At 37.3% G+C, this 72,089-nt stretch overlaps 4 protein-coding genes and 1 pseudogene across 4 annotated transcripts; 1 reads left to right on the forward strand and 4 right to left on the reverse strand.

Moving 5' to 3' along the window:
- Positions 1 to 411: 411 nt before the first annotated feature.
- Positions 412 to 1,353, reverse strand: LOC101641807 (olfactory receptor 52E5-like). The gene has a single exon (XM_004717111.1). The coding sequence runs from the start codon at positions 1,351 to 1,353 to the stop codon at positions 412 to 414; it is 942 nt and encodes a 313-aa protein (XP_004717168.1).
- A 24,838-nt stretch (positions 1,354 to 26,191) lies between these two features.
- Positions 26,192 to 27,133, reverse strand: LOC101641494 (olfactory receptor 52E5). Its single transcript, XM_004717110.3, has one exon. The coding sequence runs from the start codon at positions 27,131 to 27,133 to the stop codon at positions 26,192 to 26,194; it is 942 nt and encodes a 313-aa protein (XP_004717167.1).
- A 12,104-nt stretch (positions 27,134 to 39,237) lies between these two features.
- On the reverse strand, positions 39,238 to 40,188 carry LOC101646764 (olfactory receptor 52E4). Its single transcript, XM_004717048.2, has one exon. The coding sequence runs from the start codon at positions 40,174 to 40,176 to the stop codon at positions 39,238 to 39,240; it is 939 nt and encodes a 312-aa protein (XP_004717105.1). The 5' UTR covers positions 40,177 to 40,188.
- A 14,189-nt stretch (positions 40,189 to 54,377) lies between these two features.
- On the reverse strand, positions 54,378 to 55,330 carry LOC101641180 (annotated as a pseudogene).
- Positions 55,331 to 67,610: 12,280 nt separating this feature from the next.
- On the forward strand, positions 67,611 to 68,567 carry LOC101640873 (olfactory receptor 52E8). Its single transcript, XM_004717109.3, has one exon. It carries the CDS (start codon positions 67,626 to 67,628, stop codon positions 68,565 to 68,567), a length of 942 nt encoding a protein of 313 aa, XP_004717166.1. The 5' UTR covers positions 67,611 to 67,625.
- Positions 68,568 to 72,089: the final 3,522 nt, after the last annotated feature.

The raw sequence follows: 72,089 nt of genomic DNA on the forward strand, positions 1-72,089 counted from the left end.
TCATTGTTGGTCAGACTTGGCTTGATGACAGTGCTTTTTGGTTTTGTTTTCTTTCTTTTCTGTTTTCTTTTTAAATGATGACAAACTTTGGTGATTTTATTCAACTGTGAAAATGAGATTGAGTCACAAACCACACAACAGAGAAGCAAAGAGGAACAATGACAATGGTTTGAGAAGAACAGCATGGAAGTATGATGAGGGCAGGAAGACAATTCGATTTCCAAGCTTTTAAAGGTAGTTCAGAAAGTCATTAGAGTTAAGGCACAAGGATAGTGCAATGAGGTTCTTGCAAGCTTTATACCACTAGGTCACTGATTTCTCCTTTGTTGCAAGCTCAAATGCATGTGTTTATTTTGCATGTTTCATCATATAATTTATATCAACATGACTGGAGTGATTGGGGTTTGAGGATCAAACATCTTTAGGGTTCAGGATTCTTAGGACCTGCTCCCGGATCTGCTTTGTTCTGACTCCATAGATAACAGGGTTAAGTGCAGGTGGGACAACCATATAAAGGTTGGCAAGAAATATATGAATATACCCAGGGATGTTATGACCAAAGCGATGTGTCAGAAAGGAGAAAAATGCAGGAATATAAAAGATGAGCATGACACATACATGAGAGCCACAGGTATTGAGAGCCTTGAATTGGGCATTCCATGATGGTAAATGGAATACTGTGCAGAGTATCCTTATATAGGAAAAACCAATTACAATAAGATCAATGAATCCCATAGACAAGGCAACCATACCAAACAAATTATTGGCTCTGGTGCTGGTACAGGAAAGTCGAGCAATGCCCATGTGCTCACAGTAGGTATGAGGAATAATATGAGCACCACAGAATGACAGCAGTAAGATGAGAAACACAAAAGGAATGACAAAAATTAAAGATCTCACCATCATGATTATACCTAATATGCTCACCACTTTGTTGGTGAGAATCATGGTATATCTCAGGGGATTGCAAATGGCAACATAGCGGTCTATGGCCATGATTGTCAGTACCCCAGACTCCAGACCAGTGCACAGATGTATCATGAACATCTGTGTGAGGCAAGCACCAAAAACTATTTCTCTAAAATTGAACCAAAAGATGCCCAGCATCTTGGGGATAGTAGCAGTGGACAGGCTTAGATCAGTGGAGGCCAACATTGCTAAGAAGTAAAACATGGGCTGATGGAGACTAGGCTCAGTCTGAATTAGAAAGAGAATTACGATGTTCCCCAGAAGGGCAATCAGATATACTGCACAGAAGGGGAAACCTATCCATATATGAAAAGTTTCCAGGCCTGGGATCCCCAAAAGGACAAAGGAATAAGGATGGAATTGGGTGGTGTTGTGAAAAGTCATCTTCATGGTTGATGACCAATTTTATCACAGTTGCCCATTCACATCATTCGTCCAGGTCATGCATATACATGGAGTTCATTTTCTGCTTCAATATTTGAAAGAAGACCCTAGAGTAGAGAGTGACAAGAGATTAAAGAGGTTTCTCAAATCAGAACTCACCAAATTATTTTTTTATTCCAAGGTGCACCCCAAATTTGATGCTTTGCTGAAATCCTAGTATTAATACACTTCTACTAACATTTTAGTTAAACATCTTCAATGACACAATGAGCAGTAGGTTGAAGTGGTAAGGTTGTAGTTTGAAAAAAATCTTGATGATAGGTGTGGACCTAAATAAATGATCATTGAGCTAGAGAATGACATATAACATAAATTGGAAGGGTACAGTGTTGAATTCCAGGCTTCTGTCTTGGACAAATGTATGGATATTGGAAATGCTCACTGAAATATGAATGAAAAAATATATTTGATTTGTGTAATGTTAACCTCATTCTGAAAGACATTGATCTGAAAATCATATAGACTAAAGTAGGGATGCTCAGTATGAGTGATCTTAGTTATGAGACCATTGTTGGTACAGACAGTTTATGAGCATCAAAAATCACTACCATTCGAGAGGAGACTTTCTTTGTCCTAAAGATGTACTCCATTTAACGTATATGTGCTTATGTGGTTTCCACTTGTCCTGCTATGATTTCAGAACCTACACCCTATCCACAATGCTTAGTGGTCACTGAAATTGCTGCTGCTGAAAATATTCAACTAGAAAAAATAAAATAAAAGTGACTATGTGTAAAGGACCAGCTTTCATTAACCCCATAATTTTTATATAGTCTCCAAGCTGAATTTTTTCAGGCTATTCTGAAACATGTTGCAATTCTAAAGTTTCACTCACATAGATCTCAATTGCATGACCCAAGTCCAGTGCTTAACTCAACATCTGGCACAAAGCAGCAGAACTATTCTGGATGAGTCTTGAGTGTCAGTTGCTTGTTATTTTTACTTCTTGGGAAGCTTTCCAGCATACGTTCAGATTCTGAGCAAGCCCTACATGATGCAGCCCTGAAACCACAATTGGTGATGAGTTTTTCTAATCAATTTTCTCCAGTACTTAGATATTACATTTCTACTGACATAATTATCTCATTTTCACTTGGTTTATTTGCTTTCCAGACTAAATGACATTTAATAAAAGCTCACAAATTAAAAATTAATTTTAATGTTCTCAAATAGTATAAGCTTTTAATAAGTAATATAGAAATGTAAATTCTGGAGGTTAAACATATTTCCAGAAGTAGAAAGTTGAAAATACTTTGGATCAGTTATAAATCTCTATAAACATAGAAATATGAATATTCAGATTCTAATAAATAATATTTTATAATTAAAATGATTAAATATTAAAATAAGTTTAAAACATACACTAAATTACATTAGCAAGAAACTTATTTATTTAAGTAGTTGTAATTTAGTGTTTATCAGAACAGAGTGTCATTCTTTGGAAATATTTTGAGTCTTGAATTCTCTAAGACCTTCTGAGTCAAAAATGATTCTAACATATATTTAATAGATGTTTATTATTAGAGTTGAAATAGTGTCATTGTAGGTGGGGACAGAATGTGGTGATGCAAAAGATAATCCCTTTTTATAACTTTTCCATCCTAAATAGTAAGACGTGCATGCAAAGAAAGGTTTACAGTATTATTGATAAGGGAAACTATTATGGAAATAAAATTAAATGGCAACATTAAAAAGAAAGAAACCCCAGTTATTACAGACACAACACCAAACAGAACTTTCAAATAGAAGATATGCAAATAGTCAATGTGCAAATGAAAAGTGGCTCACAACATTAGCCATCAGGTAATAGAATTCTCATTTCTAAAGTTCCTATTCACACTTTAAGAGAGCTAAAATAAAAGTGAATGTCATTTCTATATTTTGATGTGCATGTAGAATAGCTAACCTTTAATATATTGCCATAAAGTATGTGGAATATGTAGGACTATTAAGAAAGCCCGTTGTCACATTTCTTTAAAAAATTTAAAATATCTTTGCTACTTTTTAGCCACACTACTCCTGGTCACTTGCCAAAGAATAGTAATATTTAGTAGATGTGCTAAATAAGCAATTAGATATATGTATGTGTGAAACTCAAGGAGAAAACTTGGCTGATTATATATAATTTGGCATCCTTTGGTGGATGATATATTTGGCAACTTATATATATATTAATATATAATTATATATATCTTAATATATAATTGTATATAAATTATATATTAATATATATATAAAGAATGAAAAGGGGGAAATGGACAATAACAAGAAACAGGAAGAAATATTTTAGCATAGTTATTCTAGGGCAGCTAATCAATATATCATTTTTAAACATATAGGGTTAGGGTTGGTAATCAATAGTTTGTATTGATGTATGTTGTCGTGTGTTGTATGTATGATCCAAGTGTATTTATGAGAGAAAGACAAACAAACACAGAGAAGGGACAGAAGAGGAAGGAGAAGAGAAAGCAATGCCTTGGAAAAATAAGCATTGGATTGCCATAGGTAAATGGGTATACTATAAGCCCGGGTGGATGCAACCTTGGTCTTCATGAGATTTAGAGATGCTCTATGCCACTCTTTCCTGCTATATTTTCATCAACTAAAGATTGTTTCCCTTAACATATTGTCTTCTTTCATGAGGTTTATAATTAGTCCTTGAAGTCATTTTAATCTTTTTATCTCTCTATATTGAACCTGCTTTTACTGTCTTTAGTCTTTAGTTTTTATTGGGATTCAATGCTCTACCTATAGCCAACTTACCAGCTGTTTAGCAGCTCTTTGGTCTTGCAGAAGGGCCACTTGTTGGACTGTTACAATCTGTGAGCTTTGTGAAATGTATTTATAGAGAGGAGTCAGAATTTTTCATGAATCTTCATCCTCTCAGGTGAATTCCCCCTTCTCCTCCCAACACCAGACTCCCCAGGGTCTGGTATTGGGAAATAAGAGTTTCTGGGTTGCAACACTCAAGGCTCATTGCTTTCCTTAAGTTAATTGAGGTCAGTAATCTATTTATGGCTCTGCATAATATGAGGGCTTTACGGTACCCTGGGATTCACTGGAAGTGATCACTTTATGGGATCACTAGCAACAGAGTTCAGAATAAAATAAGGTGAGATAAGTTATAACTTTTATAATTTTTCATTTTTACAAGTCCCCGAAAATTCCTTTATGGGACCAAGAATGAAAACTAGGTGCTGGAAAAAAAAAAAGAACTAGGTGCTGTTTACTTCATTGGAAATGAAGTTCAGCAGATTCAAGGCAGATAATTAGGTCCTAGTCAATGCAACAATGGGTTCAAACATAAGAATAATTGCGAGGACAATACAGGATTGGGCAGTGTTTTTTTCTGTTGTACTTAGATTGCTATGAGTCTGAACAGACTTGACAGTACCTGCGTTATTCTGGGTAGACTAGAGAAACAAATTCATAAACATGTATTTGTATATAAGGGAGAGGAACTGAACTTTGGGAAAACATCCCAACCCAGTCCAGTCCAAGGTCATAAGTCCAATATTAGCCCATATGTCCGACAGCAATCTGTAAAGTCCTCTTCAGACTCATGAAACACATGTAATGATGCTGAATGTAGAAGATCACAGGCCAGTGGGTCGGAAGTCTTTGGTGGTAGAAGCATCTCAGCGCTGGCAGTGGTCTCCACGTGGCCATTCCAGTTCTCAGGGCTACATCAGGGTTCGTCCATGTGGTTCTCCTCAGGAATGCCTCAGTGGAAGTCAGTCTTGTCTGAAGAGAGTCTCCAAGGGAATGAGCTGAGAGAGATAGTGTCTCCTGCCTCCAAGAAGGAATGACCAGATTTCCCAGAATTCTCAGGAGAAGGCCACGCCCACACAGAAGTCTCATTGGCTATCTCCAGATTGAGATCCTAGACTCCATTCCTACACTTTTAATCCTTAAATTGACACCAGATTAGGTAACTACCACAGTACCTAACGACAACTGTCAATGCCAGAGAAGCATAAGCCCAAATTTATCAAACTCCTTACCTAATACCTTTTGAAGAATATGTCTAAGTATTCACTTCCTTTGTGGGTTATTTATACAGATTTGACCTCAATATTTATGCTAGAAATTAGCGTAATAATAATGAAAAAAGAGGTTTTATTTTTAGTGAAACAGTTACTTACATAATCATGGATTAAACAGCATTGCATAGTTTAATGGTAATAATAATGTTGTTTGGATATAAAATAATCATTTCTCACAGTGTTATCATAATCATAAATGACACCACAGTGTAACTTTATGTATTTTTCTTGTGCTCGTAATTCTAATGAGTTGATCTATTTGCCAGTGTCATATTATCTTAATTATGTACTACCTAATTAAGCTGGGTTTTTTTTCTGCCATTATAACAATTCTTGAAGTGCATGGTAGTGTATGTCTTGTTTTAGACTCTTTGTCTTACCTTACCATATGTATATTAAAACCAGCTTGTCAATGTTCAGAAAATATCTCTTGAGATTTTAATCGTAATTATGCTGAATCAATAAAATGTTGAGAGGAGAACTGATACTTCTACATTACTGAATCTGTTGGTCCTCTTCAGTTGCAGTTAATCTTTGATTTCTCTCATTATTTTCATGTTTTCAATATAGGTAATTTAGAAATATTTCATTGAAGTTATTTTTGGCCACTTGATGTTTTCAATGTGTGTGTTTCATTCATTTGGAAAGTATATACAACCAAACATACACCAAATCAACCAATTTTACATGTACAATTCAATACATTGATTACATTCTTCAAGTTGTACATCCAGCGTTGCCCTCCATTTTGAAGGCTTTTTTCTTCGCTTTCATGAACTCACTTGCCCTATCTGACCTTTGGAATTGCTGTTGTCAATGTGATCCCTGGAGGATAGTTCTTAAAAGGGTAGGATGATCAAGACAAACATTTTTAAAATGTGATTATTTTCTATATCATACATGAAATGGTATAGATATTACCATTTTATTAAACTATAATATAGAAATATAGTTGATTTGGGGGTATTGACTTTCTATTCAATAATTTTACTAAATATACTTATAAGTTAAAAAAGTATGCATTTATGCTATTGGATTGTATAGTGTTTACTTTTGTTGGTCCAACTCTGATACTTGCTCTGTATTAGTCTGGACTGACTAGAGAAATAAATCATAGACACATATGTGTATAAGAAAGAGTTTTATATAAAGAGTAATTGTATATTAAGAAAACATCTCAGCCCAGTTCAGATCAAGTCTGTAAGTCCGATATTACCCCATATGTATGACACTAATCCATAAATTCCTCTTGAGACACACGAAACACATGCAATGACGCTGAATGCAGGATGATCACAGGGCAGTGAGTGGAAAGTCTTGTGGATTCAGTAGCAGTATAAACATCGCAGTGCTGGCATGGGCCTCTACTTGGCTCCTCCAGCTTTGGGGCTCTGGCTTCATCAGTGTAGCTCTATCAGACATATTGTCAGTAATTTTTTGCAGGGATTGAGTGAGTGTTCCACCTCCAGCAAGCTATTTATCTCTTAGAAGCTCCAATGAGGTCAAGCTGCAACCTGATTGACAGGCTAAACTCCACTCTTTCACTCTTAAGACTCAAATTGACAACAAATCATGTAACTATCACATGCTTTTACAGAGTAGTTAAGGAAAATGAAATAAATGAAGAAGTGTTAAACATAAAATTTCAAAGGGCAGCTCAAGAAGACAAAAATATATTCAATAAAATATGCAAAGACGTAGAGCTAAGAAACAAATAGAAAAATTCTCAGCATTTCTTTAAACTGAAAAAAGTAGAAATAAGTAAAAGTACAAGCCTTGAGTTTCAATATTAAAATACTCCATGAGCATAATGTTGAACTAGGTAGGAAGCATCAAAAGAAGGTGGAAAGGCTTCCAGGAAGATGATGATGATGTAGAATCGCCCGTATGAGGTGCTCCTTGTGTGATCATCAGGTTTACTGGTACGGAGGCCAAACTGGGAGACTGGGACATGAAATTGGATTTGTTTTGCAGCACCCCAAAGTTGTTTTGTCAGATTTCCCATGGATAAGTTGTGTTTATCACATAGATATTTACTTCTCACAGCACCTACCCATGACTTTCGTCTTTGTTGGTGGGGCAGCAACACATGGCTTCTTCCCCATGTCCCACCCCCCATCACCTGTTTGGTGGCTTGCCAGCATGGGGAGATGGCCCAGGACAGTTTATCCCTTGGATCAACCCTTGGATGCCTGTGGGGACTCCTGAAGGTCCTGGGGTTTGGAACTCAATGAAGACCATGAAGTAGAGTTCCCATTAGGGAAAATCCCTAGCCAAGGCCCAGCTCTCTCACCCTGGTGGAAGGGCTATGGCTGGGATCTGCACATAGAGAACCCCAGCTAGTTTCAGAGGAATTGGCACCAGGGAGAAAGAGGTGAGGTTGGAACCCACAGTGCAGCCGGCTTCAGGAAGTTGTTAGGCTTGTTCCTATATTCTTTTGAGAAAGGAAACACAAAACTCCCAATCCTATCAGAGGGAACAGAACCTGCCATTCCCAGGTTTCTCAGTGGCTAAGTAGACTGCAAAATTGGGGATTAACTAGATCACCCTCTGACCTGAAGCCTCCTCTTACCTGGGGCATCCACTTCAATGGCCCATTTTTACCCTATGACGACACTAAAAAATAGATAGTTCTGAGTTGTGCAAGAATCCACTGTTGTAAGCACAAGAATGAAGAACTTCACATTCCCTACTGTGGTAGTTACATAATCTGGTGTCAATTTGAGAGGATTAATAGTGAAGGGGTGGAGTCTGCCCTGTCAATCAAGATATAACCAACAAGGACTCTCTGTGGGCATGGCCTTCACCTGAGAATTCTGGGAACTCCTGTTTTTCCTCTTTGGAGGCAGGAAACACTTCTCTCTCTCTGATCACTCCCTTGGAGACCCTCTCTGCTCACTCCCTGTCAGACATCCCTGAGGAGAAGCCATATGAACCTACCCTGATGCAGTCCAGGTACCCCAGATCTGGATAAGTCCCATGGAGACCTGTGCCAGCACTGAGATGCTTACAATGCACTGGATCTACAAGACTTCCCACCCACTGGTCAGTGATCTTCCTGAATTTGGCATCATTGGATGTGTTTCATGGGTCTGAAGAGGACTTTATAGATTGGTATCAGACATAAGGGTTAATATCAGAATTATGAACTTTATCTGGTCTGGACTGAGATGTTTTCTCAATATCCAATTGCTCTTGTATATAAAACTCTCTCTTACACACATATGCATTTTTATGAATTTGCTTCTCTTGTCTACCCAGACAAACACACCTACATAATATAAAGGGTGAACAAGGGGCTCTGGTAGATTGAATATACACCTCACTTACCCCAACCACCATAACCTCTGGAACCTGCTTCCTCCACCTCAGTAACACACACTCTCCTTTAACTTGCCAAGTAAAATGACATCTCCCATCACCCTCTTTTCCAACTCAATAAAAATGGCTGTACTTAACAGGAAGCCTTCCTAGGAGTCATGCCATCACTTAAACCCTACTCTCAAACACATATACCTTAAACTGCCTACTCATCCAACTAACACTCCCTCCTCATCCAAACACAATACATTTTCCAGCACCTATTTGATCCTCTCCTAACATAAACAGCCAGTCTCCCACACCTGCACATCTCAGAAGACTACGCACCACTTTCAACTCAACCAAGATGTGAAAAAAATAACAGCCTACACCATCAACTACCGTAAAAAATTTAGAGAAACAAAAGTCAATTACTGAAGATTACCCAAACCCAGTGGTTTACATAGGAGACACAGTCCTTGATCTTCCAGAGAAAGAATGCATAATAATGCTATTTAGTGAGGTACAAGAAATTAGGGAATTAATCCAGAAAACCGATGATTAAATAGAGATACCAGAATTCTCATGCCAAAGGGAAATCCAGAAATTAAGTAATGATGTAGCAGTAATAAAGAGAAAGTTGAATGATCACACCAATAGAATAAGAGAAGTGGAAAACCGAATCAGTGATTTTAAAGATAAGCAGAGTTTGGCAATTGAGAGAAACAATCAAACAAAAAAGGAAAAGAATCTGAATAAAGACTGAGGATGATGTTGGATTCCATGATGTGAAACAATCTTCAAATTGTGTGGTCCTTGAACAGGAGGAAATAAATAAGCCTACAGTTAAAATAGTAAGGGAACTCTTGGAAGAAAAATTCCCCAGTATCACAAAAGAGGAGACAATAACCATTCAGGAAGCAGAGAGAACACCTATTAGATAAATGCCCCCCAAAGCACATCACAACATATGTTAGTCAAATTATCCAATTTCAAGGAAAAGGAAAGAATCAGCTAAAGAGGAAAAAGCAGTTACAAAAAAAGTAACTAGATAAGAATAAGCTCAGACCTCTCTGCAGAAACCTTGCAGGAAAGCAGGAATTGCAGCAATATATTCTGAAAGCTGAAAGACAATAACTGCAATCCAAGAGTCCTTTATTCAACAAAGATTCCCATCAAATTTTAGGAAGAAATAAAAATTTTCTCAAATAATGAAACAGAATTCATAAAAACAAAACCAGCACTACAAAAATACTTTCCTGTTCTTTTATGGGCAGAAGAACAACAACCACGGCACACAAACATAAGACAACCACAGGGTCTAATACCATCCAGAAATCAACACACTGAAAACAGTAACCAAACATTACAGATCCAACAGAGAAACAGACAAGAATAAGACCCTCACACACACATTCATCATCCAATAAAAGGGGAAGAAAGGAAAACAGCAAACACAAATAGTATGAAATTACAGCAACTAATCTACATTTAGATTTAATTATATTAAACGTTAATGGTTTAAATGTACCTATTAAAAGACAAATAGCAGATGGATTAGACAATAAAATCCATCAATCTGTTCCCTTCAAGACACATGTCAAATTCACAGACAAAAATAGACTGAGAGTCAAAGGATGATGAAAAATTTACCAAGGTAACAACAATTTAAAAAAAATCAGGAGTGGCAATACTAGTCTCTGACACTGTAGAATTCAAAGTATGTGACATAACAAGATAAGAATGGGCATTACAAAACGCTCAAAGGATCAATAGACTAAGAACTTATAAAGATAATAAACATATGTGCCCAATGAAAGACCCTCAAAATTCTTCAACCAAATTCTCAGAGATGAAAAGAGATATCACCGGATTAACAATTATAGTAGGTGATTTCAATACACCACTTTCAAAGAGAGATAGATCAACAGGTAAGAAATTCAATAAAGAAACTGAAGAGCTGAACAAAACTATAGACAAACACAACCTAATAGACATTTTTAGAGCTCTCCAAACTAGAAGAAAAAAATACACATTCTTCTCCAAAGCACACAGCTCATATTAAAAAAGGACACCATGATGGGTCACAAGGCAAGCTTGAGAAAATTCGCACACATTGAGATCATTCAAACCACCTTCTTGGACTAAAGCTCCATGAAGATGGAAATCAACAATAGAAAGAACAACAACAACAAACAATGACAAACACTTGGAGACTCAGTAATGCACTACTCAAAAAAGAAGAGGTATTAGCTCAAATTAGAGAGGAAATTAGGAAATTCCTAGAAACCAATGAGAATGCCAATACAACACCCCAAAACTTATGGAACACACAAAGGCAGTTATCAGAGGTCATTTTATTGCAATAAATGCACACATGAAAAAAGAGAAGAGTACCTTAACACAGCATCTCCAGCAGTTAGAACAGAGTCTACAGCATAATCCTTTGTCAGCAAGAGAATAGAAATCATAAAAATTAAAGCAGAGATAAGTGAACTGTGAAACAGAAGAATAATGGGAAAAAAATCAACAGAGTAAAAACTTGGTTCTTTGAAAGGATCACCAAGATCAACAAACTGCTAGCAAATTTAACAAAAGAAAAGAAGTTTTAGTGTTTTAGTTTAAGTGATGAAACACGGAAAGTCACAAAAGACTTAGTAAAAGTCTTGTGATCCAGTGGTATTATAAGCATCTCAGTGCTGGCAGGGGTCTCCACGTGGCTTCTTCAGCTCGGAGGATCTGGCTGCCACCAGTCTGTATCCATTTGTCTTGTCAATGAGAATGTCTTGCAGGGACTGAACGTGTCCTGCCTCCAATGAGCTACTTAACTCCTTAGTGCCTCTAAATGAGGTCATCAAGCTGCGACCTGATCGACAAGCTAAATTCCATTCCCTTCAATCTTAATCCTCTCAAATTGACAACAGATTATATAACTACCACACTTGGCCAGAGGGCATTCACGACAACTGTGATCAAATGGATGAGAGACTGGTGTGTGTGTGTGTGTGTGTGTGTGTGTGTGTGTGTGTGTGTGCTTTCTGCTGAGTGGTAGCCATGTGGATCTGTGGTGAAGTCCCTCGGAGAGGGAGGCGGCCCTTTCAGAGTTATAAGGCTAATGGATTGCAGGAGAGGGGAGAGGGAATTGTCACATTTGGGGGAACATAGGTGCATGTCTGTTGAGGGGAAAGGAAGAAGGGCTAACCTCTAGATTGGGGGAAGAAAGACTGAGGATGCTCTTGGAACATTAGGCATGGAGGGTCTTCAGTGGTGTGCAATGAGTAGGCAGAATTACAGGGTGTTTGGGGTATCCTGGAAGCTAGGCTGGGTGATGAGCAATCCTGGGACACTGAATCCCAGATTTTGGGGGCACACAGCATGCTCCAGAGGCTACATCAGTAAGACCTCACACAGGAACTCCAGTGGGTGAACTGGACTCTACTCCAGACACTCCTATCACCTGAAGACTTAAGCCGGAAAATACATGGTGACCGAGGAAACAGTAGAAAGCTGTCTAGTAGGCGAGTATTGTTGGTTGGTGGACAAAACGTCTTACTAAATACTCTTTATGCTGTATTAAGGTGCATATTATTCTGGAAATCCCGTGAAGGCCATTCTGTTATATTTTGCTTATGCTTGTTAATATTAGGGTGTATCTTAGAGGTGTGGCACCATTGGGGCCAACCTCTGGAAACTGTCTTATTTGTTTCTGTTTATCGGTAAATGAAAACTCAGGGACATTGAGCATGTAGGGAAAGCAAATTAACAAGGGTTTTTCGGGGAGAGGGATATAGAGGGCTAGGGGAGACAAGAGGGACACAATGTCAAGAAGTCCTAGAAAGAAAAGTATGTTTGGAGACTGATTCTGAAACCAATTTTCCAAGGCTATTTGACAATATTGAACTTTGGAATGATGTGACATATGTTTTATCTCTCAAGTGACCTCAAATTAGAAAAACAAAACATAGATCCAGGAATGGGCTTTAGGCTCAGGCTAAATTCTAGCTCCAGCTTAAGAACAAATATTTCTTACACCATGGCCCTGCTCGATACTCAGCAAAGGAACACAGAGATATGGGTGCTATAGCAAAATGTGACCAAGAATTTAGAGGGTGCCCAGCTATCAGATAAAATAGTGTCTGGGGTTTTGAAGACTTGTCTCCAAACAAGCAGCCATCTAAGTGAGATGTCAACTAAGTCCACATGAAAGAAGAACACCATCTTCAGTCACTGAAGTACTGGAGTCCATATAATTTGAAGTCAAAGGATGGATCAGTATCAGAACCTAAATTGTGAGAATCCAGTGATGGATGAAAGCGGGAGCCCAAGATATATTTGTGGAGCTACCTAGGAAATAAGCCTCTGGAGAACACCCCCTATCTAAAATTGAGGGATGGGCTGAAAGTGGTCACTAAAAAGAGTGCTTGGGAGAGATGAGTATAGAAGATCAAAGCCATAAATCTGACTGGGACAATTAAAACTTTATCGTAGATTCCCCCTATGATGATGGCTAATCTAACCAAAGTTTTCTGTATTCTTGGTTTGAATTGTGTTCCTTGGTTTTTGTTTGTTCATATTAGAGTATATCTCAGAGGTATTATGTCAATGGAGGTCAACCTCTTGAAGCTGTTACAGTGAACCCTCGTTTATCGCGGTTAATCGGTTCTAGACCCTACCGTGATAAATGAAATTCCGCGAAGTAGGATTCCTTATTTGTAAATCAAATATTTTCGTAGTTAGAGCATAGAGGACATGAAAAAACACCCTTTAGTCACCATTACACTCCTATTACCCAATTTATTAAACGAAAAAGGGAAAATACTGTAAAACATTTTGGACGTTACAACTATCATTTATTATTTATTATATTATCTATGGCATCAAGCGTGTACAGTATGAGCCAATCAGTGGCAGTAATGACAGAGCATGCGCTGTTACACAAAAACCGCGATAGAGTGAAGCCGCGGAAGTCGAAGCGCGAAGTGGCGAGGGTTCACTGTATATGCTTTTTTGATATAAGAAACCCAGAATTGATGAACCCATAGAAGCAGCAAGTAGAATTGGGAGAGGGAGGTACTGTGGTGGAGGTGGGGTAAAAGGGAGATGATGTAAAGGAGTCCATGTAGAAAAAGAATGGTTGGAAACTGATTGTGGTAATAATTGTACATTATACTTGACGAGATTGAAATATGGACTGATGTATGTATTAAATCCAGACTAATAAAAATAAGATGGGAAGAATGCACAGAGTCACTGTACCAAAAAGAACTAGTTGATATTCTATCATTTCAAGAGGCAGAAAATGATCAAGAATCAATTGTGTGAAGGAAGAGATTCAAGCTGCCCTGAAAGCATTGGCCAAGCACAAGTTTCCAGAAATTGATGGAATATCATCCAAAATGTTTCACCAAGGTCATGAAGCCCTGGAAGCACTCACTCATGTATATCAAGACATTTGGAAGACAGCTACTTGGTCAACTGAGCAGATGAGAGCCGTATTTGTACACATTCTAAAGAAAGTCGATACAGAAGAATGCCCAACTTGTTGAACAATATAATCAATGTCACATACAAATTATGTTTTGCTGAATATCCTACAACAATGCTTTTTGCAATATTATGACAGGGAAATCCCAGAGATTCAGGCTGGATATAGAGGAGGACATGAAACAAGGATGTCATTGCTGATGTCAAATGGATCTTGGATGAAAGCAGAGACTATCAGAAGATAGAAGTCTATCAGAAGATAGAAGATAGTTCAATTGTGTTTTACTAACTATACAAAGACATTAGACTATGTGGTTCATCTTGAAATAATATCATTTCCAGAACACTTCATTGTGTTCATGCAGAACTTGTATGTGTACCAAGAGGCAATTGCACAACGAGAACAAGAAAATGTTACCTGGTTTAAAAATCAGGGAAAAGTATACATCAGGGTTGCATTCTGTCACTATACTTCTTTAATCTCTATACTGCAAATAATGAGATGCTGGCTTATAGGAAAATAAACATGGCATCAAGATTAGAGGAAGGCTTATGAACAGCCTTTGATATGCAGATGGCACGACCTTGTTTGCTGAAAGTTAAGAGGACTTAGTGCTTGCCAATGAAGATCAAGGATTGCAGCCTTCAATATGGATTACAATTCAATGTAAAGGCAACCATAAGTCTCCCAACTGGACCAATACCTAATATAATGATAAATTGAGGAAAGATTAAATTTGTTAAGAATTTCATCTTGCTTGGATCCACAACCGATGTTTATGGAAGCAGCAGTTAAGAGAATAAATTAATTTCGCTGGTTAAATCTACTATAGAAGAGCTCTTTAAAGTGTTGAAAAGCAAGAATGCTACATTGAGGACTGAAGTGAACCTGACTGAAACCATCATATTTTCAGTCACCTCAAATGCATGTGAAAATTGGACATTAAAAACTGAAGAAGAATTGGTGCATTTTATTTATGTTGCTGGTAATTAATATCAAAAATATTGGACTGGCAGAAGAATAAACAATTCTGTCTTGGTGGAAGTACAGCCAGAGGTTCCTTAGAAGCAAGAACTTTGTTTCATGTACTTTAGATGGTGTCATAAGAGACATTGTCTCATTTATTGTGGACATATTGTCAGAAGAAACAGGCCCCGGAGGACACCATTCTGTGTAAAGAAGAGGGACAGTGACAAAGAGGAAGACTGAGGGGGCAACATTGTTTGCCACCTTCCACAGTTCAAGGCCCCAGAGGAAACACTGACAGCTTAACCAAGGGAGCTGATGATGCAATGTCTGGTCTGACTCTTCACCTGAGATAAGATGTACATTGTCCATCCTGTTCCCGGCAAAGTAGCTGAAGCACAGCAGTCTACAAAATATCAGTTACTCCCTGTTCCCAATTTTATTTTCCTTTTCTATCTGTGAACAGCATAGTTGATGTATTAATGGTTCTTTGTGGACCCTCAAATAATTGTCAACTATCTCTTTGTCTAAGAACCTGTCACAAGATGCAGGCTACATGACAGGGAATGTATATAAACTAGCCTTGAATAAAGTTCTGGACCTGGAGTGTCTATGCAGTAGTGCCCTCCATGTGCTCTAAATGTATTTATCATTTTTCTTTCTTTTTTTTTTTTTACATTTTATTAGGGGCTCATACAACTGTTATCGCAATCCATACACACATCGATTGTGTAAAGCGCATTTGTACATCATTCTCAAAACATTTTCTCTCCACTTAAACCCCCAACATTAGGTCCTCATTTTTCCCCTCCCTCCCCGCTCCCACCTCCCTCATGAGCCCTTGATAGTTTATAAATGGGTATTTTGTCATATCTTGCCCTGTCCGACGTCTCCCTTCACCCACTTTTCAGTTGTCCTTCCCCCGGGGAGGAGGTCACATACAGTTCCTTGTAATCGGTTCCCTCTTTCCTACCCATTCTCCCTCTACCCTCCCTGTTTCGCCACTCACACCACTGGTCCTGTAGGGCTCATCCGCCCTGGATTCCCTGGATTTTCAGTTCCCATTTTTCTCTTATCTGTAAGTTTTCTCATTGCATACAGTGCCCCTCTTGAGCCTATTCACATTTTAAGTTAGAAGCTGGACTCACTGAACTTACAGAAGAGCCTTGACAAGATGGACTGGCCCAGTGGCTGCAAGGAGGAGTTCTAACCTAAGAACAATTGTGAGGACAGTGCAGGACCAGTGGTATTTCATTCTGTTGTAGGTAGAGTGATCATGAGTTTGAACTGATTCAACAGAGCCTACAACAACACTCTTCTCCCCACAATGCTTGAATTCTTCACAGGAGATCTCATCATGGAGTTGACTACACTATTAGATCATATCATGGGAGATTCGCACTGTCAGCCATTAGATAATATCTATACACCTGTAAGGAAGACCAGTTAATAAGACTATTGTTCCAATGTATGCACTAACCACTAATACAAAAGATGAAACTGAAGTTTTTACCAGCTTCTAAAGTCTGAAACTGATCAAACATGCAATCAAAATGTACTAATAATTCACAGAATAAACCTCACAGATCGACATATTTTCAAAAAAGATTAGAGAAGTAAGTGTAAAAATAATCATGAATAAGCAAGGTTTATTCTATGAATAAAACCAGTTAAGATGATTCAACAAGCTGATAAGGCAATGGTAAGCACATGCTAGAGATTTGGAAGGCCACTAGCTGTCTGGCCAACCAACTAGAAAAGGTCCATATTTGCACTTATTCCAAAGAAAATTAGTTGAGTAGTATGGGAATTATAATAAAATGACATTAATAACAAGAAAGGAAAATGTTGTGGAAGATAATTGAATAATTGCTGCAGCAATACATCAAATTGGAGCTGCCAGACAGTCAAATTGGACTCAGAAGAAGTGGCGCAAAGGAAAACATTGCTGATATCAGATGGACATTAGCAGAGGATTCCAGATAGATATTTACTTGTGTTTTATTGACTATGCAAAGGCATTAGATTGTATGAATCATAACTATGTATAACATTCAGAAGTATGGGAATTTCAGGACACTGCATTGTGCTCATGGAATTGCACATTGAACAAAAGTAGGCATTCCAACAGAACAAGGGACTGCTGAGTGGTTTAAAACCAGTAAAGGAGTGTTTCCTGTTTGTATTCTTTAACCGTACTTATTGAATCTGTATAGTGCACAAGAAATCTGAGAAGCTGAAGAACATGGCATTAGTATGGGGGAAGATTTATTAACAACCTGTGATATGCAGATGACACAATCTTGTTTGGTGAAAGTGAGGGGCACTTGCAGCACTTACAGATGAAGTTCCAAATGATTTCAAAAAGAACTTGCTGATGAAAATCAAAGACCAGTATGGATAACAATTCAATGTAAAGAAAACAAAAATACTCTTAACTCTACCAATAGACAACATCAAAATAAATGAAGATAAATTTGAAGTTGTCAAGGATTTCATCTTGCTTGGATCCACAGTTATTGCTAATGGAAGCTGCAGTTAAAAAAATCAAGTGACAAAGTGCACTGGGAAAAACTGCTGCCCAAGACCTCTTTAAAGTGTTGAGGAGCAGGGATGCTATTTTGGGAACTAAGGTGCATGTGGCCCAAGCAAGGGTATTTGAAATGGACTCATATGAGTCAATATAAGGCAAAACTACAGGACTATGTCTATAGGGCTAAGACATGTCACAAAATTCAAATAAAGCATGAAATTAGCAAGAATACTTATGATCATCTTAAATTGCCTATTATGGGGTAATCTCGAAAGCAAGAGATTTGAACCAAGTCCACTAAATTCCAAATCCATGACCTTGGGCTAGCAGTCCTTTACTTCTTGTCACATAGATGTGTTTCAACTCTAAGTCCAAAGGAGTCTGAAACAGGTGCCCAGGTCCCTTAGTGGGGTTTCCAAATTATGTAATTCTGATATGGTCTATGAAGAATGCTATACACCTCAAGAAAAACCCAAAATTTAAAATACAGGTAGTATAGAGCATATGCCGGGTGCTTAAAAGTAACTTGGTAAAAAAAAAAAAATCATGCTTTAAGCAAATGTGGTGAAGAAAGCTGATGGTACCCGGCTATCAAAAGATATAGAATCTGGGGTCTTAAAGACTTGAAGGTAAATAAGCAGCCATCTAGCTCAGAAGCAACAAAGCTCACATGGAAGAAGCACACCAGCCTGTGCGATCATGAGGTGTCAAAGGGATGAGATTTCAGGCATCAAAGAACAAAAAAACCATATCATTGGGAAGAGGGAGAGTGCGGAGTGGGGACCTAAAGCCCATCTGTAGGCAACTGGACATCCTTACAGAAGGGTTGTGTGGAGGAGACGAGCCAGTCAGGGTGCAGTGTAGCAATGATGAAACATACAACTTTCCTCTAGTTCTTAAATGCTTCCTCCCCACCACTATCATGATCCCAATTCGACCTTACAAATTCAGCTAGACCAGAGGATGTACACTGGTACAGAAAGCAACTGGAAGCACAGGGAATCTAGGACAGATGATCCCTTCAGGACCAGTGGTGAGAGTGGCAATACCAGAGGGTGGAGGCAGGTGGGGTAGAACAGGGGAACTGATTATAAGGATCTACATATAACCTCCTCCCTGGGGGACGGACAACAGAAAAGTGGATGAAGGGAGGTGTCGGACAATGCAAGACATGACAAAATAATAATAATTTATAAATTATCAAGGGTTCATGAGGGAGGAGGTGGCAAGGAGGGAGGGCAAAAAGGAGGAGCTGATGCAAGGGATTCAAGTAGAAAGCAAATGTTTTGAGAATGATGATGGCAACGGATGTACAAATGTGCTTGACACAATTGATGTATGTATGGATAGTGATAAGAGTTGTATGAGCCCCCAGTAAAATGATTTTAAAAAATTCTTGCTTAAGGAGATAATACTGGATGGATTCTCCCATTAGGAATCTATATAAGTAATCTTAAGCATTTTGCCCAAAGGCAGGATCCCCCTCCTTCATTTACTCATCAATAGAAGTGAAATCCACATCTCAGAGACATATCACTTTCCTGATCTAGTTATGAATTCCCATCGAAATCCACTGATTGACATTATAGGAATGTCTATTAATTCAGAGTGACTGTTGGACAATGAAGAGCCCTGGTGGTATAGTGGGTTATGTGTTGGACTGTTTCTCACAAGGTCAGAAATTTGAAACCACTAGCTGCTCCTCGGGAGAAAGATGAGACACAGTCTTGCAAACTCACAAGAACAGTACTACTCTGTCCTATAGGGTCGCTTTAAGTTGAAAGGGGCTCAATGGTGGTGAGTTTGGTTTGGAGAGTTTGATGGGACAATGCTATATGACATTACCTATTGCGTCCTATCCCTCTCGCCACTAAGTAGAAAATTGACTCCTGCTGAGGTGAATTCAACTCTGAATAAGTCATTTTAAAACTAACAAATAAGAGCGCGAAAAGCAGATCTTAAGCTTTAGACAGACACACCACCACATTGTTTGAGAGACTGGATTAAATGATTACATGACCTGAAAACATGCCTGTCTTTCTCTTGGTGCTTTCCTTCATAGTCATGGTCCCATACAATATTTGTCCTTTTGTGTTCGACTATCTTCGCTCAAATACTGTTCCCCAAGTCCATCTATTTCATGAGGTGCTTCATAGATTTTTACATGATGTATAGTATGAATTATATGTATGTTCCAAAATGTATTCAGCCATTCTTCTTTCTACTCATGGACGTTGGGGCTGCTTCCATGTTCTTGTTCTTTTAAGCAGCGTGTCCATGAATACAGGAAAGCACATACCTGTTCATGTTACTTACTTGGGGTATATACCAAGCAGAGGTATTGCTGGTTGCTGCGGGAATTTAATTTCTACTTGTTTAAGTTAGGTAGCACTTTCCACAATGATAATATATGTTTACAGGTCCACAAATGGTGTATGAACGTTCTAATTGCTCTGCATACTCCCCGGCATTTTTTCTGTTCTATTTGTTTCAATGATGCAGTCATTCTCAATGCAAGCTAGTAATTCATTGTTGTTTTGATTTGCATCTGTTGGATGACTAGTGATTGTTCATGTTTTTTGCCAATTTTTTATTTACTATTCATATTGAAATCTTGCAATATTCTATAGATTTTAGAGATTAGTTCCTCGTCTCTTTGCTAAGAATATTTTCCCATTCAATGGGCTCTCTTTTTACTCTTTTGATGAAGCCATTTGATGCATTTAGTGTCTTAGATTTAGTAGCTCCAAGTCATCTAATTTGTCTTCTATGTTTGTTTTGTTTTATTTTGTAGTATGTTTATGCCATGCCCTAGGGCCCTTAAGTTTGTCCCAATTTTTCTCATTGATAATTTTTATAGCTCTGGTTTGATTCATTTTGAATTTGTTTTTGAGCATGAAGCAAGGTATGAGTCCTATTTTATTCTTCTGCAGATGGAAATCCAATTTTTCTAGCACTATGTATTCAAGAAACTGACTTTTCCCCCTTAAAATCTTTTCGCATTTTGTCGAAGATCAGTTGCCTGTAGGTGAATGTATTTATTTATGGATCTTCTATTGTGTTCTATTGGTCTATGTATCTATCATTGTACCAGTACTAGACTATTATGGCTACTGTGGTTGTGTAATAGATTTTGAGGGCAGGTAGTGTGAGGCCACCTACTCTAGTCTTCTTTTTAAGGAATTCTCTGCTTACGCTGTCTCTCTTCGCTCTCCATATAAGGTTAATTTTTTTATTTTTAAAAAATAACGAATTAGCATTTGGGTAGGAATTGTATTGCATTTATAGGCTTCTTTGAGTAGTAGTGACATTTTCACAATATTCTCTTCCTGTTCATGATCATGCGCTATTCTAATTATATAGGTGTATTTTGATTTCTTGTAATAGTGTTCTGTAGTTTTCTTTATACAGGCCATTTGTTTCTCTGGTTAGGTTTGTTCTTAAGTATTTAATATTTTTTTATAGCGATTATATATAATTTATTTTAAAACATCTTTTTCTGAGTTCTCTTCCTTAGCATACAGAAATCAGATTTATTTTTGTATGTTAATCTTGCATCTTGCCACATTGCCAAATATTTCTATTGTGTTAAACAATCTTATTGACAAGTCGTTGGGATTTTCTACATATAAAATCATGTCCTGTGCAAATAATGAGAGTTTCACTTCTTCTTTGCCCATTTGAATTCTTCTGATTTTTGTTGTTGTTGTTGTCTAATGGTTTAGGATAAGACTTCCAGCACAATTTTGATAATGAAGGTGATAGGAGGCATTTAATCTGGTTCCTGTTCTAAGGGGAAAATCCTCTCAGTTTTTTTTCCATTGAGCAAGGTGTTAGACATTTCTTTTAATGTATGGCCTTTATTATGCTAAGAAAAGTCCTTTGTATGCGTTTTTTGTTGAATATTTTTTTCAGGAATGGGTGTTGGATATTGTGAAATGTCTTCTCTGCATTTATTGATATGATTGTGTCATTATTATTTTTTGTTTGTTTATGTAGTGGATTATATTGCTTCTTTTCTAATATTGAACCATCCTTGTGTACCTGATATGAATCCTACTTGATCAGAGTGTATTATTATTTTTATACTGTTGTATTTTATATTGTAGTATTATATATATTGTTGGGTTTTATTGGCCAGGATTTAGATGCGAATTTTAGCATTTATGTTCATACAAGATACTGGTATGAAGTTTTCTAGCTTTATGGTGCTTTGGCCTGGCTTTGGCATCAGGGTTATGCTCACTTTATAAAATGAGTTTGTTGTCCTCTATATTCTGAAATAGTCTACGTGGAATTAGTGACAATTTTTCTCTTAGTACTTGGCAGAATTCCCTTATGAAGCCACATGTTCCTGACTTTTTCTTGGTTGGAAGTTTTATAATGGCCTGCACCCTTTTTTCTGCTTCTTTTTAAAAATAATAGATCTGTTGAAATTTACTACATCAGTCTGAGTTAATTTTGGTAGTTGGTGTATTTCTAGAAATTTGTTCAGTTCATCTATGTTTTCAAGCTTGTTGGAGCAGTCTCATAGCAGTGTGTTATTTTTTATTGCATATGGTTCTCTTGTGATGTTCAACTTTAATTCTAGTTATTCACAACTTCTCTTTCTTTTCTTTTGTTACGCTTGCTAGTAGTTTGTCAATTTTTTAAATCCTCTTAAACAACCACTTCTTGCCTTTTAAACTTTTTCTCATCTTTCCAATTTATTTATTTTTGCTTTAATCCTGTGTTGTTGGTTGGAGGTTTATTCTTTTGCTCATGTTCTAGTTATTGGAGATGTTATGTTAAGACATTGATTTTGGTGTTCTTATTTTTCACACGGGCATTGACTGATACAAATTGCCCTCTGATAACTGCTTTTGTTATGTCTTAAAGGTTTTAGTATGTTGTGTTCTTGTATCATTTATTTCAAGGAATTTTAAAATTTCATCTTTCAGTTGATTTATTAAATAGTCATTTTTAAGTAGTATGTTGTTTAATTTCCGTGCAATTCATTTTTTGGCACTTAGTCTTTCTGTTATTGAATTCTAGTTTTATAGAGTTGTAGTCTGAGAAAATAGGATGTAAGATTGCAATGTTAAAATTTATTAAGGTTTGCTTTGTGGCTTAACATATGGTCTGTGCTGAAGAATCTATCTTGTGTGCTGAAGAAATGTATAGTCTGTTGTTGGGTGAAATCCTCGATTTGGTTCACTGTGCTATTTAATTCTGTGGCTACTGAGTTATTTTCTTGACATTAGTGTATGAAGTTTTCTATAATTATAGCCAAGTAGTCTATTTATGTCTTTACCTCTGTGAAAGTTTGATGATTTGCTTAATGCATTTTGAGGTTCTTTCACTGGAGGCATATATGTTTAATATGGTTATGTCTTCTTGTTCTATTATTCCTTTAATCATTATGTAGTGTCCTTTTTTGTATGGCATAATTTTTTTTGGCCTGAAGTCTATTTAATAAGATTAATATTGCTACTCCTGCTTTTTGTTACTGAATTACCTTGGTAAATGTTTCTCCTTCCATGTATTTTCAGTCAATTTTTATCTTTGTGTTAAAGATGTTTCTCTTGTAGGCATCGTATTGATAGTTCCAGCTTTGTAGTTCAGTTTGCTACTCTCTTTCTCTTGACTGGTTCATTTACTGACATTCAATGTCATTGACAGGTGTGAGTTTGTTGTGTGAATTTGTTGCTGTCATTTTTGCTGTGTTTTTGTTTTTGTGGTTTAATTTGTTTAATTATTCTTCCTCTATTTCTGTGTTGTTCTGAGTACTGTCTTCATTAGTTTCTGGGTGTTGTTGATTTCTATGTTGCTCTCGTGTTTGTTGATACTGTTGTTGATTTCCTGTCCAATGTGTTCCTGTAAGTATTTTTTGTAATGTTGATCCTGTTTTTACAAATCTCTCTTGTATTAGAGAGTTTTGTAGGATATAGGATTCTTGGTGAGCATTACTTTTTGTTCAGAATTTGGTATATGTCACTCCACTGTCTTCTTGCTTGCAGTTTCTCCTGAAATGTTCAAAATTATTCTTATTTGTTTACCTTTGTAGGTGACTGTTCTTTTATTCTTAGTTATTCTTCTTTTCTTTAGTATTGGGGAATATGACTACTATATGTCATGATATCTTTATATTTGGGTCTACCTGTTTGGGGTTCTCTCAGCTTATTTTACAATTATTTTCTCCTCTTGAGAAGTTTTCTTTCGTGATTTCCTATACTACTTCTCTATCTATCTATATCTATCTATCTATCTATCTATCTATCTATCTATCTATCTATCTATATATGTATATATATCTGGTTTGTTTCTTGCTCCAATATCTCAGTGAGATTTAGGTTGCTCCTCTTGATAGTTCCTCACTTTATTTTTAGACTTCAGATTTCTTGGTATTTTTAAATGTTGATTATATCTCTCTTTGGTTGTAAGCAGAATAATTTTCTTCAAGTTCACTAAATCACTTTTCTTTTCTTTGATTCTATTAGTCACTTCTTTTACCATGTTGTCTAATAATGTTATTTTATTGCTTATTTTCTGGAATATACTTGGTGTAGGATTATTGTTTTTAAGTTCTATCCTTTATCTGTTAAGTTATCTAAACATAATTCTCTTGAATTAGATCTGGATTTTACAGGACCTCTCCTCAGAGGACTCCTTGGGTCAGTTTTTTTTTTTTAGATGTTTGTGGCTTTTAAAATTTATTTATTTATATTGAAATTGTCCACTGTTTCCATGGCATAGTGGGGCAGCTATTTGTTTTGGGTGGGTTGCTGGGGTATGGATTGGCAGCTGACTATTGCCAGGTTGCTAGTATGAACTGAGCTTTCCTTGACTGGGTGCATGTGTGACTGAGGCTTTCTTGCTGGGTGACTGGGACATCTAGAGCCTTCCTTGCTGGGCACTGAGGACAGCTCGGACCTTCCTTGTCTTGGGACGGTGGGGATCTCCTTACTGGGTTATGGGTACACTTGGGGCCTTCCCTACTGGGGAGCAGGAATGAAAAGAGCCTAATATATAAAGGTGAAAGTATACCCAGGACTTTTTTGCCAGATTGTTGCAATGACTGGGGCCTTCCTTGCTGGGGATTCAGAGACAACTGAGACTTTCTTTGCTCAGGGTGGGGAGAGCAGAGGCCTTCCTTATAGGGCTACAGGGGTGGCCAGGGCCTACCTCATCAGGGACAGCTGGGGTTTTCCTTCATGGAATATAGCTAGAGCTTTCCTTCCTGAGACATAGGCTTGCCTGGTGCCTTCCTTGCCAGGAGTGGCTATTGCCTATCTTGGAATAGGGAAGGTGTGCCTAGGACCTTCCTTGCCTGGTTACTTGGACAGCTTGGGTAATCCTTGACATGAGGAGGGAGTGGCGGGGGCCTTCTTTGCCAGGTCTCAAGGATAGCCTGGGGTACTCTTTTCTAGGATGAGGTGGCGCCTGGGATCTTCCTTCTTTTCCACGGGGTGAAAACACCTGGGCCTTCCTCGCTGGGATGCAGGGGTGCCTGGGATCTTCCTTCAGATTTATTTTTATTCTTCTCCTTTTTGGATTAATGTAAACTTTTTGTTATTCCATTTTCTCCCTCTGATAGAGTGGCTAGGTCTCTTAATGTATTGTATTTCCTTTCCCTTAGAAATTCTTATTTAGGAGGACATGTCTTTCATTTTTGTGATTTACTTCTATTTAAACTTTTAACAATTTAATAAATCTCCATACTCTTTTCTCAACCTATTTTATTGCTTGATAGTCTACAATTATACCCTTTAATACTTACAAATGCTTTAATTTTGTCATATGCTGATATAATTTTTTCTCTTTCTACCTCTTTATTTCTAGTTGCATAATTTCTACTTTGTCATTATATAGCATTTACATAATATTCTTTTACTCATGATATTCCCCTTGTTTCTGTCTTAGACTATAATTAAACATATTTAATTTTTTATCAGTTCTTTTAAATAAATGAAATTTATTTTCTAGGAGCTCCAACAAGAAGTCATATGTAATATTCTTTTGATTTATGAATGTTTAAAATTGATTTTCTCTAATTTTTAGTTTTGATAAAGAACAGTCAAATACAAAATCCTTGGTCCATACATATTGTTCGTTTTCTGAAACTGCTACTCCATGGTTACCTTGCTTTGGTGAATATTTTAACACCAATTTAACTTTTAAAAATATATGTACCCAAATACCTACCTTCTTATTTTCCTATTGAGACAATGATAATTCCTTTTTTTTAATTTTTAAAAGTCTAGTATATTTACTAGCATATTTCAGAGCAGATTGCTCTGGGTCACTTTTTCTAGGTACACAATGGTTTCTGCCAATGAGGGAAATATGATGTAATTAGCTTATGAAGACATGACAAAGATGTCTAGTTTAAACATTTTTAGTGTTTACTTCTGTTTTGACATCATTATCATTCTATTGAACAAAAATGGGAGAACTCTTGGATAAATGTCAACGGCTTTTAGGATGAAGTATTCTTAGTACACGCTCTCTTATCTGTTTTGTTCTGACCCCATAGATAACAGGGTTAAGGGCAGGGGGAACAACTACATACAAATTAGCCAGAAGGATATGAATATAACGAGGGATGCTGTGTCCAAAGCGATGTGTCATGAATGAGAAGAGAGCTGGCAGGTAGAAGGCCAACATGACACAGACGTGGGAGCCACAGGTACTGAGTGCCTTAAACCGAGCATCCCAGGATGGGAGATGGAAGACTGCCTGCAGGATTTGGACGTAGGAAAATCCAATCACAGAAAGGTCAATGTATCCCACTGAAAAAGCTATCAAACCATAGATAATATTGATCCTAATACTGGCACAAGCTAACTTTGCCAAGCCCATGTGTTCACAATAGGTATGGGGAATAATACGGACACCACAAAAAGGCAACCTCAGGATAAGGAATATGAATGGGGTTACAAATAACAAAGTTCTGAGGATGATAACTATGCCCAAGATGGCTATAACCTTGTTGGTCAGGATCATGCTATATCTTAGGGGATTGCAGATTGCAACATAGCGGTCAATGGCCATGACTGTCAACACCACAGACTCCAGACCAGTGCATATATGAATGATGTACATCTGTGTGATGCAGGCACCAAACACAATCTCCCTGAGATTGAACCAGAAAATGCCTAGCATCTTTGGGATAGTAGCTGTGGACAGGCCCAGATCAGTGCCAGCCAACATGGCCAGGAAGTAAAACATGGGCTGATGGAGACTGTGCTCAGTCTGGATTACAAACAGTACAGTGATGTTCCCCAGGAGAGCTACCATATACACTGCAAAGAAAGGGAAGCCAATCCAGATATGTGCATCTTCCAGCCCTGGAATTCCCATCAGAAGGAAGGAGGCAGGGTGGAACTCTGTTTTGTTGTAATGAAACATATTGGAAGAAAATTATTATAGCCACATTGTTTGCAGGATTTTTCTTGCTTCCAGTGAAGAAACCACGCCTTTTTTATAAAACATTGCCTATTTCTTGGAAAAACAGAAAATCCATTCTTTAATTCCATAGCACAGGAGAGGCGACCTACAGAAGGAATATGAGTTCCAGTCAAAGTGACACTCAAACTTGGAAGTGTTTGCCTCACCTACATAGAAATTGTGCAAAACATTTACCAACAATCCTGGTTCCCTATGTTTCTCTTCCCTTCAATCCTGAAGAACAAATTGCATATAACACTTAATTAATAAAATTTGTAGAATTAGTTTTAGCTAGAACAAAGTTCCAACTCTTGGATAGACAGCTGAAAATGCTTTTCCCACAGATATTTCCTTCCCTAGCCTTCTCTTTGAACTCCTTTCCTTTACTCACCTCAGGCATCATTCTTATAAAATACTGCTACAGATGTTTGGGTTGTAGGAAGCTCCTGTTTTACAAGTACATTGGCGATATGTCTTAGGATGTTTATTTCTTGTTATTTCAATAAGAAACAAGATACTGTGCGGTGGTGGTGGTGGTGGTGGTGGTGTGTGTGTGTGTGTGTGTGTGTGTCTAAAATATCACTATGCTACAGCATTAAGATTGAGGGGGAGAGGATACAACCAGTCTGATGGGGGAGGAACTTGGTGAATATTTGAAAAATATACCAGGGGGATTAGAAAGGTGATACATGGGAGGGAATTCAATGGAAGTTGGGGACAGCTGATGTTTAGGTCTGAGTCAAGAAATGGAGTTAATAAACTTATGCCGATAAGGAAATTTTTATATCATTCCAACAATCCAGTGTGCCATCCTAGAGCTATCAAACACCATGACTCATTGTGTTAAGTTTCCTTTCCTAAACAAATAAACATTCTACACTCCCAAATAGTTTACAGAATCATTTCAAACCATAGTGCTTTATATTTTATTAACTTATTTTCCGTTTTTCCTCAAGTATTTGGACAAACCCATAAATACGGATTATCCCATTATGTTATCTTGACCGTGGCAGTGCTTATAGTTCTAGCTTTTTCAAAATAAGAACAATGCAAGGTCAAACTTTTCTAAATAAGGGAAGGTCTATAGTTTGTATTTATTGATGGTGTCATTAGAGTTAGAGTTAATAGTGATGGGTGAGAATATATCTAAATTGGCAGCAGACTTGTTAAATTACAACAGTTGAATCTGTCAGTTGTGCCCTGGGGTTGAGTCAGAATGAACTTCATGGTAATTTATCTTGTTAGACCCCATTTACAAAGAAGTCAAACACAGATCAGGTCAGTTAAGTAACTTTCCCAAAATACTCAAAATATCTCTCTGAATCAATAACTGATCATTTTTACGAGTCATTTAAAAATATGTAACCCCCCTCCAATCAAAACCAAACCAAGCAAAATCAAATCCACTGCTGTTGATTCCACTTCATAGCAAATCATGTGGCAGAATTGTTTTGTAGAGTTTTCTTTAGGGGAGTAGACTCCCAACTCCCTCTTCTGGGGCTACTGGGTGGGTTTGAACCACCAATTTTTGATTAGCAGTTTAATGTTAAACTTCTGTGCTACCAGGGCTCCTTTCTCTCTTGCTACTTACCTTGAAAACGGTCCTATCTAACAAGGACTTTGACTGAGTCAGTGGAACTCCTAAGTTTAAAGGATCTCTTTAGTTATGTGCAGCATAGCCAGGAGATGATTCACCTACCTCTGCCCAGCATAGAGAAAAAAAATTGTCTAGAGCTGGATACCACAGACGGAAACCTGCATGTAAATTCTTAATAGTCATGGCCAAAGATTTATATCAGAGCTGTAAACTCCTGGGAGGGCACCTCTAGCCGCACAGTGTGCTCTGTTTCTTAACTTGGGGACTTTGATACTCCAGAGGCTAGAGCTCTATACTTTCTGGTCAAAGATACTCTCTGGTTTCAAATGACCTTTGTGCATCCTCTCAGGGAGTTTTCTCTTCGAGCAAGTTCTATGAGTCTAGTCCTTTAGAGCCATCCTGAGCTCTCCCACTAGCACTTTAAATCTCAATATAATACCACATGAATGGTTATTTTGGGCAGCAAGGCAGTGATGACAGGGAAAGATCACTATAGGAAACACACCAGAGTTCCCTCAAAGTCAGTTTAGAACATCTAGTATATTCAGCCAGAATTCTCATTTAAATCTTCAGACCCTGAGCTATTAACTATTGTTAAGAATAACAAGATGATTTTGTGGAATGTATAGTACCTCTTACACTATATATTTCTATATTATATATAATTATACAAACATAAAAATAATTGTTTATGTAAATATACTTATATGAACATAATTAAATTGCATATGTAAAGGATATGTATATTCATAGGAACATATTAATTAAAAATATGGATTTTTATCCACTTGCCTCTTCTGTGATTTTGGTCTATTTAATTTGCTGTGCAAGCCCTGGTTTGCATTTGGCAAAATGAGAACAATTATCTCTACTTGTAGTGTGGTTGTAATGAAATGACAAGATAATGCCTAGACAATGCATTTGTTTACCAGAGGTTATTTGGTAAATAAATGCTGGATGTTACTATTTGCTGCCATTCTGTCCTGTGATTCAATATCTCTAATACACACATTGAAAATACTCTTACCTCTGTGAACCTCATATTACTCCTTTTTCCCCCATAAAAGTGATGAAAGTAGCAATTAACCTTTCATGTGGTTTTCCTCAAGATTAAATATAAGACATTTGAATAGAATAATAGTATTTGACAATTTATTAAAATTGACATTAATTTTTTATGAATAGACTGTGTTTTTTGGTGTTGTGTCTGAGTTGAAAAGTGCAAGTACTTTTTAGTTCACTAGATTGCTCACATGAATTTCTTGGTTAGATGGCAGTGGTTTATTTGTAAAAGAAATGTATTTGACTTGAACACTAGATGTCAGTAATGCTAAAAAAAAATCAAAATTCACTGCCATTGAGTCAATTTGTACTCCTCTAGGACAGAGTAGAAATGCCTTGTGTGTTACACTGAGACTGAAGGAACAAGTGTCATCTTTCTCCCGTCTAGCAGCGGGTGATTTTGAACTCCTGACCTTGGGATTAGCAGTCCAGCGCAAAACTACTGCACAACCAGATCTCATTAGTAATGTTTCAATGACAAGCAAAGGTTGTTTTTCCCAATTTTTAATGAACACTTACTATGAGCTAGACAACATATTAATTGGTGACTCAATAAATATAAGTGAAATATGGAAAGTTTGATTACTATTTGGGAATTATAGATAGTTTGTTATATCAAGGTTATATCAGATGTTTCTTGAACAAATAAGAAAGGTCTAGTACGCACTCAGGTGGTGCAGTGTTTTACATGTTGGGCTCCTAACTACAAAATCAGCAGTTCAAATCATCAAGAACATCATTTGTTCTTCAGTGGAACGATGACATTTCTGTTCCAGTAAAGATGTACAGCCTCAGAAATCTATAGGGATAGTTCTACTCTGTCCTGTAGGGTTGTTATGAGGTGGAATTAACTTGATGGCAGTGGGTTTGGGTAAGTGCTGTAGTAAACCCAACAAACAACTAATTTTCAAGATGTGTCAAGTATATTTTTATTTGCATAGCCCCAAGATTAATCACCAGCTCCTCTTCAGAGATCCTTGATTTCTTTTATTATGAAAAATGTGATGGATAAAAAGTGACTCTTCTTGATCATTTGAAACATCTACAAAATTTGATGTCATACTATATGTTGTCATGTCTGTTTTGGAATTGCAATGTTAATTTTAGAAAGTTAAATGTTTTCAATAGAAATGAATGTTATAAAACATCAAATAATATCTCTTGTGTATTGTTCATATCTTCATTTTATGTTGGGCCTCAGGAAGAGTTTCCCTTAAAATTATGAGATTTTTATGTTGGATTATCTAAGAATGCACCCATAGAACATCCAGGGTGCTTAAGAGATTGCTTTTTTTAAAAAAAATTTTTGTCCTTGATACAAACTCACTAGATCTCATATTGTATTACTTCAGTGATTTTTTTGACTAACTCTTGGGATGCCTAGAAAGAGTAAAAAGAAATTCTAATCTATTAAAAAAGGATTCTGGAAACTAAAGAAAGGGAAAATATCTGATATCACTGATTTGATTCCAAAATAATTCTATAGAATACCAATTGAGAATATGTAAAAATATTGGCCTTCAAATTTTAATTTATGTATAATTGTCCATAATTACCAGTCCTATTTCCTTTATGGTTTCTCTACACCTTGCCTACATGTCTACAGTGGTTTAGGACCCTGGCATGAGTTTGTTAATACATCTTCCGGCACCTTGGCTTTTATAACCAATAAGAGTCCTACTTTACTTTCTATAATAATATATGATACATTATGTATGAAATAATTTATACAAGTCCACATGAAAGGACTTCAAAAAGTTTTTGAAAAATTGAATTAAAGATAATGGTGCTTTCCCCAGACACTTGTTGACACCCCCTCCCCTCCGCTCCCCACTTTGTGTCTGTGTACGTGTATGAGACTTGGCTTAAAATCAGAAAAGGATTGTACCAGTTTTCATAATTTCACCATACTTATTCAATTTGTTGCTGAGCTTATAATCAGAGACACTGACTATGAAGATGATGGCAACAATACAAGAAGGCTCATTGCAATCAGCAATATGCAGATGGCATAATTTTTCATTCTGAGAGCCAAGAGGACTTGATGCACTTACTAATGAGCATTAAATAATCAAGGACTGTGGTCATCAGGGTGGAATGTACTTTACCCTAAAGACAACAAATATCTTCACAACTGGACCAATAAGCAACATCATGATAAACAGAGAAACTATCAAACTTGTCAAGGATCTCATTTTACTTGCATCAATAATCAGCACCTACTGAGAAGCAGCAGTTAACAAATCAAATGCTGTATTGCACTATACCAATGTGCAATGAAAGACCTCCTTAAAGTGTTACGTAAACAAAGATATCACCTTGAGGATTAAAGTTCACTTGACTCAAGTCATGATATTTCCAGTCACCATGTATGTATGTGAAAGCTGAACAATAAAAGTGGAAGATTGAAGAATTTTCTTGCTTGAATTATGGTTTTGGTGAATATTCTCAAATATATTATGAACCACCAGGGAATTAGCAAGATATCCAGTAAGAAGTATAGCCAGAATGCTTCTGAGAACTGAGGATTGGTAGACTGCCTCAGCTGACTTTAGGCAGGTTATCAGAAGGGACCAATCCCTGGAAAAAGGACATCATTCTTGGTGGGGCGTCGACAACAACAACACCAACAGAAAAGAAGACCCCGCAATGGAATGACTTGACACGGTGATTGCAATAATGCACTCGAAGACAGCGACGATCATGAAGATGGTGTAGGTCCAGGCAACATTTTGTTCTACTATACATAACGCCATGATGAGTTGGAACCGGTGTGTCAGCACCTGAAAACCACTTATGTATTATTTTGCAGATTTTTCAATCATCTCATATGCACGGGAAGGCTGGACAATGATTAAGGAAGACAGAAGAAGAATCGATGGCACTGAATTATGGTGCTAGTGAAGAGTAAGAGAAGTACCCTGGACTGTCAGAAGAAAAAACAAATAGGTCTCAGAAGAAGCACAACAAAAACGGCCCTTAGAAGCAAGGATGGCAAAACTTCGTTGTATATACTTTGGGCATGTTATCAAGAAAGACTAGTACCTGGAAAAGGAAATCATGCTTAATAAAGTAGAGACTCCAATAAAAAGAGGGACAATTCACCATGAACGTTTGACACAGTGCTTCCAACAATGTGCTCAAATATAACATCAATTGCATGCTGTGGCACAGGGTTAGGCAAGGGTAACTACCAGTTGGAACTGGCATGACAACCCCTAACAGCAAGAGTTTGTCTCTGAATACTAATTTCTCTCAGACTTTGGATCATATGGAAATAGATGTCAAAGCAGTAGTAGTTTGAAACTGTTGGAAAAACATTTTTTATACAAAAAAGCTTAATATTATTAGTCAGCAGGGAAGCAAAAAATTAAAACTACAATCAGATACAAGTTTTCCCTCAAGAGTCTCACCTGAAATGCAGGTATTTTACTCGAGAGTAGAGCAGCCAATCTACTCACCCCAAGTTAGAGAAATAAATAGAGCTTTTTATTCAAAGGCATACATCAATCAGTGAGGAGATGGACAGTAAAACAGGCTATCTTTGTGGTGTAGTTAGAACACAGAGAATGTGTACTTTTTACTCTGAAACTTACACTTTGGGGAGTCACGTATAGAGGCTTCACATTAACTCAGGTTTCAGGGTAACTGTGAGAAACAACTGCTGATTATGAGCAGCAAGCAGCAATCTCACTGCCACTGGGTGAAGGCTGACTCATAGCAACCCTATAGGTAGGGTAGTACTGCCCTGTGAGTTTCTGAGACTCTAACTCTTTATGAGAGTATAAAGCTCCGCCTTGCTCTCAAAGGGCAGCTGGTGGTTTCAAAAGTCAGAACTTGTAGACTGCAGTCCAGTGGATAACCACAACGCCAACCAGAGCAGGAAAGTTCTTTAAGTCTTAGGGAATTGTGTGAACGGAACAAGGGAATACTGCAGGTTTTCATATCAGGAAAGGTGTGCATGAGGTTTGTCACCTCTGACCACACTTATTCTATCTGTATGCTGAGAAAATAATAAGAGAAGCTGGATTATTTAAAGAAGAATGTAGTATTAGGATTGGAGGAAGACTTATTAACAATCTTTGATATGCATATGCAGATGACACACCCTTGCTTTCTGACAGTGAAGACTTGGAGCACTTGCTGGTGAAGATCGGGATTGCAACCTTCAGTATGGATTTTGACTCATTGTAAAGAAGAGCAAAATCCTCACAACTGGACCAATAGGTAACATCATGATAAATGGAGAAAAGGTTGAAACTGGCAAGGATTTTGCCTGGATTTAACTGTCAAGGATTTTGCCTGGATTTGATCCACAAATAGTGCTCATGGAAGCGACAATCAAGAGATCAAAAGATGAGACTTTGTTTTAAGTACATTAGGCTCATTATAAGAAGAAATCACTCCCTGAAAAAGGACAACATGCTTGATGTGTTAGTCTGGGGGGACTAGAGAAACAAATTCCCAGACACTTATATGTGTGTAAGAGAGAGTTTTATATCAAAGAGTAATTGTATATTAAGAAAACAGCCCAGCCCAGTCCAGATCAAGTCCATAAGTCTGATATTATCCTATATGTCTAATACCAGTCTATAAATTCCTCTTCAGACTCATGAAACACAAGCAACGACGCTGAGTGCAGGAAGATCACAGGGCAGTGGGTGAAAAGTCTTGTGGATCCAGTATTGGTGGAAGCATCTCAGTGCCAGTGTGGGCTTCAATGTGGCTCTTCCAGCTTCAGGGCTCTGGCTCCAGCAGTGTAGCTCTATGTGGCTTGTCAACAGGAATGTCTCACAGTGAGAGAGTGTATGTTCTGCCTCCAGGGAGGATGACAGGAGTTCCAGAAATTCTCAGGAGAAGGCCATGCCCACCTAGAGGCCTCATTGGCTGTGACCTGATTGACAGGCTAGAATCTACCCCTTCACAAGTTGACAGATTATGTAACTGCCACACTTGGTAAAGCAGAAAGGCAACCAAAAGAAGATCCCTGAGGAGATGAACTGATAAAATAGCTGCAAAAATAAGCTCAAAGATAACAATGTGATGGATGGTACCAACTGGGATTTCATTTTATTGTACATATATTAGGTCACCATGAGTAGGAAATGATGGTACCTTACAACACCACCAATAGCAGCAACAACACTTCTATAAATTCTGAAGCCTGTGTTTCCACCATGTTGGTCCACGAAAGAGGAAGCATCTCCAGGATATGATGGATTGACACGGTGACGACAGCAATGGGCTCAAACCTAGCAACAATTGGGCTTTCCTATTGTTAGGACCATTGAGTTGGTTCTGACATATAGAGACCTGTGCAGAACAGAACGAAACACTGCCTGGCCCTGCATCGTCTTCACAATTGTTCCTATGCTTGAGCCCATTGGTGCAGCCACTGTGTCAATCTACTCCTTGTCTGTCAGTTTTTCGTACTGTGGTGACTTATGTGTTGCTGTGATACTGAAAGTTAAGTCATTGATATAAATAAAGTTCAAATGCCAGCAGGGTCACCCCAAGTGAGCAGATTTCAGCAAAGCTCACAAACAAGTGGTGGATTTACACAGTGTCTGTAACAATGGGCTCAAGCGTAGGAACAACTGGGAGGATGGTGCAGGACAAGCAGTGTTTCATTTTTTATTGCATACGGTTGCTATGTCATAATCAACTCACTGGCACCTACCAACACAATCCTTTCCCCAATATTCTGCATGCTTCCCTTTATATGATGTCAGATGGCAGTCTGGGCAAGCTTGAGGGACCCAAATGATCTCCTTTTCTTTGGGCTTCAGCTTTGGGGAGCAAAAGTTCCTCTAGAGGAGAGGAGAAATATCAGGGCACTAAAGTGGTGGGGATAAAGTTTCCAAATGAAATCTGTAGGATAGCCCTCGAAAAGTGAGGAGATACGTTGGCGTGATGGCAAATTTTCTTGGTGCAATGCTAATTACATTTTTCTCTCCAATGTAGTTTTAAATTGTCTTAAAATTTATTCATAATATATCTCTATCATTTTCTTGGTTTACTTGAGGAACTATATCAAATTTCCTTCTTTGGAATATCAAGAAACCATCACAGTAACCTTCTGAACTGACCTTCTCTGCTTTGGATTTAACTATACTAGCAGATCCCCTCAAAAACCCCTCTTTTGACAGGACTTCTTTGGAAGCACATGCATGAGACTAAGGCCTGTGTATTACTAGGAGAGCTTTACTAGAAAAGCTTATCTCTAGCTGGCTTCTGATCACAGAAACACCTTTAAATATGTTTTGTTTAGAATAACCCCTTGCACGCATGAATCTAGACACTGGTAGTAATGGTTGTTGTTTTTTACTTACTTTCGTACACATAAAATATTTTCTGCCTCAATCACTTAAAAGAGTTTATGGTCAAAAGAACGTATCTGCATGATTATCTGCCTTCATATTTACATGAAGCTATGCTGAAGATGGGTGTAATTTATACATTTTATGAACATGAGTTCTTACCTGTAAGTGGGAGTCAGTTTTGTTTGTAAAATAAAGGGATAGATAAAACACTTCTCATCATTTTTACATTTACAAAATTCTCTATTCCCATAAGATTCTAGGGGCATGAATCAAAAATAGAACTAAATCAAATTTTATAACCCAGCCTCACGGACACGAGGCCATCCCATAAAATGCTATAGGATGCAGGAACTGTGCTTGAGTGCAACTTTCATTTAAAATGTCATATATAAGCTGACTGGATTCACATAAACTACGCTGGTGATGTTGCTTTCCTTCTCTGCTTGGCTGAACATGTTCCTATTGCTCAGTGCGCACTCCTGTGTGCTGCTAATTGCTTATCCTCACCATGCAGACCTAGAGAGAGCAGAGCGAGTCATAGGTCAAGAGTGCTATGGTCAGTCACAAGTAGAAGTTGAGTATGTCTTTCAATTGATTTAAAAAGTAAACACATTCTTGTTGTTGAACTTTGGTTTGGATCTCTTGCTTTGAGGGTGTTCAATGAATGGTGTCCTGGGACTACCATATATTTATATTTTAAGGCTCGCCTTGATTTCTTATGACATATAGTAGACTGCCAGGCATTTTGCCTTTGTGAATGAGTTTTATTGAACGTTTTTTCTCTATCACTAATCCCCTTGCTCATGTAAATAATGTTTAGTCACTTAAAAGTTTAATCTCTATAAGTCAATGATTTATATATTGCAGTCTGAGAGCTGGTCTATATTTGTATGGTTTCCTTTTCTCAACAGTGTCTTAAGATCAATACCATTGGCTAAATTAATGATACCATCAATAGAATTACCTTATGTCCCAGAGAGATTATTTATAAAGTTCTCTATTGTAAAATGATAATGTCTCTAAAGTGAACCAGAGACATACATTAACCATAGATACATGAATGGATTTCTGGCTCACATTTAATTTTAGACTCAATCTAAGAACATTAGTTTCTATGACAGCGATCTACTCGAAGTTCACCCTCATGAAGAGAGTGCTGGAGGTATGGGTGTTATAGCAAAGTATTGTGAGGAAATCAAGTGGTGCCGGGCTATCAGAAAAAATAGCATTTGGGGTCATCAAACAAGCAATCAGCTAAGTTTACCTGGAAGAAGTACAGCAGATTGTGTGATTCAAGTAAAATACAAGCCCAAAGGAGGGAACAGTATCAGAGCTTAAATTCCGAACACCCAGTTTGTAGAAGGCTATGAATGGCAATGGAAGTTCAAAATCCATTTGCAGGGTCTACACATGGATCAAACCTCTGATGAATCACAGTCCAGGGATGTGAACAGCCTTGCTTTGAGACAGAGGGGATTGTAAAGTGGATTATGGCAGACATAGTTAGGTTAAAATGTCACACCTTATCATTTGATCTCCCTTCTAACCCATTTGAAAGTTATTTCAATTTTTAATATCTTTTACTTTCCAAATGAACTTTTTCTCTGTTTTGTTTTATCAATTTGTGTATGTTTTACTGTGTATGAAATATGGGCTGGGTGGATCTATGCGGACAGTAACTGGATTAATGGTTACCTGGGGACATAGCAGGAGAGATTGGGGGGAAATGGTGAACTAACCATAAAGAATATGAGAAGAACATTTCTGAAAGTGATTGTGATGTGATTGAACAACTCAATAGGACTGAATGATTAAATGGTATGATACATAAATTATATGCAAATAAAATTATTTTAAGAGTATACAATTATATAGTGAAAATGTAGCTCTAGTAAACATTGGCAAATGACATGAAGTTAATTCATTAAAAAGTACAACATGCTATTAAGCATGAAAATTATACAATCAGATGAATAATAAAAGAAAATAAAGGGAATAACAAATGAAAAAGAAAACCACATTCCCTACTCATACCTGGAGTTTAGAAATGGAACTAAATATTAAGTATCTACAGGATTGATAAATTATACTCAGATTTTTCTGAGTTTTATGTCAGTCCCCAAGTTGTGCTTAAACAGTACATGACCATGATTTGATTTTATGATTATTTAAAGTCCTGTATAAATGGTGTGGAAGATAAAGAAAGTAGTAAAATATAAGTCAATTAGATTTAAGCCTACACATGCATGTTATTATTTACACCTAAAATGACTTTGCTTTAATTGAAAAAATAATACCATATGCTTTAATATTCATATTGTAGTCTCTCACATTCTTAATTTCATAAGGGCATTTGTTTATTGGATAAAGAGTGAATATAGGAAAGGGACAGAGAAGAAAGAAGAGGAAGGAAAAAGAGGAAAAATACAAGTATGGCAGTGTGAAGAAGTCTAGAGATCATAAAAATATATATGAACAATTATTCCAAAGGAAGAGGAAGAAATTTGAGAATTGCTATAACAATGCAAATTTATGGATCAGTAGATGTTCTAATTCAAACATTGTAACAAGCCAATGCATAATCCTATTTCCATAATCTATAAAAATGAAATTATTTACTTAAGTGATACCTTAAGTTTTAATCTTACCAATAAAGGAAGATAGATAAAGAAATTGGGATAGTTAAGACTCTTCTCCGTTTGCCGTTGAATTCCAAAGCCACAGCTCTCAGGACATATGCATTCTTCATTTCTCTCTACACTTTTCCTACTTAAACATAGAAAAAGGGGGCAGGCCATATAGCTTTCATAGAGAAAGATGAGACTTTCTGATCTCGTTAGCATTTATAGTCTCAGAGAGCCACAGGCAGAGCCCTATTCTGTCCTGTCCAATCACTATGACTCAGAATTGACTCAATGGTAGTAATTGAATGAGGATATCTTTGTTTTACCTGTGAATCCTAACTGCTGCTAATCAAAATGAAAAACTGGGCTTCCAAGATCCTTTATTATGGAAAATGTGAGGGAACAGGTTACTACATATTGGGAATATATGGCTACATATATATTTTAATCTTTACAAAATTATTCTTTCTGTACAAATATCTTCAAAACTTGCTCCCGGATTTGCTTGGTCCTGACTCCATAGATGACTGGGTTCAGGGCCGGTGGGACAACGACATATAGATTAGCCAAAAGAATGTGGATGTATGGGGGAATGTTGTGGCCAAAGCGGTGAGTCATAAATGAAAAAAATGCTGGTGTGTAGAAGCATAGCATGACACAAACGTGGGAGCCACAGGTATTAAGAGCCTTTAGTCGGGCATCTTGAGTGGGAAGACGAAAAACTGCTCGAAGAATGAGCACGTAGGAAGAGGCAATCAGGATTACATCCACAATAATATTAGAAATCACCATAAGCCCATAGATGATATTGATTTTGATGGGAGCACAGGCCAATCTGGCCAGGCCCATGTGCTCACAGTATGTGTGAGGGATGACATGATGCCCACAGAAGGGCAGCCGCAAAATGAGAAACACGAATGGGGTCACAAGAACTAAATTCCTTCCAACAACAACAGAAATCAGAATAGTGATGGTTTTATTGGTGAGGATCATTGTGTATTGGAGAGGGTTGCAGATGGCAACAAAGCGGTCATAGGCCATAACCACCAGGAGAACAGTCTCCATGCCTGTGAACATATGTATAAAGAACATCTGAGTAAGACATCCTCCAAAGCTAATTCCAGGGAGATGGAACCAGAAGATCCCCAGCATTTTGGGGATAGTGCACGTTGACAAACCAAGGTCAATCATAGACAACATGGCCAGAAAATAGAACATAGGTTGGTGAAGACTGTGCTCAGTCTTGATCACAAAAAGGATGGTGATGTTCCCCACCAGGGCAATCAGGTACACGATACAGAATGGGAAAGCAATCCAGATATGTATAGTTTCCAGACCTGGAATGCCCATAAGAATAAAGAAGGGCGGATGGAATTGGGTGTCATTGATAGAAGGCATTTTCCTAGCCAGTGTCACTGAAATCCTGTTACGAAGGAGGAGTTTCACTTTCTTTAATATCTTCTATCCTGGAGAGATGGAAAGACCACTAATCAGTTTTCTCTTGCTAATCATAGGAGCAGTTTTATTTAAAACCAATATTAGTCTTTCATTTCTAGATAAAAACTGGGCAACCCTCTTAGCAAAATGGGAAGCAATGTGATTCTTATTATTTTGGAAAATATATTTACTGGAAGAGAAAAACATGATTTATGTCTATGCATAGTGAGTTTTTCAGTGTTATTGTAATTGATAATGTTTTAAAATTCCCAGCTGTAGATTCTAATGTGATTAATATTTACGGATATCATTCATATAGACTGGAGCTCTTTAGATCCTTTAATAATTTTTAGACAGTCTTAAATCCAACTGAGAACTGTTGTCTTTCACCATTATCTATATTTTGATATGATGTAGATCTAAACATTTGCCTCCTCAATGCTTGGACTTTCACATGACAAGAAAATTCACTTATATTTTTCTATTTCTAACTCTGCTAGCTTCAACAGACTCTTTCCATTATGAGATTATTGCTGTTTTTAATGTTTCCCTAATCATCTAAAATTGCCTTAATTTCCAATTTTATTCTTCCAGGCTCCTGTTCATTTGGCAATCTGATCTCCTTCCAATAAAGTGCCTTCTGTCTTGCAGCCAAGGTAATCTTCCTTGGAACCTATGACACCAATGATGGCATACAAAATTAGACCAAGCTAACTGTTTACATAGCTGATAAGCAGTTTAAATAGCTAGAATAATCTAGGTATATTAAACTAAAATGCATATCCTTGATTTCTGGAAATGAAATTACTTTAAAACTTTTGTGCCCTTGCAATTCTGTTGTATTTAACGTAACCTGAAATGTATAATATTATAGAATATTTTTTATTTTCCTCATGTCTCTCAACAAAATATTTGTTACCAGAGACAAAGAACCAGGAGATATTGATTTAATATCCCAGCTCTGTCACATGAGAGTTTGCTTTTAGTTGTTCAATATTTAACTGTTGAGTTGAATCAACTTTGTGTAAGTACTTTAATCTCTCTATCTTATCTCTCTGTCTGTGTGTATGTGTGTGTGTGTGTGTGTGTGTATCCAGAGGAAAGAGAACGAGAGAGAAAACATAAGCATAAGGAAGAGAGAGCCTATTTTCAGTAGGTGTGTGATGCACATATAATGTCCCGAGACTTTTTGGACAGGGATTAAATGGCAAAAATAGCAAAAAGACCAAGACAAGAGAAGTACTATTTTGTTTTGGGTAAAAAGACGGGCAGACTCTAACAAGAGGAATGAAAAAAAAGTTGCCCACATGCAGACTGGAGCACAGAGTGTGCTAGCACTAAGGTGAAAATTCCCCGTTGTGAAATCAGAGGGTGTGTAGGCCTTGACTTGGGATAGTTACTTTCCCAAGAACTATCTAGGGTGACACAGCATGAGATTTACAACCTGGAGTCAGTTCCTTCTTCAGCCGTGCTGAACCTCAAGATGATATTTTCTCACCTGGAGGAGAACTATTCAGCCCAACAAAATGACTAATCTCTGACAAGACCAATCAGACTCCCAACCCCCTCACAGCTTTGGCAAGAACGACTTTCCACAGATGTGTGCCATGCACAATAAACTCAAAAACCATTCCTGAAAGAGTGAGTGATACGTTAACCCACTCCTAGATTCACATATTGACAAAGAGTACAGCCCAAAAGTTCAATACCAAAGCTAAATCGATAATACATGTAATTGTTATATCTCTCTATACATGTATATGTGGTAGATAGATGTTTTATATAAGATCTTTTAAAGATCTTTCCATTTCATTCTCATTATGTCTCATTTCTTTTATTTGTTTTGACCTGCTGATTCTTTTTCCTGTTGTCTGTAATAGTGATATATAATGGGTGATTTGTGTGATTCCTGTTGTATGTAACAGTGATATATAAAACAGGTGATTTGTGTGGACTTGGAAATCATTCAAACATGGCTTGAAATTCTATGATGCCATTTATTAGGTGGAAACCCTTGGGAAAAATTCCTGAATATTCTGCATTAGTTTCTTCTCTTGTAAAGTTGCGATAATAAATACTAATTAATGTGTTGTATCTTAAATACATATTAAACTACTATATGTAAACTGACTAGCTCATAGCAGGAGTAGTTATTTATTAATGCCTTCCACTGCCATCTCCTAATAAAAGAAACAATTTACTTCATGATTAAGAGCTCATATTTTATTGAGCCATAGAGAGAGAAGAAAGGGGTTTGAAGGGAGAGATGGCACTGAAGCCCGAGTGAGGGAGTAGGTGAGAACCATGGAAATCAATGGATCCTGATTACTAGAAATACATACATAACCAAACACTCTTCCATTCAAAAGGTAACAATTTCTCCCTTCCTCTTTCACGGGGTTTTCAAGCAGGTTGGAACTAAAGCAACTGTAGAAGTGAATAAAAACCTTTATTCAGATATTTTCTTGATTTAGCAGTTGAGCAAGAGCCAGTTCTTTAGGGACATAGGTCTTATTTAAAAAAAGACTTGGATAGATCTCCAAAAAATAGTGGTGGAACCAGGGAGACAGGCCATCATAATCGACAGTCTCTAAATCCACTAGCATTATAGGAAAGAGGAAGGAAGAAAACAATGCTGAACAAATGGATAATACCCCGATCCTTTCATGTGGATGCTCACCTCAGTCAAGCCTTCACTCCCTTTCTCAAATACACACACAAAATTGTGACCCGCCACAAGTATTCTACTGCTGATGAATCACAGGAATTCCAGGCAAAGGACCTTGCCAGTAAATAGCTTGCTGCCTTGTAAACGTTCACTCTAGGGTGACATCAGGTGAAACCAAGCAATGATGAGACAGTATTTATGGTGATCTTGTGATGAGCAGTGTGCTGTGTGAGTGTGTGTGTATGGACACATTTGTGTTTGTAGAGGGTAGATGGAGTTAGTGCTTGAACCTTTGTGTGTGCACACCCAGGCGAGTGTGAGACAGAGAGAAGAAGGTTACCTCTGTAATATTTTGACTCCTAGTCCTCACCGGAAGCAGAAGCTTGAGCTTGGGAGCACAGGTTTTAAGATGGTGATGGGGAGTCCCTTCAAGCTGCTGGGCCCCAAGTCTGCCCAGTCACATGGAAAGCACGTTTATAGTCAGTGATGGTGTTGCCATGTCTAGGTATGCCCCCAGAAAGCCTAAGTTTAGTCTTCAAAATCCTCTGGGCATAACTATGGCTCAAAGGTCATTAAGTCTCATTATTCCCTACTACACCTGCAGATAAACACTATACCACATGGAACTTTTTAGCCCACGAGGATGTTAGCTGCTAGTGATGGTAATGTGCTTTAGAGATTTGAAGACTGGATGGGGAAGGATAGTAATTCTGTCACCTTCAGCAGCCATGAAAATATTGAACTTTAACTATAAAGTCTATGATAACTGCAGTGTGATTTATTAAGAAACTCTCCTTAGTGACTTTTTTGTATAATATAAATGTATGACATGCTCACACCCACACAAACTGTTATAATGTTAAAATAGTCATAATAAAATCTTATGAAAATACAAAGAACAAAGATATATTTTGTTGCTTCATATGGAAAACAATCATGGATTGAATAAAGAGTTAAAAGCAAATGGAAATGAGAGGTGTGATTTTTTTATGAAGGTAATTTGTTGACCAAACACCAGGATATGGGTTGGGGATTCTTGAAGTAAAATAGAAAATTAAACAGTTGACTGGACAATGAGTGAAGGACTGTGATACTTATGGTGTTTTTATGTAATATCTGTAATATAAAATGTTGAAGATGGCATTCTTTTGAAGGAGTCTGAAGCAGAGGTTAGATATAATTGTACTTCATTTGGGATGATAAATTTGAGTACATTGGAGAGGATGGATACCATGAGGGAGAGACTGGTTATCATGGAGAAGGGGTTCTTTAAGTCTAATAGAGAAGTTATGAGCATCAGATTTAAAAACATTAGGAAGCAACTGAGAAGAAAGTTCTGGCAATATGTTCTGTAATGTCATGGTCTTGAAAACATAATACCCTGCAATTATACTTTTTAAAAATTAAACATTTTAAAATGATTTTCTTTATTTATGACAGTTTCACCGGCATTGATTTCAACAATTGCATCACTTTTCTAAGAGCTGTGCACCCGTCAACACAATCAACTGCAGGACATCTCTTCTCCCTGGACTCAGTGCTGTTAGCGCTCCATTGCCAGCCGGCCATGTCCTTTTGTATCTATTAATCCAGTTGCTGTTTCTGTAGGTTTACCTAATTTGGGTTTCCTATACAGAAAAACAGACACAATCAAGACAAAATTCAAACAAATGGCCCAACAATGACAGAATAAAACAGTGCAGAACCTCAATCACAAACAAAGCAGAAAACATTAAAAACCAGAACAATTATGCATTGGATGAAGAGGGAGATCAGTAACCAAGTGTTACATTTTGATCTAACTACAACTGCAGTCATCTGCCCTACAATGAGGTATTTATATCCATGAACTGGAATTGACTGGAGAGCAAGGGCATATATACATATCTTTTGTAGGAATCTTGGCTGTACACATTTAACAGACTGATGTTAAGTTCTGGTATCCGGGTTGTGAAGACCGAGTTGGTGTGGTCCATTAGTACACTGGATGAATTGTCACCAGGCACCTTCAATTTTCTTCTCTCTTCATTTCTTGGGACACGTAGAGACGAAAAGTTTTATCTTACATGGCCACTCATGAACTTTTAAGTCCCTAGTCACTATTCACCAGAGTAGGATGGTTTCACTCATTGTCTTTATGCTAACTGTTATGCTAATTGTCCTGTGAGGTCCACTGACACTATGATCCTGAGCCCCATGGCCCAGTGAGTCATTTCCTCAAGGTATTTGATTATGTCCTAGAAGTTTGGAATTGTGGTTAAATGTTAGGCTGAGATCCACAAGGTCCACAGTTCAGAAACACCATGGTAACCATCAAATATTTCTTTTATTGTGAAAACCTTTTCTTTACTTTTTACCCCAGGAGTCTCTTAAAATATTTGCCCTATTGTGATTGACTGATTTCAGTCAGCATATTGTCCTCCAGGTTCATCCATGTTACAAGGTGTTTCTCAAATTCATTGTTTTCTTTTAAATTTACAAATATTCCATTCCATTGTGTATGCGTACCACAGTTTATCTATTGGTGGTTATTTGAATTATTCCCATCTTTTTGCCATTGTGAATAGTGTTGTAATGAGCATGCATGTACACATATCTATTCGTGTCATGGTTCTTATTTCTCTAGGATATATAGCAAGTAGAGAGCACTCTGAATCATATAGAATTTCTATTTGCAATTCTTACTTTAACAGTTTATTGGCATATAATTCCCAAATCACACAATTCAATCATCTTAAGAAGAGTTGCACAATCATCACCACAATCAATTTTAGTACATTTTCTTCCTTCTTTTACTCATTGCTACTAGCTCCCAATTTCCCCCCAACTTTCCACATCATACCCTCAAGGAACCATTATTCCAGTTACGTCTCTACAGGCTCCTATTTGTCACTTTTAAAGGAAGTGCAGCAACGGTTTCCATAGGGATTGCATTGTTTTACCGTTTCACCAGTAGCATAAGAAGCCCCGCTCTGCACCCTCATCAACATTGGTTTTCTGTTTTATATGAAATTTGATATTAATTGAGATATGATGATATTTCATTGTTGTTTTGATCTGCATCTGTCCAATGGCCAATTATCATGAGCATTTCTTCTTGCTTATTGGCTACACTATCTTCTTTGCTGAAGTGTCAGTTCATGATGTCCTTTGTCCATTTTTAAATTGTAACATGTTTTTTTCTTGTTGAGGTAGTACAGGCTTCTATACATTTTAGAGGTTTTCCCTTGTCTGACATTTCATGCCCAGTCGCCCAGTTTGTCTACTGTTGCTTGTGTGTTTTCAGTTATGATTGACAGTGCTTTTATGCTATGTATTAAAGACCCTTAAGTTTGTCCCTACTTTTTTCTGTTGTTGATGCTCTTTATACATCTAGTTTTACACTTAGGTCTTTGATCTAGCTTGAGTTCATTTTTGTATATAGCATGAGATATAGGTCTTGTTTCATTTTTCTCTAAATGGAAAACCAGTTTTACCAGCGCCATTTCTTAAACAGACTATCTTTTCCCTACTTAATGAGTTTCTGCTCTTTGTCGAAGATCAGTTGTCCGTAGGTGGATGGGTTTATTTCTTGGTTCTCAATTCTGTTCCACTGGTCTATGTGTCCATTGTTGTACCACTACCAAGTTTTTTGATTACTGAGGCTGTGTAGTAGTTTTGAGATGAGGAAGTGTTTGACCTCCTACTTTGCCTATAGTTCTTTAGTAGGGCTTTCCTTATCAAAGATCTCTTTATTTTATAAATAAATTCTGTGATTTTCTTTTCCATCTCTTTATGATGGTGAAACCTGGACTGGGATTGCATTATATCTGTAGATAGGTTTGGGTACTATTGGCATTTTCACAAGGTTGAGTCATCCTATCCATGAGCATGGTATATTCTTTCATTTATCAGTTTGGGTTTCTTGTAATAATGTTTTGTAATTTTATTTGCATAGATCTTTCATTTCTATGGTTAGATTTATTCCTAAGTATTTCATATTTTAGGTAGTTATTGTAAGTGGTATTATTTTCCTGGATTCCTTTTTCCACAAATGTACAAATGTGCTTCACACAATGGATGTATGTATGGATTGTGAAAAGAGTTGTACGAGCCCCCAATAAAATGATTTAAAAAAAAGAAATCAAAATGCATATTAGCATTATTAAGGCCTGAACTTAATTTAACTGAACATGCCCCAGAATAGTAACATTCCCTAACGTAAACATTCTCTTGAAACTGCAGATAATAATGTGCATTAGGAAGGGGGCACTTCCTTAGTCTGGCATTCAGGCCCTTCATGATTTGAGTCATTATTTTCAGCCTCCTGTACTTGCACCCATTTTGGGGCGTGTTCCAAAACCTATTGTTACTTAATCATAGCCCTAATCTAATAACTATTAGTTCTTATGACATGGCTCTACTCAATACTTTCCCTCATGAAGAGATCACTGAAGATAGGGGTGCTTCAGCAAATTGTGGTGAAAATTTCAGAAAAAAATACCATCTGGGGTCTTAAAGGCTTGTCTGAAAACTAACAACCATCAAAGTGAAATGTCAGCCAAGTCCACTCAGAAGAAGCACACTGGCTTATGCGAGCCAATGATTATAAATAATAAAATCCAAAACCAGAAGAGGGAATTATATTAGAGTTTAAATTTCGAGCACCCAGTTTTCAGAAGGAATTAACTACATAACAGTGAAAGAGATGGATGGCAAACCCCAAAAGCCCTTTCCAGGTCCCCACGTGGACTAAGCCTCTGACCATTGACCAAGGATGTGAATAGTCTTACACTGAGTACATTGTAAAATGGATTAATACAAATGTAGGGTTAACATTTAACATTTTATTGTTTGTATTCCCTTTTGACCAGTTTTAAGTTTATTATAATTTTTATTATTTTCTGCTTTTTTTTCCATCAAGGTTTTTCTCTATTTTGCTATTTTTTTGGGGTGGGGGGGTGTTGTTTGTTGGTTTGGTTTTGGTATGTTTTATTTATATGAAATCTAAGATAGGTAGATCTAGAGATAGTAAATGGTTTCTTACTAGTTTCTTAGGGTTATGGCATGGAAGATTGGAAGTAGGAAGTAGATGGGAACCAATAATGAGTAAAGAAAATGCTCTAAACTTGATTATGATGATGATTCCACAGCTCATATGTTTAAACCATTTAATTGTATATTATGTAAGCTACATCGCAATTAAACTGTTTTAAAAATTTAAACTAAAAAGAATCATTTTATTGGGGGCTTGTAAAACTCTTATGACAATCCATCCATCCATTGTGTCAAGCACATTTGTTGCCATCATCATTCTCAAAACATTTTCTTTCTACTTGAGCCCTTCGTATCAGTTCTTCACACCCCCCCCACCTTCTCCCACACTCCCTCCCTCAGAAACCCTTAGTAATTTATGAATTAGTATTCTTTTGTCATGTCTTACACTGTCCGATGTCTCCCTTCACCCACTTTTCTGTTGTCCATCCCACTGGAAGGGGGTTATATATAGATCACTGGGATTTGTTCCTGCTTTCTCCCTCACCTTCCCTTTCCCCTCCTGGTATTGCTACTCTCATTATTGGTCCTGAGGGGTTTATCAGTTCTGGATTCCCTGTGTTTCTAGCTCTTATCTGTACCCATGAACATCCTCTGGAAGAGCAGGATTTGTAAGGTTGAATTGGGATCATGATAGTGGGGGACAGGAGGGGAAGAAGAATTAATGAACTAGAGGAAAGTTGTATGTTTCATCATGCTATATTGCACCCTGACTGGCTCATCTCCTCCCAGCACCCTTCTGTAAGGGGGTGTCCAGTTGCCTACAGATGGGCTTTGGGTCTCCACTCTGCACTCCCCCTCATTCACAATGATAGGACTTTTTGTTCTTTGATGAGTAATACCGGATCCTACTGATACCTGGTGATCACATAGATTGGTGTGATTTGCCCATGTGGTCTTTGTTACTTCCCAGCTAGATGGATGCTTGTTTATCTTCAAGCCTTTAATACCCCAGATGCTATATCTTTTGATAGCCAGGCACCATCAGCTTTTCCCCCCACATTTGCCTATGTACCTGCTTTGTCTTCAGTGATCATGTTGGGAAGGTGAGCATCATGGAATGCCAGTTTAATAGAACAACGTGTTCTCGCATTGTTGAAGTACTTGAGTAGAGGCCCAATGTCCATCTGCTACCTTAATACTAAACCTATAAATATATGCACATAAATCTATTTCCCCATCGTCACATATAAATGTATTTACATATGTAAATGCCTGTATTTAGACCTCTACAAATGCCCTTTGCCTCCTAGTTTTTTCCTCTATTTCCTTTTACTTTCCTCTTGTCCCACTATGATGTTCAGCCTTCATTTTCATTTCAGTAATTCTTCTCAGTTACATTGCCCATGATGAAGCCCTATCAGGCCTCCTGCACCCTCCTCATCATCGATTTTGGATCACTTGTTGTTCCCTTTTCCCTGGGTTTGCTAATACCCATTTCCTTTCCCCTGCCTCCCCCTCTCCCATGTCCCCCCTAGAATCATCAGTCCCATTGCTTTCTTGGGATTTCTCCTCCAGAGAAATTGTTTTTGTTTTTCCCACCTATCTTATCTAGATAGATCTGCAGGGATAATAATATGCACAAAAAACAAGACATAGTAAAACAAAGCAACAAAAGAAAACAAAACAACAACAAAAAGAAAAACCTGTAAATAGTTCAAAGTCTGTTTGCTGACCTGTAGGAGTGTTTTCTGGATGAGTCTTATGGGGTGCCATGCCCTGGCCCCAAAATCTATTTTTGGTATTCCCTGGGAAATTCTTTGCTCTGTTCTCCTTGCTGGTCTGTTTCATGCTCTTAGTGTTTAGCCTTAGTGTGGTGGGGTCAGATTGGGCACAATTCCCCCACTGTGTCTCTAGTGTTGTCCTCCGGAGCACTATGGGTCAGTGAAGGACATCATCTCTTCTAGTGGTGCCAACCCTATGGTCCTCTCTTTGCATTGGCTGCTCTGAGCAGGAATATCATCCTCAGGACTTGGTGAGCCAGGATATGTTCTGCTTTCTCTTCCTCTCCCTTCATTTGTTCCTGTGTGCTCTGATCAGACATGTCCCTCTCACTGAGCTGTAACATCAGTGCTGTCCTCTGAAGTGAGTTCTTCTGCGGGGAACGGAGCCTGTCCACAAAGCAACTGCTTTTTTATAATGTTGGTTTTTTACTCTGTCACTTTGTTGAATATTTAATTCTTTCTAATAATTTTCTGCTTATTACAATCCATACGTCCATCCATTGTGTTAAGCACATTTGTTGCTTTCATCATTCTCAAAACATTTGCTTTCTACTTGAGCCCTTTATAACAGCTCCTCATTTTCCCACTCCCTCCCACCTCCCTCATGAATCCTTGATAATTTATAAATTATTATTATTTTGTCATATCTTACACTGTCTGACATCTCCTTCCACCCATTTTTCTGTTGTCCATCCCCCAGGCAGGAGGTTATATACAGATCATTGTAATTGGTTCCCCCTTTCTACCCCACGTTTCCTCCACCCTCCAGGTATCCCCACTCTCACCACTGGTCCTGAAGGGATCATCTGTCCTGGATTCCCTGTGTTTCCAGTTGCTATCTGTACCAATGTACATCCTCTGGTCTAGCCAGATTTGTAAGGTAGAATTGGGATCATGATAGTGGGAGGAGGAAGCATTTAAAAACTAGAGGCAAGTTTTATGTTTCATCGTTGCTACCCTGCACCCTGACTGTCTCAACTCCTCCCTGCAACCCTTCTGTAAGGGGGTGTCCTGTTGCCTACAGATGGGTTTTCGGTCTCCACTCTGCACTCCCCCGCATTTGCAATGATATTATTTTTTTGTTCTTTGATGCCTGATACTTGATCCCTTCAACACCTTGTGGTCACACAGGCTGGTGTGCTTCTTCCATGTGGGTTTTGTTGCTTCTCAGCTAGATGGCTGCTTGTTTTTCTTCAAGCCTTTAAGACCCCATACACTATATCTTTTGATAGCCGGGCACCATCAACTTTCTTCACCACCTTTGCTTTTGCACACATTTTTCTTCAGTGATTATATCGGGACGGTGGGCACCCACTGATATGATTTTTTGTTCTTTGATGTCTGATACCTGGTCCCTTCTATACCTTGTGGTCACACAGGATCATGTGCTTCTTCCATGTGGGCTTTGATGCTTCTGAGCAAGATGGCTGCTTTTTTTACCTGCAAGCCTTTAAGACCCCAGACACTATATCTTTTTTATAGCCGGGTACCATCAGCTTTCTTCACCACATTTGCTTAGGCACACATTTGTCTTCAGCGATCATGTCAGGAAGGTGTGCATCATGGAATGCCAATTTAATTGAACAAAGTTGCATTGAGTAAGTTCTTGAGTGAAGGTCCAATGTCCATCTGCTGCCTTAATATTAAACCTATAAATATATACATATATATTTATTTCCCCACCATCCTTTGAATAATTTTCATGCTGTGTCTTTGGGATTTTCTATGTAGAAGGTCGTACCTTCTGCAAATATGGAGTGCTTTACTTCTCCTTTGCCAATTTGATATTTTTTAATGTTGGTTTTTTTACCCTGCCACGTTGTTGAATATTTTAATTATTTCTAATAATTTTCTTGCTGTGTATTTGTGATTTTTTTTAAGTCTGCTCTTGTCTGAATGTACGATAGAATTTCTTAGTGAGTCTGTCTGAGCTAGGGCTTTTATTTGTTGGGTGCTTTTTAATGGCAGGATCAATTTCTTCTTTTGTTACACATCTGTTCAGATTTTATGCTTTGACCTGTGTTTACTGTAATAGGTTTCTAGAAATTCATCTATTTTTTCTACATTTAAAAATTGGTTGCAGTATCCATTCTGTTGGATAGTATGTTCCCTTTCACCAAGTTAACACCTGTCTATCTGCTATCTTAGAGCTCTGGTGGCATAGTTGGTTATGTATTGAGTTTATAGCAGCGAGGTCAGCAATTTGAAACCACCAGCTACTCCTTGGGAGAAAGATGAGGCTTTCTACTCTTATACAAAAATAATCTTTGAAACCCAGAGGCACAATTCTAGTTTGTCCTTTAGGATCACTTTAAGTCAGTGGTTCTCAACCTTCCTAATGATGTGACCCTTTAAGACAGTTCCTCGTGTTGTGGTAATGCCCCAATCATAAAATGATTTTTGCTGCTACTTCATGATTGTAATTTTGCTACTGGTATGAATCAGGTGACCCCTGTGAAAGGGTTGTTTGATTCCCAAAGGGGTCGCAACCCACAGGTTGAAAACCGCTGCTTTAGGTTGAAATTTACTTGATAGCAGTGAGTAAAACTGAGTATCATCTACCCTATTACTCCCCCTTTACTCTCCACCCCTGATAACTATCAAAGTCAGTTTGTTTGGGTATGATAAACTTTCTTTTTGATTATTAACAGTGGTCTCATATAATATTTGTCCTTTAGTTTTGGCTAACTTCACTCACCATAATGTCTTTCACATCCATCCATGTTGTAAGGTGTTTCACAGCGTCCCCATTATTTTTCATGATGCACAGAATTCTCTTGGTGTAGGTACTCTAGTTTATTTATCCATTCTTCCACTGACAGGGATTTTCATTGTTCCCATCTTTTTGCTAATGTGAAGACTGGTTTTCAAAAATGTTTTGTTGAAAAATGTTCTCTGTGGTGATTTTTTCTCCTTCCATAAGCATGGTTAAACTCTAAGAAGCAGCAATGTGCACATGTCTTTTTGTGCTTTTTCCTTGCTTCTTTAGGATATGTACTAAGTAGAAAGTGTTGGAAGCTGGATTGACTAGGGAAACAAATTCAATGACACACATGTATAGACACATATCTAATTATTTAACAGCCTTATTAATTGTATATTTTGCACTTTATACCCTAAGGAATAAATAATGTGAAGCTAGCGAGTATAGGCTAAACTATATTGAGGCTTGTCAAAGCTTGTGAACATGCAGCCTAATTGCTCTCCTAGTTTTTGTTCTCATTTTTCATGACTATACCTCAATATCAAATTTTCTTTCTGAGATTGAGTGATCTTGGTTTAAATAGCCATTAAATACTATAGTTTGAAAATATTTATTTTATTTATTAAATTAATATAGCACATTAAAATGTCTTATAATTAGGTAAATTGCCATTTTTATATTTGAAGACAAATAATATGCAATCTCTGATTGAACATTTTTCTATTCAAAATACTCAGTCTTTTGAAAATTCCTTTACTTTTAATTCAATTCTATTTTTATTAAAGTTCTTCAAAACCATGACTTTATTATTTATACTTTCTCCACCCAGTTCTCATATTCTTGTTATAGTCACTTATTTATTTCTTCAATTTTCTGTTTTCTAATCATTGGATTTTTGCCCTTACCTTTGTTCTTTATTTTATTTGAAAAAATTCATGAACGTTTTGACTCTGAAACATTTTAATGTTTGACCAACATTCATCCAGCTCCAATGTAAACAAACACACAAAATAAATGATTAGTCATATAGGCTAACTCGAATTTGTAGTTAAATTATGTCCATTATTCCAGTCCCTGTAGTTCAAACCTGGTATTTCTTTTTAAAATTTATTTTACCACTAATCAAATTCCAGGTCTCCTTGAATCATAAAATTATCTTAAATTAACCCTGTGACTCACTACTTTTCTACATCCTATCCATTTTAAATACAGAGCAAGACATTTGATATTATCATTTCTCTAGTCTGATAGACTCCAGTGACATTCTATTTTCTAAGAAATAAATTTTAGGATACTAAATATATCATTTTAATCTTTTTAAGATATGATTCTAGCTGTTAAGAAATATTAGATTTGTATACTATCTGTATGTTTTAATCAATTATTTTCAATTTTGTTTTGTAGAAAAATATTCTCTGTGGTCATTTTTTCTCATTCCATAAGCATGGTTAAACCCCTAAAAAACAAGTCATTACATATGGTATAGTGATAAATCTCCAGTACAGGAACAAGAATCTATAAGAAGTGGTTAGCTTTTCAGAGACTTAATTTATATCACAAAGTATCATCCATAAATATTTAAATCTAGAAAGGGTAAAAAAGAAACACAATTTGAATCCTATTTTTTGTTTGCATATACTTTAATAAAAATTTACTAATCTTATCAGGCAGTATTTTATTATTTATAGAAAAAATTTGCATTTCAGTTAACACTTATAAATGGGCAATGTATCTCTATTTTAATTATTATCTTGATCAGTTGAGAGCTCTTGCTTCAATGAATTAAAATGATCCTCCGTAGAATTTACTCTTGGATGTCAAAATTTATGCCAATGAAAACACACTGGCAAACAGATAATAGTAATGCAAATATATTTTCAGACAAACATAAACACACAATCTTTCAACAATTGCTGCTACTATTTAATTTTGATATACAGAAACAAGCACCTGACAATTGGTTATACCAATTTCTTTATTTATTTTGTTACAACTAGTATTATATATAGGCATTATCTTGTTATAGCCAGAATCATTTAGTCTTTTTTTTAACAAAGAGGTTCTGTACCCGCTCCTGGATCTGCTTGGTCCTGATGCCATAAATTACGGGGTTGAGGGCAGGGGGGATAACCACATACAGATTAGCTAGGAGGATATGGATATACTGAGGGATATCATGACCAAAATGGTGAGTTAGGAAGGAGAACAGAGCTGGAACAAAGAAAGCTATGATGCCACAGTTATGGGAGCTACAAGTATGGAGAGCTTTGAGGTGGGCATCTTGTGAAGGAAGGTGGGAGCCTGTGTATAAGATCCTAGCATAAGAGATAATGATAAGAAGCACATCCAGAAACGAGATAGAAATATTCCCAAGACCATAATAGACATTGATACTGATGCTGGCACAAGCCAGGCGAGCCACTCCCATGTGCTCACAATAAGTGTGAGGGATGATTCTATGTCCACAGTAAGGCAATCCCTTACTGTGGAGGAGAAAAATGATGGGACCAATCATGCATAAACTTCTGAGGACTACAAACATGCCAAGTGCAACAATGGTTCTGTTAGTGAGGATCATGGTGTACCTCAAGGGGTTGCAAATGGCCACATATTGATCAAAGCCCATGGCAAGAAGTACGATGCTCTCCATGACTGTGAAAAAAATGGATAAAAAAGGCTTGTGTAACACAGCGCCCAAAGCAGAGTTCCTGGAGGCTGACCCGAAGATGCCCAGCATCTGGGGATGGTAGCAGTGGAGAGGCTCAGGTCAATCCCTGAGAGCGCGGCCAGAAAATAACACATTGGTTGGTGGAGGCTATGCTCTGTACCAACCAGGAAGAGGATAATAGCATTTCCTACAAGAGCAATTAGATGCACAGCACCGAAGGGAAAGCCAAGCCAGATTTGTGCAGCCTCCAATCCTGGAATCCCCAACAGCAGGAAGGAAGAGGGATGGGCCTCAGTGGAATTGAGAGAAGCCATTCTCCTGGCGGCTAAGGGAGCCCACAGTCTGTAAAAGTCTCCGTCTCTTCCATTGGGCATTTCATCCACACTTAACAGTTCTATAAGAATTAAAATAAAAAAGACAAAGATAAAGTTCTGATCTGAATACATTTCTCTAAAAGGCTTTGATTCTTTTCCCTTCTTTGAGCTCTCCATGTAGAAACTTAACATAAATCCTCATCTATACCGTAACTAGGAAAAACTGAGGTGCCAAATAGAAGCGAATACTGTGTCTTCAGGGTAGGTATGGGTTTTGAGTAAGTAAATATAATTCCTCTTCTCTTTTTCATAAAATAGACATTATTAGGGAATTATAAAAATTATATCTTAACACTCACCACAATAATAATAACTGCTATTAATTGAAGCAGTCCTGGTGGTACAATTGGGTAAGTGTGGGATAAAGACAAGGCCATCTTTTCTGGTAAAGATTTAGATTTTTGGAAACCCACTATGGGGTCACAATGAGTATGAATCAACTGAATAACAATGTGTTTATATAGGGTTATCATTGAGTATCTAATATTTTCCAAGTACTCCAAAAAATTAAAAGCAATAAAAAAGACAAACTCACTGGCAAAAATGAATGGAACTCTGAACTAAGACTCTTACACTTCCTTCAAACCTGGAACTGAATCTACTCCCTGGAATTCCATTTCAGACAAACAATAGACAGGCATATACATTGAATAATAGCATGAGAGGGATCTTCAGTACAATCAACCTTACAGGGTTAAAAAGACAGCTCTTGTCTAAAAACAAAGCTGACAAGACTGAAAGGAGCAGGAAAGAAGAATGAATGAAAAGGAGGAGCCCTGGAGAAATTGGAAAGAGTGCTGTTACTTTGAAGGATGTAAAGAAAATGTATAAGTATTTGAATGGAAAACCAATTTATTCTGTACATTTTCACACAAGCCCACAATATGTATTTAAAACCCAAGCAATTAAGATTATTTGTTGCAATACATTTTCATGTAAATATCTTTGTGTGTGTGTGAATTCTTAATGTAGAAAAGGAAGGCTATTGCTTCTCTGTTTAAATGCATAGACACAGAAATTAGCAGCAGGTTAAATTACAATTCTCTTTGCACTAGATACTTCCCTCACCCCTTTTTTTCTGACTATAGTCTCCACACAGCCATCATTACAAAAAAATAAAAATTACACACACACAAAACAACAAAAGTATTTAAACATTGTATATATTTACCCAGGACCCTTAGGATACGTTTATAAGAGTAAGTAAAAAAACCCCAAATTTTTCTACAAAACTGTAGATGCATTTATTTAATAAAAACATCTAAATAAACAGCTATTGTTTCTCAGGATATCTTACATCTGGATCTAGGCACTTTTGAAGGTGATGTTTTCATCGCTCCACCTCTTCCCCACAGAAGTCTGCTCTGTTAGATTTACACCACGTTGCTTCTTGGCCTTTTGGGTAAGATCACGTGCAGATTTATATCATGTTAAAACAGAAGCTTTGGCATCTTAAAAGCAAGATCAGGTCTGTAGGATGAATGTGGTAAGGTTTCCCAACATTCTCATCAGATGGTATTTATCACCTTCACAGAATGAACAGGTGCATTTTTATGATGGAAAAAAAAATTCCTCTGTGAAAATTTTCTGTTCTTTTTTTCTCACAGATGCAGGTTTTTTTTTTTAACCCTCTTAAAATTTCTTCATAAGTTTCCCACCCACCCATTATCCTGTGTCCTTCAAGGAACTCTGTCAAGATGGCCATAAACAAGCACCATAATCTTATGAATTGATTTTTGTTATTTGAATTTAACTACCCTAACAGATATCCTCTGAAACCACTGTTTTAATTAAACTTTTATTTGAAGAAAACTTTGATGTGGCCAAGACAAGTCTAACACCGAGAGAACTTCGTCTGCAGCCATCCCCTTGTCACAGAGACTTACTTGTTCAAGCACATTTTGTTCAGATCTGAAGCCGAAGTAGTAATACGTTTTTACTTACCCTTGTTTGCATATACCATGCATGTACTTATATGGGCAACGCTACTGCTTTTGTATGTAGAATTTGTCCACACACAATTTTGCTTCCTATAGAAATGGATTTAGTCTTTTGATTAATTTTATCTTGATTTTTAGAAGTCTCCATTATTAGATTAATAAAACTCATAGATGTTAAAAAGTTAGCAGCAGATTTGAGATTTGAAACTACGCTACATGGAAATTATATGAAACCCTCTTGGCAATACTTGTTAATAAAGGTAATGAAAGAAGAAACAAAGAAAAGGAAGGAAGGTAGAGGAATTTTTTTGAAAGCGTAGAATAGCAAAAGTATCTTGATTATGAATAAATCTGCAGTATTTTCACTATTATATGCTAAGACTTCCTATAATGTTTTGCGTTACTGTATAACACATTATGATGCCTTATTACTGGCAAAGAAAACAAACAAATGCAAAAAGAGGCAATTAAACAACAGTGAGAATCTGGAAAAAATCCATGCAATAATTAGGATCTGATTATCTAAATATAAGTTCTCTTAATTAAAAATGTAAGTAAATTGGCAAGGAGAAAGATTAATCCACGAAGCATTCTCCCTACCCCCATATGAAATTTTTTGACTCCCATCCTCGCTCTCATACAGAACTCTGTTGACACTTGTTAGTTGAAAGAAATGGGACAGACATCAGGCCTAACGAATTAATTTAGTTCCAAAGATATATATAATTTTACTACAACTCAGTGAAACTTTCTACCTCACGCAAAATCATGGATCCCAGCCTCCATCGTAGATTCAGATCTCCCCAAATTGATTTGCATATTTGAAATATGAGCCAGGGTGAAAGAGAGATAGCTGATCACAGTATTGAATGTTTTCCTATATGAAGGTGTATGTGCTGTCACTGTCACTCTTAAGTGTAAGGAAGTTCAGACTCATTACTCAACTCATCTTTGCCAACTGTGGCTTAATTTGTTTTCTCATCCTTGTCTCTCACATCCTGTCAAGGTAGTATGTGTAACATAAGGGAGAAAAAGTGTAGGATTTTGTGGCATGAAATGGAGTCCTAATTTTGTTCTTGACTGGTTTTCTGATCTTGGAGTAAGTACGTGTTTCAATTTCATATAGAAATAAGCACAGTACCACTGTGCCACTTTATTCCCTTTCCCAATAGTCTAGACCTTGATTCAGTTTCTGTGTGTCGAAATGCTAATTTCAAGGGTATACATCACAAACTCACTGATCATAGAACTTACCAAGATTCCATCTGTCCTGGAGTCAAGATACCGTCTATGGAGCTATGTAGCAACTGAGCATCCATTTGTTGAAATATTTATGAAGTTTAGAACAGAGCATCAATACCCCTGAGGGATGTCCGTACAATGTTTTTTTTGTGTGTGGGACTTGTCATGGAGTCTCCAAGAGTCAGAGAGTCTGACACATCTAGATTAACAAGCAGAAGAATTCTCTTGGGCCACTGTATCAATTGACCAGTTGTACCAAGCTCTGGGGGAAACGGAGCTCATTGCTTGCCACTTGGTTACTTATCCAGACCAAACTTATTACCACTGAGCTGATTATAACTCATCATGGCCTATAGAACTGAGTAGAAAAACCTCAAAATATCTTCAAGACTGAAAATCTTTATGGAAGTAGACCGAATAGCTGGTGCATTCTACCTGCCAACTGTTGGTTAGTGGTAGATTGATTTGACCACTGTGCTACCAAGGGTCCTTGGTGAATTGTCAGTTTTTATTGCTTCATATAATATTTATAACATACACTAGAGGATCCTTGGTGGAGTAGTGGATTTGTGTTGGGCAGCTAACCACAAGATCAGTGGTTCAAAACCACTCCTGTAAGAGTTACATTCTCAGAAACTCATAGGTGCGGTTCTACCCTGCCCTATAGGGTCATAATGAATTGGATGTGACGCAATGGCAGGGAATTTGGAGAGTTTTATACTATCTTTTTCTCTCTTTCTGATCTCTTTTGTACTGATCTCTATTTCCTTCAGTGTATGAATTGCCTGCGTTACAATTCAGAACTCTTTTGGGCCTCAGTATGGTCAGTATCATGAAACAAATTACCGTGGTAAAATTAACACAGAATAGAATGCACTTTTTTAATCATCTTAAAGTGTAGAATTCAGTGATAGTACATTCATAGTGCCGTGCAACTATAATCACGAACTAGTTCCAGATAATTTTTGTTATGTACAAAGGAAACTATGTAGACATTAGACAGTCACTCCCAGTTCTCTTGACCCTTCCTCCCCAGGCCTAGACACCTCTAATTACCATATACACTCGTGTATAAGTCGAGTTTTTCAGCACATTTTTAATGCAGTTTTTCTGGTAAAATGAGGTGCCTTGGCTGATATTCAGGTCGGCTTATACTCAAGTATATACAGTAATTTACTGTCTCTATGAATTTGCATACTTTAGCTATCTTAATATAAATGGAATTTCTGGACAGTAATTACTTAATAAATCTTTTCTAGATATAACTTTGTAACTTCCACCAAATGACTGGGTGAGATTATGCAAATAAGGTGCTTGAGGGCCACTAAGAGGATTGGCTAGCTGGCTAGTAATGGAAATGAGGTTGTAGGCACCTTTGTGGGGTGGGGCCAGAAAATAAAGTGTATAAAATCCTAATGAAGGGTTTAGTTAGTTTTGCCATCCAGCTAGGCTTAATGGGAAATACAGAGAGAAAAAGGAGTTATAACCCAGAAGAAATTGAGAAATGTTGGCCCCAACAGGAATCAATGATAGAAGAAAGGGAAAGTTTTCCAGATCCAGAAACATTATATTAAGTTGTTGCTATTTTCCCCGGGTGGGTCTTACATCTGAGCGGTACCCTATTAGTTCCCTAATGACTTGACACTTCAAAGAGAAGCCATGAATTGCATTGAATTTTCTAACCCAGAGGCAGGAGCGTGAGTACTGAGGAGAGGAAGAGGAGTTGATGGTATAGATGATTGAGTGTTATAGCAGTTTTTAAATTTTGTACATTTGTTACACGTTTAACTTCCATCTCACAGGAACCAGCTTTGTGCTGATCTTAAATTTTTTTTTCATTTAGGAATAACTCAATATATGACCTTTTGTATATATATGGCTTATTTCACTTGTATATTGCTCTCAAGGATCAAACATGTTATAGCTTGTATCAGTACTTAATTTCATGACTAAATAATATTTTATTATATGTATAAAATATGTTTTGTTTATTCATAAGCTGTTGGATATTTGGGCTGTTTCTACTTTGGGCTATTATAAATAGTGCTGCTATGCCATTCTTGTACAAATTTGTTTTTCCAAGTTTTGTTTGTTTGTGTTCAAGTGGTCAACACCAAGTCTTCTGTGTATATTCCTTAGAAGCAGCAGTCAAGAGATCAAAAGACAAGTCACATTAAGTAAATCTGCCACACAAGATCATTTTAGAGTATGGAAAAGTAAGGATATTTCTTTGAGGGCTAAGTGCTCCTGACAGAAGCCATGATATTTTCAATTGCTGCATGTACACATGAAAATTGGACATCTAATAACAGTGATTGGCAAATAAATGGAAGCATTTGAATTGTGGTGCTGGAGAAGAATATTGAAAGTACCATGGACTGCTAAAAGAGCAAAGACGTCTGTCTTGGAAGAAGTGCGACTTGAGTGTTCCTTAGAGGCAAGGAGGGCGAGAGTTCATCTTACACACTTTGGACACATTGTCAGGAAAGACCTAGAGAAGGACATTAGTTTGGATAAATAGAGGGGCAGAGTAAAAGAGGAAGGCACTCCAGGAGATGGATTGGCACCGTGGCTGCAACAATGGGCTCAATCATAGGGACACTTGTGTGGGATGGTGCAGGACTGGGCAGTGTTTCATTCTGTTGCACATAGGGTTGCTATGAGTCAGGACAACTCGATGGTATCTAACAAAAGCACAGCAGTTCGATGTTGAAATTTTGAGGAACTACCAAACTGTTTTCCATACTGACTGAACCATTTTATAATCTAAGTTATGATACATATAATTTTCATTTTTTTAGGTCATCACTCACTCTTATTATTTTCCATACTTATGGGCTGGCTGAGATCTGCATGGTCAGCTATTCAAAACCACCAGCAGTTCCATGGTAAAATGACAGGGCTTTCTAATCTTGCAAGCAGTTACAATCTCAGAAATCCACAGGGGCTCACTAGGGGTCAGCATTGACTAGATGGCAATGAGCGATCAGGTGTTCAGTGTATTGTATAATGGTTAAGATTTATATTCCCCAAACAATTAATGGTGTAGAGTATAAGTTTATATTCTTTTTTTAAGTTTATATTCTTGTTGAACACTTACCTACCTGTTAACTTTATTCACCCATATTTTGATTGGGTTGTTGGTGTTCTTATTGTTTATCTCGCTCACATGCACTCAAAGCTGACTCAGCATAACCCTATAGAACAGGGTAGAACTGCCTCTGTGGATTTCTGAGACTGTTACTGTTTGCTGGGGTAGAACGCCCCATCTTTCTCCCATAGAGCTACTAGTTGTTTAGAACTGCTAACCTTGCGGTTAGCAGCTCAACTGTTAACCACTAAGTTACCAGGGGTCCATACTGTTGTTTACTGGACATTTATAAGGAAAAAAAGATCTTTAAATATTTTATTCAGTTTGGTGCATTTTCTTTCCATTCTCTGATGTGGTGGTTATTAGATGTCAGCAAGCTGCTTTTGACTCAAACTGATGCTACCTGGTCTTGTCCTATCCTCACAATGGTTGCTATGCTTGCTCCCATTGTTGCAGCCACTGTAGCAATATATCTCCTTGAGGATTTTCCTCATTTTCTCTGACCCTATATTATCAGGTTTACTAAAAGTAATCCAAGTGTCACTTGCTAGGATGACAGGACAAGTCAGAGAGATAGGTAACAATCAGCTGCAGCCCTGGACCACCTTGAAGGAAAGCTGAAGTCAAGCAACAGCACCCACGGCCCCAATCCCCTACCTGTGAAAAAGTGCCCCTTGTCTGTAGGTAGATCCTGCCAGTTCCTCAGGACTAAGGATGTGCGCAGAAGTCACCATCTGGTTAGAGCCCAGCAAGGGACCCAGATATCCCATGTGGAAATCATAGTACATTGATCAACTAGCAAATTACTGGACCAACCAATACATCAGTCAAGTAGCAAACTAGCTCTGGTTGATCAGAATTCATCCTTCTGTTTGGAAACCCTGAGTGGTTACAAAGCTGAGTCTCCCCACTGCCCTTTAAGCCTTGATAATTGACTATATAGGTACAGATTCTGTCAAAAGATTCCAAAAGCATATAAAAATCATCAAATCAATTCTCAGTGTATCTCTGGTAGAAACTATTAATGGAGACCTGGACACATTTCATGCAGTGTTAGATGCAGCTAATGCTTTTGTTAGCACCTCTCTAGCTTTTTTTGTTCAGAATCAATTTTCCTTATCTGAGAGGGGCAACAATGAACATTCTTCCTACTTCTCTAGAGGCGTTTACACAACCCCTGTGGAAGGATGGTTGTTAGTGTATGAGTAGTTAGTTTATTGTGCTAACCAGGCCAATAAACACATGTAGGGTTAATTGAAGGGCAGAGAGATAAATGGCTCAGTGAGCCTTGCGTTTCTAGTTCTTGGGTCTCTTGTTTTCTGATGGTCAAAACCAGGGTGCAGCTACCTTAGCCAGTTCCCCTTCATCTGGCAAGGCTCACTTCCTGCAAACATCCCTGAGGAGAAGCCAAATGTACCTACCACAAGGCAGCCCTGGGTGCTGGAGCACCCGTGTGGAGACCCCTGCCAATGCTGAGATGCTTACACATTCACTGACTCATCTTTCCTCCTGAAATCGGCATCATTGCATCTGTTTTGTGAGATGGAGGAGGACTTTGTGGATTGATGTTGGACATATGGGTTAATGAGTTAATGTTGGACTTAGGGGCTTGGGCAGCACTGGGTTGGGATATTTTCTTGATGTGCACTTACTATTTATATAAAACTCTCTCTTATGCATGAGTTTCTGTGGATTTGTTCCTCTAAAGTACCCAGACTAACACAGTATATCATATGTAATTCTTCTTTTCCCCATTGCTGTCCATTGGATTCATTACATTGATGACATCATCTTAAGTGCTGATGATATTACTCTCTTACAGGATTGCCTAATTGCTCTAATGATACCTAAAGTCAGAAGGACGAGCCATGAAACCTTTAAAAGGCACAGAGGATGGGACTATTAGTAAGATACCGAAGAGTTGTTCATTCAGATAAGACCCATGTATTGCTTGAAACCAAGGCACAAGATAATCCTCCATGCCTTGGATGCCAGAAGAAATTCATGAATCTTTTGGAGGGCATCTGTATCTCACATGGCACAGTGCTTGGGACCATCTGGTTGATTAGCCAAAAAAAAAATATGCCTATTGAGACTAAGGGAAAGATTAATGGTGAGTTTTTGCAAAGTGTAAGTGTTCAGTGACACCTGTGAAGATTCTGGGTACAAGAAGAGCTACAGGTCATGAGGGATCCCCAGCACAGGATACCATGTGTCCAGAGCTATATTCCCTCTCTAAGAGAAGAGAAGACTCATTGCCAGCAGATGCCTGGTACACTGATATCGGTAGGCCCTGTAAGCCACCCCTGTGGATGGCAGTGGTCATACAAGCTTCTAATAGTACCATCTGTTTGGATCAGGATCATCCAATGGGCTGAATTTAAGACTGCATGGATGGTCATCACCCACAAGCTCTCTCTCTTAACCCTTTGTGCAGACAGTTGTGCAGTAATCTGAGTGTTAATTAGGAGGACTAGCCAAAGGCATACAGATCATTTGCAGATGATGGACAAGTCCTGTATCAAGATTTCTGAGATCACCTACAAATCTTAGATGCTGACCTAACTGATCCATCTGAGAAACCAAGAAGCAGATGCTACAGCACAAGTTAGAATAGTGTAACCCAATGGATTCACCAGCAAAAAGGATACCATAGTGTTTATTGGTTAGAAACTAAACAGGCAGGCATAGTAGCTACATATAGTGATTTGTTAGCAGTGTTGCAAAATTGCCCCAGTGCTCATGCCATTTTCAAAAGAATGTGCCACACAATCCTAAGCATATACATAAGGGAACACAGGCAGTGATAAACCAGTAGGCTGCTAAACAAAAGGTTGATAGTTCAAACCCACTGTGACTCCATGAGAAAATAAAGACCAAGTAATCCATTCCCATAATGGCTATAATCTCTGAAACTCTTTGGGGAAGCTCTGCCCTATCCTATGGGGTCACTTTGAAGTGGAATTAACTTCACGACAGACAGTGTAGTGAGAAAGAGATTCCGAAAGAGAATCCTCTTGTGCCTATTAATTAGTTTTCAGGGTCTCAAAGAAATTACCATTTTATTCCCAGGGGAATCAGAATCCTACCAACAATCTACATATACATAGAAAATTGAGTGTCCCAGAGAGATTCATGGGGTTTGTTCAAAATGCTACTCTTAGAGTGGTGACCACGGTGAGTTTACTTCACTTTAAGGCTGTGAAACCTAATGAAAGAGATGACGAGGAAAGGGCAATGCCAAGGAAACATGCAAAGAAGCAGGACCGCGTGAGTGAAGGATGAAACCAGAATGAAGGAAGAAAGCACATGCCTTTAGTGATCATACCTCCAGGGAATACATGTTTTTTTACATATATGTGTATATTTCTGCAAAGTGTCACACACACAGCCACAGGGACAGTGAAGCTGAGGATCAAGGTGATTTACTACTATTTCTTCTATCAGTTTGGCTATTGTTTCCCTATTTTCTAGAAATGTCCCAGGTTTAGAATAGGTAAATAGTAAACATATATGTATATCTACTATATATGTATATTTACTATATACATACTTACACATTGAAAATGTTTTTGATATTTATTTTCTAGCCTCATTTTTTCCCATAAACCCTGGGGGTATTTTTTAAAATAGCATTTTAAAAACTTTATTAAATTTTTTAGGGACTAGGAGGGGCTGGCACCCAGTCTTATTGCCAAAGCCAGCACTAAAGGAATGATCTCTGAATACATTCTGCAAAAATGAATTGGTATACATTTATAGAATAATTAAAGGAAATGTTGCTTTGAGCAATGTTAACAACTTGGAAACAATGTTTTCGTAGAGAGGAGGAGTGCATCAGTTTAAAAATATTTCTGAAAAATACACAGGGCTAAGTGAGCTATTTTTTATTTATATGGAAATGTGCATTTAAATTATATATATATGTACATGTGTTTATAGCTACATATACATCATCTCATATGAGTTCAATTAATTAGGCATTATGTATGTATTTGGTCATCAATAGAGTGGATCAATAAATCCACTGACTTTCAAGATATGATCATACAAAGAACAATAGATTATTATTTATATTTTTACTGACCATTGTGCTTCCTTTTCCTTGTTATTATCACTACCTGATATAAAACCTTATTTCTTAGTTTTATTGATACTTGCTCTTAAATTCTTAACATAAACCTACCTTTTACATGAATTTTTCTTCACCTTACTCTATTCTATAACATTTTCTTTAACCATATGCTGTAACCATAGCATTTAGAATCCAGTTTTTAAATTTCATCTTTGGAATTTTATCTCCCTTACTGCACAGAAATCTTCTTGATGGGATATGAGAGCTCTTATCCAAATTTTTACTCATTGCCTATCAGGGCTAGCACATATCGAAGGTCTTAAATTGTTGATGGAATAAATTTTGATGAATACCATGAATTTTCATTGTTTATTTTCTACTAAAGAGAAAGTGGAGAATCTTATGTTTATTCTAGCAGTTTGTGGGAACACGGTGATCTATGTTTGGCTGCATTGAATTTTACATATGAAAAATGCTAAATTGGCAAATGCTATGTTCTTTATGTTTTTACAGTAAAAAATAAAACTAAGAACTTCAACTATCATCCACACACATGCACACTCACAAAATCTACCTGAATTTCCCAAGTAGCCTCTCATTTTTGTGATTGTTTATATGCTTCAAATCAGCTCCCTTTCCCCCTTTGTCAGGCACCTGTCGAAATTCTACTGAATTTCCTTTTTCTCTTTTGTGTACTTCTAAACTTTAACTTGCCTCGGCCTCTAAATATTCTCCCAAATTTGAATCATACTCTATGCAATTATACATATCACATTCAACTACTTTAAAATTTTCTGTAGAAATATGTTTACTCACAAAAGTCATGCAGTAATGATTTCTCCCAATCTTCTAATTAATTGCAAGTTCAGAATTTCCCAATAGTTTAGATAAATGCTAAAAACCAATATTATTTAATAGTTCTTTCTGTGTAACTAAAGAGGGTGCATCCATTAAGACACTAAGATCTAGGAGAGAATATTAGTGGAAGTAAACTGTTGGCTCCCTAATATTCTTTCTTATTCTCTTCATCATACATCAAACATTATCTCAGTTAGAAAATTTAAGTCCTCTCTCCATTTTGCCCCATCTTTAGACAGTATCTTTACAAGCGAGGCTTCCTGGTGGCGTGTTTAAAGAATATACAAATTCTTTGTCCATTCTTAAAAATCTGATACAGTTCCCCCAAAACCCAGGTAGGATGGAACCTAGGTTGTTTATTTTCCAAGATAACTTTGAAATTACTAACATATCTGATCTGAAACATTTACTTACGGAACTTTAACAATTAACAACATTCATACGGAAGACTCTTTATAGACATATGAATTAACAAAGACTGTTTCTGCTTTCAAAATCAGACCATTCAGTATTCAATAACACACAAACACGATGATCCACATCACCATACATACAAACCCACACACTAAGTGTTAATCACATTAAATATTTAGAATTTTACAATCTCAAATAGAGAAACAGTTGACATTGTGAATACTCAAGAAATGATTATGAGCACAAAACAAATAGGCTTTCAAATAGCAGAGACATAAGTTCTGGGCCTTAATTCCCATTTATTTCAGGCTATATTCCCGATTATGAAATTCTATCTGGTTGATTGATATTTTTCTCTGTTCCCTTCTTCAAGCTTAAGCTTGAACTTAGAGTAAGCGGCAGCAGAGAAGGATGGAGTGTATTCTTGGTGCTGAGTTAAAGATCAGGTAGAGTTAGAAAAATATGATTACAGTATTTGAATTCTTTTTTGAGTCAGAAGAATGAAAAATAACAATGTTATTTGAAATGTCACCAGGAATTTGAAAACGAAGGAAGTGGAATCAATGAAGGCAACCAAGAAGTTTCTTACATGCTGGGCATCTAATTTTGGCTGGAAGAATGTTCATTCCAAATGACACTCAGTTTCATCCTTCTTCATTCCTCCTAGTGGGAATCCCAGGGCTGGAAAGTGCACATATCTGGATTGGAATTCCTTTTTTATTTGTCTATCTTGTTGCACTTTTGGGGAATGCTGCCCTCCTCTTTGTGATCCAGACTGACAATAGTCTCCATGAGCCCATGTACTACTTCCTGGCCATGTTGGATTCCATTGATATGGGCTTGTCTACAGCCACCATCCCCCAAATGCTTGGCATCTTCTGGTTTAACCTCAGGGATGTATCTTTTGGAGGCTGCCTTTCCCAGATGTTCTTCATCCATTTCTTCACTGCCATGGAAAGCATTGTGCTTGTGGCCATGGCTTTTGACCGCTATGTTGCCATTTGCAACCCTCTCCGGTACACCATGATTCTCACCAGCAAAATCATCAGCATCATTGCAGGCATTGCTATCCTGCGGAGTCTGTACATGGTGCTTCCTCTAGTGCTCCTCCTCCTGAGGCTGCCTTTCTGTGGGCACCGTATCATCCCTCATACTTACTGTGAGCACATGGGCATTGCCCGTCTGGCCTGTGCCAGTATCAAAGTGAATATTATGTATGGTCTTGGAAATATTTCTCTCTTATTATTGGATGTGCTCCTTATTGGTCTCTCGTATGTTAGGATCCTCTATATGGTTTTCCACCTGCCTTCCTGGGAAGCCCGACTGAAAGCTCTCAACACCTGTGGCTCTCACATTGGTGTTATCTTAGCCTTTTTCACGCCAGCATTTTTCTCTTTTTTGACACATCGTTTTGGCCACAATGTTCCCCAATATATACATATTATCTTAGCAAATTTATATGTGGTTGTACCTCCAGCCCTGAACCCTGTGATCTATGGGGTGAAGACTAAGCAGATTCGAGAGCGAGTGCTCAAGATTTTCTTCAAGAAAGATAGTTAACCACTGAAGGGCATGGAGGATTGCTCTTAAATATTCATGTTTTTTTCCCGTTGTTAATAGTCCTAGCTACTATATAATGTGATTTTCAAAAGTAGAAGAGCAAAAGTGAATATTGAGACCAAAAAAAATATTTATCCACCAATTGAAATGTGTCTTTAAGTTTAAGAATTTTAGTGTTATTTTGTAACATATACACATATATAAACTATTTCACAAGCATAATGTTTTTTATTACTCAAGATGGTGCTGATAAGTATATATAATTTTTCCCATTTTAAAGATATAGGTATGTTCATAGGTAGGCTAATGATCTATTCGAATTTCATTGTTAGTATGAAACAGAAACAAATCAAATATTAACTCTCCTTGTAGTATTCTGATGCACACATATGTGTTTCTCATTGAATAGATTCATTAAAGTGGAAAGTAGGTCATACATTATGTCTGAGGTCATCTTTGGTAGATACTGTCAATCGGAGTTCAAGCTGTTCATATCAATTTACATTTGCATCAGCATGTATGACAGTTCTAGTTATTTCATCATCTCACTTAAACTTGTACTATTAGTCTATTTAATTTCTAAATCTCTTGAGTGTGTGTATGTGTATAGCAGTATTAGTAGTGGTTTACAGGGCTTTTAATTTACATTTTCCTAATGAAAAAGGAAATCTAACACCATTTTATGTTTATCAGCAATGTAGCCATTTTGAAGTGCTTGTTCAGTTGTGCTTTTTTAAATTGATTTTTAAGGATTTAAAATATATGCTTTTTTTGCTATTTTTATTAATAAATCATTTTATTGTGGGCTCTTACAGCTCCTGTAGCAACCCATACATAAATTGTATCAAACATATTTGTACATATGTTGCCATCATTGTTTTCGAAACGTTTTATTTCTGCTTGAGTCCTTTATAATCAGCTCCTCTTTAGTCCCTCTCTTCCCACCCTCCAAACCTCGTGGACACCTGATAAATTATAAATTATTATTATATTCATATCTTACAACATCTGCTGTCTCCCTTCACCCACGTTTCTGTTGTTCATCTCCCCTGGAGGGGGTGTTTATACATTGATTATTATAGTCGATTCCCTGTTTCTCCCCCTTCTCTCCCCATCTTTCCTCTACCCTCATGGTATCACTACTTCCATTACCGTTCCTGAAGGGTTTATCTGTCCCGGATTCTGTGTGTTGAGGGTTCTTATCTGTACTAGTGTACATTCTCTGGTCTAGCCGGATTTGCAAGGTAGTACTGGAGTCATGATAGTGGGGTGGAGGAAGCATTAAAGAACTAGAGGAATGTTGTGTGTTCCATCGGTGCTATACTGCACTCTGGCTGTCCCGTTCTTTCCTTGTGACCCTTATGTGAGGGAATGTCCAATTTTCTACAGTTGGGCTTTGGGTCTCTACTCCCACCCCCATCATTTGCTTCAGTACATTTGTTTGTTTGGGGTCTTCTGATGACTGATACCTGATCCTGTTGACACCTCATGATCACACAGGCTGGTGTGCTTTTTCCATGTGGGCCTTGTTGCTTCCCTGCTAGATGGCCACTTGTTTAACTTCAAGTCTTTAAAACCCCAGAAGCTGTAAGTTTTAATAGCCAGGCACCATCAGCCTTCTTCACCACAATTCCTGGAGTGTTGTTTTTGGCTAATGCTGCCGGTGAAACTTGGATATTTTCTTTCAACACCATTGGTTTTTGTTTATATCCTACCTCCTGAAATGTTTGCATGTCCACCAATTATTTTTGGTACAGTCACAGTATATTCTTTACATCTTCTTTGGATGTTTCCTACATCATTCAATATCTTACTCATAGTATTTCAAAATATTTAAACTTAAACAGCCCTATCATATTTTCTGTTCACTTCTTTCAATTCATCATTTTTCCATTTGCCTTAGCTATTCAATGATTGAGAGCATGGTTCAGAATCTTTTGACATTTACTGTGATTTTCTTTCTCTTTCCTATTATTCCAATGAACTTTTGCTTTTTATTTTAAATGATGCTATGGATGTCTACCCACAGCTCATCGGGTCTCCTGTCAGTGTTCAATGCATCAAATCTATTCTTGAAGTTCAGGTTTGATATACTCAATGTTATATTTAGCTCTTGTGGACCTGTTTCAATTTTCTTTAGCTTCAATTGAAAATTATATATGAATAACTGATCACAGAAACACACAAGCCACCATCTTTGGCATCTGGCCTGGTTGGCTTCTGATACTTAGCTTCTTCATTCTCCTTTCCCACATATATAAGCAATTTTATTTCTGTGTATTCCACCTGCAGACGTCCATGAAAAAACATACTTGTGATGAACAAGTCGTTGGCCTTGCAAAATTCTAACATATGATCTCCAGCTTCATAGCTATCAGCAAGCTCATATTTTCCATCTACTAACTCTTTCATTCCAATCAACAATAGCTATCAATGCATCTTGATTGCATGTTTCATCAATTTCAGACTGAAGACATTGTCAAATTCTTTAATTTCTGCATCACTAGTTTTAGTTGTGTAATTGGTGCATACATTTGGATAATAGTTGTACTGATTTAATTTTCTTGTATGCAGATAGTTATTACCCTATCATAGAAAAGTACTTCAAGATTGATCTTGAATTGTCTTTTTTGATAAAGAATGAAATGTTGTTCCTCTTGATTGTGTCATTTGCAGCATAGTTAATCGCATGATATTCTCATTCAAATGGTCAGTACCAATTCCTTTCAGCTGATTGATGAGCTGGAATATCAATCTTTTGCATTCCATTTCATATTTGATGACTTCATATTTTCCTAAATTCATATTTCACACAGTCCAAGTTCTGATTATTACTTCTGAAGCTGTTTCACTCATTTTGAGTTGTGCCCTATCAGCAAATGAAGGATTTGAAGACTACCCCATCCCGATCGTTCTAGTAGACACTACTTGAGAATGCAGTTCTTCCTCAGTCGTAGCTTGCTTCTGACATGAGGGGCTCATCTTCTGATACTATGTCTGATAATATCCTGCTTCTATTCATTATGCTTTCAGTAGCTGACAATGTTTCTATGCTATTTATACATTTTTCAGTGGCTTATTCCTCTGAAATGGACAGTTTATTCCTTCTGAGTAGTCTGTTCTTTGTCTGGAAGCTCTGCTGAAATGTGTTCACTTTGACCAACCCTTCTGTTGTTTGAAATACAAGTGATATAGCTTTCAGCATCACACAAGCCACCACACTGTGGCTAACTGACATACAAGTGGTGGCAGGCAACTTTGGAGTATCAAAACTATTTTGTATAGAACTGTAATGGTGACTACATGATATTATGCATTTTTCAAACCCCATAGAATAATACAACACAAAAGAGTGAACATTAACTTTTTTGTTTTATTGGTGGAGTTTTATTAATAATAATGTATTAATATTGGATCATGCATTATACTAATCACAGCAATGCAAGATGCTATTAAGAGGGACAACTATAGTGGGGCCAAAGATATATGAGACTTTCTTTTTTTAAAATTATTTTATTAGGG

This window comes from Echinops telfairi, unplaced genomic scaffold (genome assembly GCF_000313985.2).
Source record: "Echinops telfairi isolate 266 unplaced genomic scaffold, ASM31398v2 ScPeMD7_41;HRSCAF=154, whole genome shotgun sequence".
In the NCBI taxonomy this organism is placed as follows: Eukaryota; Metazoa; Chordata; class Mammalia; order Afrosoricida; family Tenrecidae; genus Echinops; species Echinops telfairi.

Excerpts from the sequence above, each read along its gene's own strand:
- LOC101646764 (XM_004717048.2), bottom strand. The coding sequence starts at position 40,176 with ATGCCTTCTATCAATGACACCCAATTCCATCCGCCCTTCTTTATTCTT.
- LOC101641494 (XM_004717110.3), bottom strand. The coding sequence starts at position 27,133 with ATGTTTCATTACAACAAAACAGAGTTCCACCCTGCCTCCTTCCTTCTG.
- LOC101640873 (XM_004717109.3), top strand. The coding sequence starts at position 67,626 with ATGTTCATTCCAAATGACACTCAGTTTCATCCTTCTTCATTCCTCCTA.
- LOC101641807 (XM_004717111.1), bottom strand. The coding sequence starts at position 1,353 with ATGACTTTTCACAACACCACCCAATTCCATCCTTATTCCTTTGTCCTT.